General features: G+C 44.4%; 1 protein-coding gene across 7 annotated transcripts; it reads right to left on the bottom strand.

The window, feature by feature from the left end:
* Window positions 1–26,308: 26,308 nt before the first annotated feature.
* BMF (Bcl2 modifying factor) lies at window positions 26,309–64,053 on the bottom strand. Of its 7 annotated transcripts, none has more exons than XM_077322921.1 (6): window positions 63,829–64,053; window positions 54,253–54,573; window positions 51,171–51,334; window positions 37,529–37,589; window positions 29,249–29,316; window positions 26,309–27,598 (listed from the first exon to the last, which is right to left on the bottom strand). In XM_077322921.1, the coding sequence occupies exons 2-6, from the start codon at window positions 54,566–54,568 to the stop codon at window positions 27,497–27,499; spliced, it is 711 nt and encodes a 236-aa protein (XP_077179036.1). In that variant the 5' UTR covers window positions 54,569–54,573; window positions 63,829–64,053; the 3' UTR covers window positions 26,309–27,496. The 7 variants fall into 7 exon arrangements, with proteins under 7 accessions (XP_077179036.1, XP_077179035.1, XP_077179037.1 ...); XM_077322920.1 differs by lacking the exon at window positions 63,829–64,053 and adding an exon at window positions 63,526–63,818; XM_077322922.1 differs by lacking the exon at window positions 63,829–64,053 and adding an exon at window positions 63,526–63,818 and having other exon boundaries at window positions 37,529–37,586.
* Between the last annotated feature and the right edge of the window lie 8,036 nt (window positions 64,054–72,089).

Raw genomic sequence — 72,089 nt, 5'->3', positions numbered from 1 at the left:
ATAGAAGTCTAAAATGCAATCCACGAGTGGACTCCTGGACAGTGCCAGTGAAAACCACAAATGTAGAATGACAGGGCCAGAATTGGGGTTGGCATCTAGAGGTCAATGTGGCAAGAGTGCTCCAGCAAATAACAACTGTGGATATGGTCCTTTAGTGAGCTGTAGGGGTTTCTGCTGTACCCAGAAAGGACAGGGGTAGATGCTCAGCAGATCTTTCCCAGCTGACCTAAATTCCCAAATTGCTTCTTTCTTTGCACTTCTGAGGAGCTTTGGGCTGAGAAGAGGAGAGAACAGATGAAGTGAAATGCACAAGAATAGGCTGTTGTTTTTTAAATCAGGGGTCCCCAACCCCCGGTCTGCAGCCCGGTACCAGGCCGCAAAGGCCATCATACCGGGCCGCCAGCGGCCGTGCCTGCCTTCCCCCCTGCAGCGAGAGGGGGGGAAAGAGGCTGGCGCGGTAGCTGGCGCGGCAGCCGGTGCACTAGCACCTGGTGGCCAAAACGCGCATGCGTGGCAACTCTGCACATGTGTGTTAGCGACACCTGGTGGCCAAAACGCGCATGCGCAGCAATTGGGCATGCGTGTTTATGAGCAGCTGCGGCAGCCAGGCCGCTGGCTCTCCCCCACCCCCGGAGGCAGTCCCCGACCAGATGAAGGTTGGGGACCGCTGTTTTAAATGATAAACCAGCAATCCTAGTGTGACCTCTTTAAGTATCTCATTTGTTGTCCCACACAGTTCCAAGCTAGCATTGCCCTTCCAAAATGTGCCAACAGTATTCTAGATGGCATGTGCAGCACTGAAAGATGTTGAACACATATAGAGTATCGTAAAAATTGACATGCTTTGCCATGCATCACAGAACATGGCATTTAAACAGGACTCAAATAAATCTGTAAGTCCTTTTATGACCCAAATGTGACACTGATCATTATTTCAAAAGGACCTTCCTGTTGGCTCACTATCTGGTAATGCTTGATTCCCATCCCCCCCTCACCCGCAATTAATAATTGTTTATTTGGTGGCACCTTCGTAAAGCAAAACAGTATGTTCTGTTTGCTATAGCCTGCTAGAAATTAATGGCCAAGTTGGTTAGATTCAGCAAACAGAATAATTTGTATGATTTCTAATTTCTGTATATGTCAAGTAAAGTTTATGTTTTCCAGCCATTGCTAGACACAATAGTCTAGTCTGTAGCACTCCATTATATGATATAAATTGTATAAAACTAAACTGAGCTAGATTGCAATATTTGGCATGGCTGTTGGAGATTTTTGGCCCAGTCATCATTGAAAACTGTGTACATGAGGGTCTGTTCCATTGTATTTTGTGCTTGGAACCTTGTATAATCTTGACGATGGAATCTAGCATCTAAAAGGGCAGCATGTTATGGTAAATTCATGTACAGGGAATCCTGCCACATTGAAAGGGTCAGTGATTTGCAGGCTCCTACAATTCTGGAGTGAATCTGGTTGGGTTTGTGAGATGTATCATACAAGATAAATGGTTTCTGCTTACCTTTTGCTCCTTTTGTAGAATTGTACTTTCTCCATTTAAATGGAATTACCTGTTTTCTTCCAAGGAGCAGGTAACTGCCAGGTTATTGTTGTGTAGTTAGGCAGTTAGTGCAGTGCTTGGGGAATGATATCCAGATTGGTCCCAGGCCATAAAAGACACAATGCCTATGGAAGAGTTAGTTTGAATGAATATTTGACTAAACTTCTTTTATTTGCAGTCTTTGGGCACAATTAGATGTTTGGTTGTGTTCCAGCCCCTCTGCTCATGTGAATTTATGAGTCATTGCTGCCAAGAAATGACTTACTTAATATTGTCATAATTCATATCTCTAAATGTCATATTATTATGATTCGCATAGTCTGAGGTATGAACCCTGTCACCTGAGGAATCAGCTGCTTAAACATTTCAGGATGGAAGGATAGTTTGATCCAAATGAAGCAAGGGTTCTCACTCCTTTCAGAAATGTTTTGAACAGGATGATTCACAAGATGGAGCTTGTCATAAAGGGCACAGAATTCCCACTGCTGCATAGCTACACCTTTATTTGCCAAACTCAACTATTAAGGATAAAGGAGTCTGTTCCATCTCCAATTGGTCAGCTTGGTGGATGGCTCATCTGACCATTTCTGTACAACTGCAAATCTCTGCATCCATGTTAATAAATAATCAGTCAATAACATTTTCCACACAACTTTTTGCCTCCCCAGAAGCAGAACTGAATTTGATGCCCCATTACCCCCACATTTTCCAAATCCCCATTTTCTTTGATCCCCCCCCCAACCCTTCGAATCTGAACTCACAGTTTTCCAGTGAGAAATTTCCAATTTCAAATTTTCTATCTCTCTTCCCACCCTTCCTGCCCCAGGTTGTATGTGGGCAGTTTAATAATTTATAAAAAGCATAATGTTGATTGCAATACAACACAATTTTCTCACCCATTATAATATAGCAATGTTATAAGGCTGGACAAAATGGAAAGTGAGGCTTCATGTGGTTCCTCTGTTCATGAAATTCTTTCCCCCCCTCTTTTTTTTGTTTTTGTTTTTGATGGGTAGCTTTTGATAACAAATGTTTGTATTGTTTCTTCATTCTCTCTCTCTCTCTCCCTCTCTCCCCCCCCCCTTATCCTATATTCTTTAGGAACATCATGATGTGTGAAAAATGCTTTCAGATACTACTTTGTTGAATGATCTGGTAATAACATAACTTCAGGATTATTTTGAATAGAAATCAGCATTAGGATCCATAGGCATTACCCACATTAGATATTGGAATGTGAAATTTAGCTAGCAAGAGGGGTAACAACAGGATCGCCACCAGTGTATACCAAGGTTATTCCATTTTAGAAACTCTCAAAAAGTGTTTTTTATTAAGAAAATTTAAAAAGTAACTTACAAACTTAATAGAGGCAGATTATAGCTACTGTCACAACATGAAGGAAAAGAAGCTTCATGGATCCTATGAAAAGTCCAGAACTTTGGGACTAAGTGGCCCATGTATCTGGGATGTCCAAGGAACACAGAGAGAGAGAGAGAGAGAGAGAGAGAGAGAGAGAGAAGATTAAGCAGATCCGTGTGCATAGAACCCCAGAGAACATACACACACAAATGCTAAGCATTCTGCTTAAACAGGAAAACTGCAACTTCTGACTACAGTTTGGCACACTAGTCTCTAGAGCAGTTTGCTTGATGTGATTGCTGTGTTTGACAAAGAAACTGGAAGGCAGGTGATGAGCCTATCCAGAGTAAGGACAAAGCCCAGGGTGGAACCTGGAAGTTTCCCAGGAACAAAAACGATAATTGTGAGTGAGGGGAGAATTAGAGATGTAAATATGTCTTGATGACCCCTAGATTAAGGGAAATAGCTAGGGTGGAACATACATTTAGTGGTTGCTGATTGAATTTGAATAGGTATGAGAGTAGGAGATATTGGGAATCGATAAAACTAGTAATACCTTATCAGAGGTCCTAATTTCCCAAGGATATGGATCCTGGCTTTTGATGGGAAGAGAAAGCAAGCAGTTGAAGAGCCCCTAGCCATCTCACTAATTTACTCTAAGGAGTCCAGGCAAGACCTGGACACCTGGCTGGCATCCATGATGTTTTTTTAACAGCAGACTATACCTTTAGGGTATAGATGTGGTTGTCCTCTATTACAAAGTCCATTTCAGCCATTGCATGGTGATCTTAGAGGTATCTAAGAAGGGCATTTATGTTTTGATTGTCTCTAACCAGCCCCTCAAGAGTGAAGATGGGTCTGGCTACTAACATAAACTTGGTTTCTTGAAACTCACTCCTTCAGCTTTCTTTTTTCTGCATATTTCCTGCCATGTGCTGGGCCTCCCTCCTCTCCGTCATCCCCTTCTCCCTCCAACTTCTCTCATCCCCTACTGGATAGCAATAACACCAGAGATTATACAGCAAGAGTTCTGGCAGCTATTTTAAGTGTAATTTAAAAAAAATTAAACTAATGTATTGATTTTATGTTATAATGAATTGTAATGACTATGATGTTCACCGCCCTGAAAAAACAAGTCTGAGAGAGGTAGTATACAAATTAAATTAGTAGTAGTAGTAGTAGTAGTAGTAGTAGTAGTAGTAAATTTAGCTGCAAGTTTAAAAGGAATACTCCACCTGCACTGCATCTTATGAGACCTCTATGTAGATGTTACATTTTTTTTGCAAAATGCAAGCTAATAAAATAAAACTTGTACTTCTTGAACTTCTATTATGATTTTAGATTGATTGTATACAGCTTCTAAAACTGATTTTTAACATATAGATTTTGGAATATAATCAGAATATCTTAAATATGATTGATTGTTTTCATTAAAATGTGAACATAAATAGTTACAAAGGTTCTTCCAGGAAAGCAATCTTTGCCCTCTGCTCCCTATTTTAAACCTCTTGTCTTCAAACTATGCTGTCAGCTCTTCCATTCTAACTCCTCATATTTTCTGTCTAATAAACCCAGGCTGATTCTGCACTTAATTTGCTTATTCTGGTGTTGATCCTGCTGAATTCTGATCAATTTGAACTTGGATCTTCCTTTATTCCCCCCCCCCCATTGAAACAGAAAGTGTTCTGCACTTAATTGGGGAAGCTCGGAGCGGGGAGGGGAGCCAAGCACAGCAGGAGTCTCTTTCTTTTCCTGAAGGGGGGGGGTGGATTGGAGACAGCAGAGGAGGGGGAAATAAATCCAAGAGACAAATCTCCGCTGGGAGAAGTGTGGGCTTCTGGAGCACAATCACTTTAAAACAGGGAGGGAAGCCTTGCAACCAGAAAACAGGAAGTCTTTGAACTGATGTCCTGGCCAATCAGGGAAGACTGCTTTGCTACCTCAGAGTTGTAGGCACAAAGTAGAACATTAATAATAAAGCACTTATACTGGGAGCTGTATAAGCTGGTTCTTCAAATATCGAGGCTTATATCCACTCCTGGATATCGCGGGGGAAAGGTAGGGTCACTGCTGATCAATCGTGCATGTTGCAGAGGGAAAATTTAAAGCACCCAAAATCAAAATCAAAATCGAATTCAGTGCAAATGGGAAGGATTTATTCGAGCTGGGAGTGGATAAAAAGCAAGGTGCAGACTCGACCACATCCTTGATACGTTATCATCATTCTGTGTTTCCTTCAACTTTAGTCTTCTATATCCCCAAAAGCAAAAAATAAAGACAATACAGGACAAGTTACTTAACAGAGGTGTAAAGAGGGTTACCAGATGTAAGCAGAGGTGCCAACAGGCCTGGAGAAAAATATCCTGTTCACCTCACCAACAAGCTGACAATGAACCAATCTATGCAAGAAATACATTTCCTGGACACTACTATAAAAATAAACCATGGATGACTAGAGACACCCTTATCCCAGAAGCCTACTGACCAACAAACATACTTGTGTGCATCAAGCCACCATCCTATACATACCAGATGATCCATTGTATACAGCCAGGCTCTATGCTATAACCACATTTGCTCCAATCAATTCTCACCTGAAGGATCTACAACAAATGTTCTTGGAAATAAAGTACCCACCCCAGTGAGGTCAAGAAACAGATTAACAAAGCCAGAAGAATACCCGGAGAAAACCTATTAGAAAACAGACCCCAAAGAGACAATAACAGAATACCACTAGTGGTTACATATAGTTCTCAGCTCAAAACAGTTCAATGCATCATCAGTGACTTACAACCTCTATTGGCCAATGAAAACTCTCTTTCCCTAGTACCGGGGGGCTGGGACTTTTTCTCGCACACAGACAATCCCCCAATCTCAAACTCCTACAACTTCTAATTTGAACATGGGCACTGGTACCAGAGCTTGCAACAAACCCAGATGCCAACTTTGCTGCCACATACACTCAGACAGCCCAATCACTGGACCCAACAACATTACCCACACCATCAAAGGCTTATTCACATGCTCATCTTCTAACACAATTATATATATACAATTAAATGCCAACATGCCCCTCTGTTCTCTACATAGGGCAATCAGGTCAAACCCTCTGCCAAAGAATAAATTAACAGAAATCTGATATCAAAAATCACAGGACTGAAAAACCTGTGGGGGAACACTTCAGCCTTCCAGGACACTTAATAAAGGACCTCGAAGTAGCTGTTTTATTGCAAAGAAACTTCAAGAACGGACTGGAAAGGGAGATTGCAGAGATGCAAGTCATTACAACACTCAAAACAATGAAATCTCCTGGACTCAACAGAGATATTGGTTTCTTATCTCACTACATATGCTAACCTCATTCAACTCTTATATCTATGTCCTTACCTCTTCATTTCATTTGGGACAATGGGACTGTAATGTGATGTATGTACGTAATGTAATTTAGAATCTAACTGTTCTGTCTTCGAACAGGAGAACAAACATATCAGGACTTGTCACTTGTGGGGATGCTGCCATGGTTGGGTGGAGATGGATGGGGCTAGTGACAGGTGTCTTTTAATTACTTCTTTCCACAACTGGGAAAGCAGTGGCCATTAATCACTAACCTTAACATTTTTATTCCCCCTATGTTTTTGTGAGCGACAATTGAACCTAAAGGATTGATTTTGTTATTCTAGCAAGGAATTATCCAATCTCCAATATCATGCTGCATATTTCTGAATGTCTTTGTGACACTGTTTACTAATTTACTACTAATTTACTCTCTCATATCTGTACTGTTATGATTCTTGTTCTATTGTCTGAGTAAGTATGCATGCACACAAAATCTCACACCTTGAGTAAAACTTTGTTGATCTTACAAGTGCCATTGGACTCAAATTTTGCTCTGGTCCTTTAATAAAATGGACAGCTGAAGCTTTTCATGGTGTGGAAATAAATCACATCACCCGGTAAATAAAAAGCTCTTAAACTTCTGTAAAAGGGACAGAACATTCCCTCCAAACCTGTCAGCAACTCTGGCCTCCAAGGGGGGCACTTGGAGTTCTCCTGTGATCCAGAGATCGGTTCCCCTGGGGGAAATGGCACCTTCAGAGAACAGGTTTTCTAAGGCATTACATCCTTGATGAGATTATCCCTAAATTCCTCTCTTCCAAGGCATTACCTACAAATATACATGGATTTCCCAAGCTGGCAACCCTGGCTGGAAACCAGAAAACTGAGACTATCTTTGGCATATGCAAAACTTAAAATGTACTGCCTGTTTATTGTTAACACACACAAAAACGAATTCTTATTCTTGATACATGCAGTCCTCTATTTATTCTTTGCCTGGCCACTGAAAGCTAATTGTCTCAGCCCAAGCAAGGCTGTTTTTGACAAGTGTTGCTGTTTGCATCTGAGTGTCATACGCCTGTAATAGAAAAGTGGTATTTAGTTTTGAGCCTTAAGGTTAAAATGAAAGCATATGACAGTGTGGGGCAGCAGACACAGAAGGCTTTGTGTATATCAAGAATCCTGAGGCAAAATACAGCAACAGAGAATATAGACAGTTCTCAGTTAGTGGACAAGGGCATTTCTGAAGTGCTGAAACTTATTTCAGAAAAAGTCAAAGATTTATAGTCTTTCATACAAGAGGCCTACATTAAACCCATACATATCTTTATGTGCATGACACTTAAACAAAAAGGTATTGTTTTTCTAATTGGTAGGTGAAGGTAGATACATTTATAGTTCTTCCACTGGAAAGAGTGATCAGAAAGGCACGGGGGGGGGGGGGGAGTTATTCTTAGTAGAAGTAAAATTGCAGAGATTGCAGGGTAACTTCCACAAACAAGGGCACCTTAGCTAGGGTTGACAGGCCTGCCACTATAGCAGGAGACCTCCTGCTGGTATCCTTTGTTGTCCACTGTGAGCAGCCGCAGGAGGATTTTTTTTTAAGATGACATCATGCAAAAATTGATGGGGGGGAAACAGACAGGCAATCATGTTGTTCTAGAAATTGCTGGAGACTTTGGTCCCTTGGGTTGCCAGCCTCCAGATGTAGCCTGGAAATGTCCAGCTTTTACAGCCCTGAGATAGCTGTGCTGAGAGGGGCAGTTTTATAAACCCGGTAAACCAAACCCCCACACACATCAGACTCCACTCCCCAAATCTTCAGGTATTTCCCCACTCAGAGCTGGCCAACCTAATGGCTCCCCCCCCCCCAATCCCTACTGCCAAGCTCTTGCCAGTTGCCCCGAGCGCTTCTCAGACGAGCCAGCTGGAGAGAGTGCATGTGTGCCCAGTGGCCAGAGAGGAGCATGAGAGGAACGCTGTCATAGGCTCAAAGCCTATAATTCCCTGAGCATAATCAGAAACTTTGTTTTTCAGGGCTTCTGATAGTACAGACAAAGCTGTGTGCCTATACACTTATACATGTGATACATACATTGCTCTAAATGTCACTAGGTTGGAAGCAGTTGGTGGCATTTCTTGCAGCTGTATTTTGGCTGACTATCTACACAGCCTAGATACCTGAAAGTGACAAAATGTTTATTCTTTAGCTATCAGACAAATGTTAAACTTAAATTCACCAAGTAGCTCTCTCGGCATCCATAGATACTGTTCCCTTGTGTTTCTTGGGGGAGAAGTGGCATGGGAATTTGATTAAAAGTGGATGTTACCATAACCCGCTGCTTGATTGCATAGCAAAGGTAGTTTTTAAAAGAAGTAAACATGTGTGAAACTGCCAAGTGAATCCACAGATCAAGCTAACCGTGTATTGTCTTCTCCAACTGGCAGTGCTTCTCAAGGGTCTCATGCAGAGAAACTGAAGCCACTACACCCACTAAATCACTGATCCCATGATTTGATTTGTCTTTATCTCTTTGCTCCAACTGGTGCAGCCCTTTATTTTCTTCTCTTTGCTCTCTTATTGGGACATGGTTCCTTTTAATTGATTTTCTTCTACTATACTAAACTTACGCCTCCTGTAAACTTCCTGCTACTACTCAAGCAATTCTTTAATATATTCTATTGTGGAAGGAAAGTAGTAGATGCAGTGTTCTTAGACATAGCAGTGGTTATAAACAACAGAACCTACTGGGATATACAGTATTGTAGTTTTTACCCAAAATTGTAATGGAAAGAACAAGGGTAACAGATAGGCTGATTGCACTGAATTCTGACAAGTACTGAGGTTTTAATTTCATCCATTGGTGACGAGGACAATGGAACAGCTTCTCTTTGAAGTCCCCCCCCTTCATTTCTTTCAAAATAGAAGACTTAGTACAGTTCACGTTTTGCCTGGTGATCATTTTTCAACATGTTAAGAAAGTCCAGGTTGTGGTTTTGCTGCCTTATCAAATCATCTCAAAGTCTAGAGAATACTTTTTAAATTAAAAATGCTTGTCTGAACTCATAAGCATGATCTGTGATAATATCTGACACTTTTGGCTGAGTAATGATGTGCTCGATCCTTTTCTGGCAAAATTGTTTATTATTATATTTATTATTATTATATTATATTATTGTTATCTTTATTAAATATATTAAATATATATATTAAATATAAAAATAAATATGATTTGAAAGTAAAATACATTTTATTGATTACAGCAGGGGTGGCACCATTCTGGCAGAGGTTCATGAGAATTGTAGTCCATGGACATCTGGAAAGCCACAGTTTGCCCCCCTCCCCAGATTACAGCATACAGAAGTTTTCAAATGCAGGATGAATTTATTACAATTTCAATCATTTCTACTATGTTCTATTTTGGCTGTGGGAGCACCATCCACACAACAGCTTTGCAGCGTAGATCGAGATAGTGTCCATCTGTCTAGAACAGCAGAAAAGAGTGAGATCGTCATGGTGGGACAAGAAGCAGAGCTTAATTGAGAAACCCTGGAAAAAAACCAATTTATATACAGTCATGAACAATGGATCTTCAGGCCATTGGTCAGTTTCTGTTTAATTTCTGTGAAAGAACATTGCATAATTTTATGGTTGGGGGGGGGTCACCACAACACGAGAAACTGTATTAAAGGGTTGCAGTGTTAGGAAGGTTGGAGCCGGTGCTTTATTCAGAGCAAAAACGTTCTGTCCATTTAAATCCTCCCATGGAAACAGAAGGGACTTTAAAGTATTTACCATTTGTCTTCTGATTCAAAGCCTTATAATATTGTCAGATGCTTTGGGATGGGACCACCCTGTGCTGGCTTCACTTGTTTCTAGGTGGCAGGAAACAATGGCTTTCCATAGGAGAGGTACAGTCAGCTAGTTGGAACCTGACATGTGTGTTGCCTCAAGTATTTATTTTATCCCCAATGCTCTTTAAACCATATGTGAAACCATTCCTTGGTTGAGATTATTTGACGCTTTGGGCCAGGTGTCATCAATATGCTGCTGACACCCAATTTCATATAGCTAAGCTCCAAGAGGCAGCTGCAAAGGTACTGGACCCGTGTCCCAAAGCTGTACTCAAGTGGGGTGATGCTGGTGGGGAAGGTAGACTGTTTGGTTAGTGTTGCTACAACAGATTTACAGTACAGGTTGTTGTTGGTGCTTGATGTGCCTTGTTTCCACTATATTTAGCTCCTCAACTGCCCCCTTATCTAGATGCTGCTAACCTAGCCACACCCATCCCAGCTACTATAGTCTGGATGTAGAATGGACTACTGTAACACCCTTTTTGTGGGGCTGCCTTTGAAGATGTCTTGGAAATTTCTCTTGGTACTAAATGCTGCAGCAAGGCTGATCTCTGGGATCAGCCACTGGGAACACATAACTCCAGCACTGTTGAATGCATTGGCTATTTGCTCCCAAGCCCAGTTAAAAACTGCCACTTTAACTTTTAAGCACTTTCGAGCGCCTAGCACTGAATTTGCAATTTTTGTATTTTAAATTTGCAATTTGTGTATTTTAATTTTGCCCATTGGACTATTATTACTAGCTGCCATGAGCCTCCTAGGAGTAGTGGGGTACTAATCAAATTATAAAGACATTAAAAATATTATAACATGTATTGCTGCATGGCTCGTGGCTCTATATCGGAGGAAATATGACAACATATATATGCTTTAAATAAATGCATATTTTTATTGTGACAGTCTTTCTCTCACTCATCTTTAACCCCTCCCCCCGCTCCGGAGGAGCGGGAGGAATAAAAGAGTAAGGGCATGTGGGGAGGAGTTAGGGCGGGCCCTGTCCGGGATAAAAACTCGGGGGGCCCAATCAGGAGCCGCGAAGCGGCTCCTGATTGGGCCCCCCGAGTGTCCATTCAAGGCCAAGCGGCCAATGGGGAGCCGCGCAAAGCGCGGCTCTCCATTGGCCGCTTGCCTGAGCCTCACTTGCCCTGGCTGGGGAGTCAACGGACAGACAGAAGATGCTGCCTGCCTGGTGAGTCCTCCAGCTGCCCTCCTCCCACTAGGGAAAGGAGCAGGGACGCCGCGTCGAAGACGCGGCATCCCTGCTCCTTTCCCACTGCCGCCATTTTCCTGCTTCTGCCGGCCCCGGGCGCGCCCAGGGCCAGCAGAAGCAGGAAAATGGCGGCCTCCCCAGCCCAGAAAACGCCTTCTGCAGCGTCGGGGAGGGTGGGGGGGGGGGCGTCCCGGCCTTCTCTCTGCCCCGGGAGCGGCCTCGCTGCGGCGAAGCTGCTCCCGGGGCAGAGAGAACGCCTTCTGCAGAGTCGGGGAGGGAGGGGGGGGGCGCGTCCCGGCCTTCTCTCTGCCCCGGGAGCGGCCTTGCCGCGGCGAAGCTGCTCCCGGGGCAGAGAGAACGCCTTCTGCAGAGTCGGGGAGGGAGGGGGGGCGCGTCCCGGCCTTCTCTCTGCCCCGGGAGCGGCCTTGCCGCGGCGAAGCTGCTCCCGGGGCAGAGAGAACGCCTTCTGCAGAGTCGGGGAGGGGGGGGGGCGCGTCCCGGTCTTCTCTCTGCCCCGGGAGCGGCCTTGCCGCGGCGAAGCTGCTCCCGGGGCAGAGAGAACGCCTTCTGCAGAGTCGGGGAGGGTGGGGGGGGCGCGTCCCGGCCTTCTCTCTGCCCCGGGAGCGGCCTTGCCGCGGCGAAGCTGCTCCCGGGGCAGAGAGAACGCCTTCTGCAGAGTCGGGGAGGGTGGGGGGGGGCGCGTCCCGGCCTTCTCTCTGCCCCGGGAGCGGCCTTGCCGCGGCGAAGCTGCTCCCGGGGCAGAGAGAACGCCTTCTGCAGAGTCGGGGAGGGTGGGGGGGGCGCGTCCCGGTCTTCTCTCTGCCCCGGGAGCGGCCTTGCCGCGGCGAAGCTGCTCCCGGGGCAGAGAGAACGCCTTCTGCAGAGTCGGGGAGGGTGGGGGGGGGCGCGTCCCGGTCTTCTCTCTGCCCCGGGAGCGGCCTTGCCGCGGCGAAGCTGCTCCCGGGGCAGAGAGAACGCCTTCTGCAGAGTCGGGGAGGGTGGGGGGGGCGCGTCCCGGTCTTCTCTCTGCCCCGGGAGCGGCCTTGCCGCGGCGAAGCTGCTCCCGGGGCAGAGAGAACGCCTTCTGCAGAGTCGGGGAGGGTGGGGGGGGCGCGTCCCGGTCTTCTCTCTGCCCCGGGAGCGGCCTTGCCGCGGCGAAGCTGCTCCCGGGGCAGAGAGAACGCCTTCTGCAGAGTCGGGGAGGGTGGGGGGGCGCGTCCCGGTCTTCTCTCTGCCCCGGGAGCGGCCTTGCCGCGGCGAAGCTGCTCCCGGGGCAGAGAGAACGCCTTCTGCAGAGTCGGGGAGGGTGGGGGGGGGCGCGTCCCGGCCTTCTCTCTGCCCCGGGAGCGGCCTTGCCGCGGCGAAGCTGCTCCCGGGGCAGAGAGAACGCCTTCTGCAGAGTCGGGGAGGGTGGGGGGGGGCGCGTCCCGGCCTTCTCTCTGCCCCGGGAGCGGCCTTGCCGCGGCGAAGCTGCTCCCGGGGCAGAGAGAACGCCTTCTGCAGAGTCGGGGAGGGTGGGGGGGGGCGCGTCCCGGCCTTCTCTCTGCCCCGGGAGCGGCCTTGCCGCGGCGAAGCTGCTCCCGGGGCAGAGAGAACGCCTTCTGCAGAGTCGGGGAGGGTGGGGGGGGGCGCGTCCCGGTCTTCTCTCTGCCCCGGGAGCGGCCTTGCCGCGGCGAAGCTGCTCCCGGGGCAGAGAGAACGCCTTCTGCAGAGTCGGGGAGGGTGGGGGGGGGCGCGTCCCGGTCTTCTCTCTGCCCCGGGAGCGGCCTTGCCGCGGCGAAGCTGCTCCCGGGGCAGAGAGAACGCCTTCTGCAGAGTCGGGGAGGGTGGGGGGGGGCGCGTCCCGGTCTTCTCTCTGCCCCGGGAGCGGCCTCGCCGCGGCGAAGCTGCTCCCGGGGCAGAGAGAACGCCTTCTGCAGAGTCGGGGAGGGTGGGGGGGGCGCGTCCCGGTCTTCTCTCTGCCCCGGGAGCGGCCTCGCCGCGGCGAAGCTGCTCCCGGGGCAGAGAGAACGCCTTCTGCAGAGTCGGGGAGGGTGGGGGGGGCGCGTCCCGGTCTTCTCTCTGCCCCGGGAGCGGCCTCGCCGCGGCGAAGCTGCTCCCGGGGCAGAGAGAACGCCTTCTGCAGAGTCGGGGAGGGTGGGGGGGGCGCGTCCCGGCCTTCTCTCTGCCCCGGGAGCGGCCTCGCCGCGGCGAAGCTGCTCCCGGGGCAGAGAGAACGCCTTCTGCAGAGTCGGGGAGGGGGGGGGGGCGCGTCCCGGTCTTCTCTCTGCCCCGGGAGCGGCCTTGCCGCGGCGAAGCTGCTCCCGGGGCAGAGAGAACGCCTTCTGCAGAGTCGCGGAGGGTGGGGGGGGCGCGTCCCGGTCTTCTCTCTGCCCCGGGAGCGGCCTCGCTGCGGCGAAGCTGCTCCCGGGGCAGAGAGAACACCTTTTCTAGCGTCGGGGAGGGTGTGGGGGCACGGCCCGCCCTTCTCTCTGCCCTGGGAGCATCCTTGCTGCGGCGAAGCTGCTCCCGGGCCGAGAGAACACATGGGGGAAATCCTCTTCCTCATGACAGGACTGCTTTTCTCTGCCTGCACACACCCTCGGGGCCCTTATGGAAAAGTCCTCTGACACCTCAGTTCGAGCAGGATAAGACACCCCATGCACAGCGCTTGCAAACTATCCCTCCTGTAGCAAATGCGCTGTGCAGCCTCAAACAAATCAATGAAACCTCCCTGTGCGATTTTAGAGGCAGCTGGGATGGGACTGAAAGCAGCGGCATACCCGTTTCCCCTCCAGCTGAGCAACAAGGTTTCCCCCCTTTCTTTTTTTACCACTTCCTGGAAGGGTCTGTGGCTCGAGGGAGGGACGGCTCCTGCACTCTTTGAACTCTCCTGTTCCAAGACGTCAGGCACTCACTCCCCCTCAGTTCCTAGCTCATGCCTTGCTGCAAAACCTGGGTTGCCTTCAGCTGTTAGCTTTTCCTACACTAGAGGAGTACTGCTGCTTTTGGCTGCTTCCAAAGGACAGCCCCTTTGTGCTGGGGGGGGGGGGGCTTGGTTGATGCCCTCTACTTTTCAATTGCTCCTGACTAAGGTTAAACACAGCATCTAGGGGCGACAGGGCTCACAGGTTGTTTCTCTTCTACAGTCTTCCCCTAAACCCATGCCCCCACATACTCCTGCCTGGCTTCCTGCATTCTTCATTCCTTTCAATAGCCCTTCCCCCCCCTTCTCCTTGCCTCTCACTTTACAAGGGGCAGTTCTTTCACCTCCTGTCAGATGACTCCTGCATTCCCTCCTCAAGTTCCAGCACCCAGTCTTCCTTCCCTGCCTTCACACTTTTTGTGTGTGTGTGTGTGTGTGTGTGTGTATGTGGCACAGTGGCACCTTGCCCTTGGAGTTATGCATGGGCGGCACCTAGCCCGGAGGCAGAGGCAGCAGGGACAGCTGGCTGAGCTGACTGCGGTAACACAGACCTTGCACCAGCGGCCAGAGCAGATCTTCTCCCCCCCCCCCAAGCCCATAGCCACTGACACTTCTCCCTCCCTCCACATCCACACGCAACTCTCCCCCCATCACCAACCCAACACACACTCCACCTGGCCCACCCACCCTCTTTCCCACCGTGCCCAGACCCCTTTCAAAGCCCTCCCATGCCGCCCCTTGCCTGCTGTGCCAGCCAACCACATTGGCCAGAAAGTTCCCGAGAGTAAGAAGGATATCTCGCGCAGAAGCCGAGCCAGGGGGCCGTCGTGCGAGCCTGGCCACGTGGTGCGAGAGATCTCCCTGCCCTGCCAAATCACGTGCATCTGGCCCAGCAGCCTGGGTGGCGCACAGAGCCAGCACTCCGCCGCTTCTCCCCCTCTTCCCCTGCCGCCCCCTGCCCCCCCCATGATCACCTCATCTAGGGACCCTTCAGCTTGCCCCCACCCTCCTTCCCCCCTGCACCATCCCCTTTCAAATAACACAGTCCTCCCCCCAAAAAACAAGGCGAGAGGTCCCCAGTGTGCAAGACAGAGAAAGAGAGAGGGGGACGGAGGGGGAGAGATACAGAGAGACACAGGGACAGAGAGAGACAGAGGGAGAGAGAGGGACAGAGAAAGAGAGAAGGAGGGAGACGGCGACTGAGAGGGACAGAAAGACAGAGAGGCTGTGAGAGAAAGAGAGAGAGAGGTGGGGGGGGAGTTTGCCCACTTGGTTGCACTGTGCTGTCTTTTACAAGTACAGTGTGGGTAAAACACACATACCTCCCAAGGCTATTTGCAGATGGCTTCGGAATCCCCTTCCACAGCCTCCGCCATGGGAGGAGAAAATATTCAACACTTCTCCTTTGCTGGGGTCTCATAAAGCCATTCTTCGGGGCCTCCTGAGATGCTTGCCACCATTCTAAAGCACTGGACTGCTTTTGACAGTTTGTGCCTCTCAGGAGCCCTTACCCAGAGAGAAAATCCTTCTCCCCTCTTCCGGACCTCCCGTTGAGCTTATGTGCTCCGGCCAGAACTACCACTAACAGACCATTTCTTTGATGCACTTCAGGTATGCTTTGAACAGTCACTCTGATTTGCTCTAGGGATGACAGTTGGGAGCAGAAAACTTTGGTGATACTGCAGCACTGACTACAGTCTGGCAAAGAGGGTGAGCTAACTGAGAGGAACACAGAAAATCCCACATTACATTGCGAAGGGTCCGAGCTCTTAGTACACGAAGATCATCCCTAATGAGACGGGATATAGTTCTGAGAAACAATAACACCTCTGTGTGACTGTGTGTCAGTGTGAGTGTGTATATGAATGCGTGACAGAGAGAGAGACCAAGAGAGACATCTTTCACAAACACCCTGCCACCAAAGACACACTCTCATCCATCTTTTCTAGCGCCCGTTGTCTTTACACGCACAACGGGCTTTAAATCTAGTTTATATATAAAGTCACTCTGCCTAAGATTTTTTTTACAAAATCTCTGTAAGTTTTTCCTTACAGTGACTCAGTGACACAGGCTAGGCTAAGAACCAGAGATCAGACCAGCCTTGCATACAATCTTATGTTGAGGCACACCCTTCTGAATCCATTGAAGTCAGGGGGTTCACAAGGGTGTGATTCTGTTTAGGGCTGTGCACCATCAGGACCAAGCAGAGAAGTTAAACCCAGGAGTCTCTGTTCCAAATCCAGTATTCTAACTATGGCACTAGACTTGCTTTATTTATATATAGATTCACATCCACACATCCTCTCTTAATTATAACTTCACTTCGCCTCCAACCCTTACGAGAAGTATATTAAATAATTCTGTTCATGTATTTTGCATTTTTAAGAACCAGGCTATAGATTGTTGTAGTTGTACCATGCAGATGTTAACAGAACAAAGAGTCAAGAAGAGTGTCTGATTTAACGTTTTATTAAAAATGGAACCAGTTATGAAAAAATCCCAAGATGAATTTCAAATATATATTAAAGCACCAAAGGAAGCTAAAGACAAATATACCGCAAAAATACAAAAAAAAGGAGATCTCCAAGTCAGCAAAGCCAAGCAAAGGGGTCCTGAAGCACACAACCAGAATAGAAAATATGCTACATTCTCACTGGGTCTCAGTCCACGGGAAAGGAGGTATGTGCACTTCAGGACCATGTCTGTCAGAGATCTCACAAGACAGCATTAGCTGGAAAAAACTTAAAGGTATATACAACATGTATGTGTTAAATTTTTAAAACCTTTTATATTACCTGGAGAGCTTTCTCTCCTGCTTGCTGCCTGCTTTCCCAGTGCAATTAGCTATTTCATAAATTTCTTCTATAAAAAGGTGAAGAGTCCGGAGAGACAGCAACACACCCCTCTCAGATTACTTTTCTTTCTATGATACTTGTGATGGAAAAGGAAAATAGATCTAAAATACATTTTCTTTTATGGAGAGGATTACAAAAAGGGGCACTGTCAACCTTTTAAAATTACATGTAGCTTAAGTTGCTACAGAATAGTAATAGGAGTTTCCAAAGCACCCAAGGAAAGCAAATATAAGCTTCAAGTATCCCCCTGCCCCATATAAACACCTTTTGACTAAATATTTGTCTTCTTCAGATTATGTGTACCAAAATCTTTATCTGAAGAGGGGAGAAGAAACTTCTGGAACTTTCCTAAGATCAGGTTCCTGCCAAGTGAAACAATGCAAGCCAAATATTATCTAATGAGGTTTGATCAGTGTGGTAAACTGAGAGCCGGAGGTGGGGAGGGGAGAGCTTCCTTCAGTTACACAGGATGACTTGCTGCAAAGAGGAACAGAGTTCCTCTATATCACCAGACCACCCAGTGTTATGGACAATGTGCCCCCATCCCGGCGAAACAGGTGAAACCCACCCAAATCCCCTTTTCTACACCATTTGGTACAGGTCCATGGTCTTCCTTTGTATCCTGTATTAACTTATTTAGAAAAAAAATTATGCCACCTCTATGGACCTGTTTGAGGCAGCCCACAACTAAAACAAACAAAAAAGCCCCAAATATAGTGGGTAGTTCTGCCTTATCTATTTCATGCACCTGATGGAATAATAAACAATGCAATCTGAATTGAAAAGCACTCTTACAATGAATTTTTTTAAAAACACCAACTGATATAATAATAGTTGCCGTCCAGGTTCTATACTTCTATCAATCATTGTTCTTCAGAATAAAATCTCGTAAGGAAGGAAGGAAGAAAACATTATTTTTAAGAACAGTGTGCATGCAATTATTTTCAAAACAGCATTTTACTCTACACAAATGATTGAATATTCTTCCCACTCCTATGATACTCCCCCCCCCCATTGCTCCAAAGGCTGCAGATATATCAAAGGCACTGAATCCCCTCCCCTTTCCCAAGGTACAAGTGCCAACCTAAAGCATGTTAGTTGCACTTAAGGTCCTAGACATTAATGGAATAAGTTTCTAGCTTAAGGTGACCAGATTTTAACATTGGTAAAGCGGGACACCATTGACCAGGGTGGCGGGGGGGGGGGGGGGTTCTTGATTAAAAATTTGAAGCAACAGAAAGTTTCATAGAACGCATAGAACACAAAAAATAGTATTGTAATATAAATATTAGGAGCCTCTTGTGGTGCAGAGTGGTAAGCGGCAGAAATGCTGTCTGAAGCTGTCTGTCCATGAGGTTGGGAGTTCAATCCCAGTAATCAGCTCAAGGTTGACTCAGCCTTCCATCCTTCCGAGGTCGGTAAAATGAGTACCCAGCTTGCTGCTGGGGGGTAAACGGTAATGATTGGGGAAGGCACTGGCAAACCACCCATATTGAGTCTGCCATGAAAACGCTGGAGGGCGTCACCCCAAGGGTCAGACATGACCCGGTGCTTGCACAGGGGGTACCTTTACCTTTACCTTTTATATATATATATATATATATATATATATATATATATATATATATATATATATATATATATATATATATATATATATATATATATATATATATATATATATATATATATATATATATATATATATATATATATATATATATATATATATATATAATTTCAACATAAGTACAATTTGCCAGGTACCCCCAGATGTCCCTCCAAAAGTGGAACAATCTGGTCACCTTATAGCTTCATAAACCAAGAACTCCAATTGATTTAAATGGGACTTAAGCACAACTAACATATCTGGATTGGAGCCTCAGTCTTCTCTTTTTAGAAAACCAGATTCCAAAATGAATTTCAAAGGAATAGCTCCTCTTTTGCTGAGGTGAGAATTGCAAGTTTCAGACTGACGGCTAGTTATTGCAAGCCACATAGCTGTTGAAGGTATGCAGCAAGTGGCTATCTGAAAGCTGGGCAGCCTTAGCCCAGCCCAGAGGACAACATTTCATTTATACATACATACATACATACATACATACATACATACATACATACATATACATATACATATACATATACATATACATATACATATACATATACATATACATATACATATATTCACACACACACAAATTACATTCCAGTGCATTTGATTTGTTTGGTCTATTTTCTCCTTATATGTAAGAACCAAAACAGTGTACCAAAATGATAACAAACTTTCTCTTTAGATGTTTTAAGAGTTATTGAATAACTCATAGAGAAATTCTTTTTGAGGTATATTTCCTGCTCAACAAGCAAAAAGTCACAGATAACCCTTTAATTTCTTTTTATAGGCCCACATGACAGGTTTAATTACAAGAGGACAGATAAGGCACACTAGTCCGTTGAGAGACAAGAGATTTCTCTTGATAAAGACCATTTGCAAAACCATACCTTCAGAATGTTATCTGAGGAAAGTTTCTAAGGCTTCACTGTTCACAGAAGATGCCACAAAAAACATTGAAGTAACAGGCAACCTGATACTGTGCACACTCATTTGGAAGCATGTCCCACAGATTTCAATGGGATTACTCTCAAGTGATCACAGGGTTTTGCCTAACTTGTTACTTCAGGCCCCTGTTCACCTCCCAACTAATGCAAACAGATCCGGAAGGCTTTCTAGCAGAGCATTAGTTAAAATAATTGCTGGTAGAACATGTTAGTGGTTGATACCGTTGCTCATAGCTATTCCCAGCTCTGATTTACATTTACCAGCTCCAGTATTGAGACCATCACCCAAACTGCAATTGAATACCCCCCACCCCCCACCCCCCAAGCGTGTAAACTGTGGGAATAAACTGGAAAAGCATCTCCTTTCAATGTACAAAACTAGATAGAGTAGAAATAAGAATTCAAGGTGTGCTGAACAGCAGGAAAGCCAAAGATGACAGCACCGAGGTAGACAAAGTCATGGTTGTCTTGTCTCTCAATGTTTTGAAGGATTTAGAGGCAGAACTCCAGTGACAACTATGTTAGCGCTGGGTGAGGCCGGGGGGAAGAAAGGATTTGTTAGAATATACTTCTCACAGCCAACCCTGAAATCAGAAGTTATTGCCTTATGGGTTTTCAAGGAGTGGGTAAGTTATATTAAGTACAAGTACTTGGCCCACTCTATACAGGTGGCTTCCAGACACGTATGGCATTTTGTGGTTTACCTGGACCACCAGGTTTTCTGCAGTTTTTAAAGAAACTGGTGCTAGAATATTTTTATAGTTATACCATTATGATTATAGGTATAGTAGGTTCTCTGAATCTCTAACATTTTTTTAAAAAGTAAATCTTCATGCCCTTCTTTTCTAGAGAAAAATGAGAACTGAGGATTCACAAAACCTGCTGGATTTTTTATTACAATCAATATAATAATGTTATGGTGCCAGTTAAAATAAGTTGATTAAAGCCCCCAGGGTGGCAGTGGAAATAAATGGTTGCCAAAGGGTACAGGGTCAAAGAAAATGTCTGCCACAAGAGAAAAAGCAGTGGCACAATAGGAAGACAATAAGCCCTTCATGATTCACCTTGAGCTTCTACAGGGGGATCTATTCATACATCACCAAAGAAAAGGGGTCAATGACTATTTTTGAACTGTTTCTCTTAATTATTTACTGAAAATGTTTAACTCAATAAACTGTTTAAAAAGGTAGTACTACTGAGCATGAGGGAAGAATACTAAGTTTATTAAGTGATACCCAAAATGCTGCTAGGAACTTAGTACAATGTTGCAACAATTATTGCAGGCATGTAAAAACAAGAGAACTCCAAAGCTGTTAATTAGAAAATTATTTAATAGAACAGATAACACCTTTTTAACCACCCCCCTGTCATTACTTTAAAGAGGTCACAGCTTACAAGAGATAGGTAGATATAGTCTCAATTGCTTGAGATAAAGCTTGTGAGTTTTAAAACCAGAATGATTCTTATAGCTGGAATGTTTTTATATTTTATAATATTTTAGTTATTAATGATTCTTTTATCTTGTTAACACCAGATGTTTTTTTGTATCTTGTAATTTGACTACTGGTCTAGTACCATAATAATAAAGGACTTGGCTTGGCTTAAAGAGGTATTGAATTTTAGGACAAATTAGTACACAGCAATACGTTTCAATGTATTAACTCGGCGTTACTAGGATTAGTTTACCTAGGAGGCATTTTCCCTGTAAAACTGTCTCTTTTGAAGATTTATGATCTCTATGAAGAATTTTATCAACCTAGTTCCTCGCAATATTTTCAGTGTTCTTTATACATGCTCAGAAGTTCTATCATTTTAAACCAAATAATTAAGAGAAATCGTTAAAAGAGATTAGTTAACCTTTTTCTTTTATTATTTGACGTATGTATCCTTCTAAGGAAAATCTATCCAGGCATTACTGCAGTCACTCCCAACACTTCAGGACAAATCAGGTTTGAGAAAGATCAGAGAAAAGCTGGGGGACACCCCTCCCCCAATACCTGAATGCATCATGATGTTGGGAGGAAGCCAGGTGCAGAGGAGGAAAACTGCTTCTCAACTGCATTGAACGTGGGGCAAATAACCTGTGTGGACATGGCCAGTCTTTCCTCAAACTCTTTGGTGAAAAGCCTCCCACAAACATTGGCCTTAGTATAACAGTATCATTCACAAAATCCTAACTCTGCTGTCTACACATTTTCAGAATATGTGATAATGCCCACTCCCCAATCCCATTCACATGGGGTAGAAGGGCCAGCTCATGTCAGAGTCCAGCAATGGTTGCAAATGCTATGTCCTTATTAACGTGAATTAATCCAAGCTGGGTTTCATGGGAACAGTGTCTCAGTGTAGTCAAGGCCTTATCAGCATGGCAAATAGCCCTTTTCAAGCTCCAGAAAGGAGGCAAAGAAGGCAAGTAGCCAATCTGAGGAGAGTGAGGTTTTGGCCATGGCCTTCCGTGAGGGCACTGGGTTCCCCTCCCCCATGCCCTTCTACCAGTCACTACAACCAAAGCTGCCACAAGGCAGAGAGGCTGATAGGAAAGCCTCACTCAGGGGCGAGCATCCAAAATGAGAGTTCCAGTCTTCAGGAACATTGATGAGAACTGACTGCCAACAGGCTGCTTTAGTTGGCAGAAGATGACCAGCAAGCAGCCTTGGTCCAAAGAGAAAAGCAATGGGAGAGGCACACCAGAAGCAACGGTAGCAACACTTATGTAGCCACAGAAGGTGCACAACAGGGCATTGCTAGCACAGCGCCCATCAGCACTTTGTGAAAAGCCATTTCTAGCTGTCTTTTTATCCGAAGACCATTCCCCTCCTCTCCCTCCACCTTGGTCTAATTTTTGGCAGCTGGAAGCTACCTCGGGCAGTACAGTTTGTTATGATTGCCGTCTCAGTTTCCAAGAATTGCAGCAAAAGCACTATTACTGGCTTTAATACGTCCAGGGAAAGTTTGTTTCATAAAGGACTGACAAAAGGAAAAGATACGGCAAAGGGGGTGGGGGAGGGGAGATGAATGGAAATTGTCGCCTCCAAGTCAAGATCTCTGATAAATATGCTTATGGAAGGAGTAAAGGATACAAGTTTTAACATTTATGCTGGTCTATTTACAACTGGAAAAGGGATACAAATATAGAAGAAGTAACCAATGGCTTTACTTTCATAGAAACACAGTAGCTAACGTCTCAATATACTAACAGTGGGGTGAATACTGAGATCCCATTCTCTTAACATGTATTCTAATTAAATATCAGAAATATCCATCCAAAATTCATAACATTCTCTGAACAACTGACCTGCTTGAGCTAATGGCAATTACAAATAAGCCCTTAAGGGATAGAATGTTTAATTGATGGAAAACTCAGTGGTCCTACAATGGCTTCCTTCCAGGCACAACAGGTGATAAAGCACACACTCACCATTTCACAGATGAAAATAGGGATGCATGTTCTTATATCAAGGTTCACGGTGCAAATCGGCTGCCTCTAATATACACTCACCTCAGTAGCAGCAAGTTAAGGCATCACGCAAGTGTTCATGTGCAAGAATTTACATACTGTGGGGACAAGACTCCCACCCAACTCCCTTTGCAGAGAGTTAGCTAGAGGATTGAGAGAACAAAGAGAAGAGGAGAATGCCCCGTATTCCCAATCAAGTCAAGAAGTGAACATTTCTTTTAGGTTTCCCTAAATGCTCCAGACTGATGTAATGCCCATACCTTTGGAAGCAGGCAAACCAATGGGTTTATAGTCATCGACCAATGATGAATTATCCTCATTGTGGGTTCTGCCCCTTGGATACAATAGAGTTTAATACTGAATTGTAGAAGAATCTGCTTTTCAATATAATATTGTAATTGATCACTGTTCACCAAAACTGAATACTGTCTATTAAAAACCCCAATATTATTAAACTTAGCATTGACTGATTATGAGGCCTTCTTGCCCCCGAACTGATTAATTCATCTTGCTTCAGTAGTCTGAACAAGGGTTAGGTGCACTGGCATTCTTCAGCCGCTTCAGTGATCACGGAAGTCTGAGGTGGCCAGTGCCACAGAGGGAAGGGGCGGTGCTGGCACACCAGGCACCACCCCTCTCCTCTACAGCACTGGCCACCTTGGGCTTCCGTCATTGCCAAAGTGGCCAAAGCGCACAACCCTAGTCTGAACAGATCCCAACAGTTTTTACTAGGCCATGTTCATTATGCTATCCTTCGGTACTATGGAGCAGTGGGAATTAGGGCTGCCAGCCCCCAACTCCTGTTATGTGCCACCAATCAGAACAGCAGCAGAAGAAAAAAAATTAAGTGGCCTTCCGGCCAATAGCATGACATCACTTTCACAGAAGTGACATCATACCTCCCTAGGAATCCATAAAATTACAGAAATGGCATTAGCCCTTTTTAGGACATGTCAAAAATCCTATGGTTTTACCAGAGCTTCTAGCCATTGCTAGAACAAAGGGACATCACTTCAAAAGAAACCCAGATCTGACATCACACCATCATCAACAGCTACCTGTTCAGATCCCTGCTTCCCTGGACATCCACTGGCTGCCAGGTCAGGCCTGGCAACCGGAGTGGGAATATACTGCATGGATGTGACAAACAAGCTCTGCAACATTATAAGGTTAATAATTTTGATCGGAGGGTTACCCAGATGAAACTGATGGGCAATGGATTATATCAAGGATGTAGGGCAACTGCCAAAAAGCCTTGAGAATGGAAAAGGAGGGGCAGAAAGATTATAATGTATAAACCAGATATCCCAAATTATTCTACTACCCAAAGTGTCATTGTTAGAACCAAACCTCCAGGTCAGCCTTTCTCAACTTTTGTACTGTTGATAAACCCCTGAAACATTCTTCAGGCTTCAAGAAACCCCAGAAGTGGCACAATTGTTCAGAATATGGTTGGGAAGCATAGTTGTGAACATGACCATCCCAGGCTCCTCCCCTTCCCACCTCCTCCAGGCCTATCATTGGCTATTTTGAGAGGGGTGGGCAGATTGACATGACCATGTAGTCATATCACCCAATAAATATTTAACAATTTTTAAATATATATTGCAAAACTAACTCCTACCCATTTGGGAAACCCTTCCAGGGTTATCAAGAAACCCCAAGGTCTCAAAAAATCCTGGTTTGAGAAAGCCTGGTCTAGGTAAAGGTTGCATATTGGAAAAAAAGACATTTTGTGTAAATGTTACCAACTCATCATGGAAAATGTTGGGGGGGGGGGAATTCATCCAACACCAACAGTTATTTCAGTTATCACAAATGTTGCAAAGGACAGCTTCTTAGGAGAAACTGGCAACACTCTCAGATGGGAAACAAAAGTTGAGATTTGGAGACTTTAAAAAAAACTGCTAAATTAGAAGAGAAGGGCCCATAGCCTAAAATGGAAACATTAGAAACTTGGAGGGTGGGGTCAAAAAATTCTTAGGAAACATTTTCTTTTTGCAACTGATGAATGATGCACTGATAAAAGCATTGTTTAAAAAGGATATGCAGCCAATTCACATTGCTACTGCAGATCTCTGAGATCCAATATGCAAAGGTAATAATAATAATACTAGCAATAGCATTGAAACTGATACTAAACAAGCAACTTTCTGGAGACTGTTGCAGAACACAGAAGTCGTCTTTGGTTGAGGTGTGCAAAAGGGCTTATCTGTGCATGACACATGAGTTGGGTTGGGAATTCTTCAGGGAAACTTACCTTAGAAACCTCTCCATCACTCAGTGCTGTTCAGAGTGTTGTGCGTGGGGGTGCTTCTGCCTTCACTTCCATACCCTTTTCCCTAATGAAGAGGCCAGAGGGCTGTTTTCCCCTTTATCGTGTCCTTGGCTACCCATGTCCTTGGCTATATGAAGTTTGAGGAAGGGGCAAACATGGGCCCCAGTGACCATTTCTAATGGGGAAAATGGTGCGGAAATGAGGGTAAAAGCCCTTCTCCGCCCTGGTTCAAGCAGCTCTGAGCAATGGAGTAGTTTTTAAGATGAATTGTCTTTGATGTTCACATGACTTGTGTGTCATAACACATATACTTGAACCTTCAGAGTCTGCCACGTATATTGCCCCTGTAACAACAGCCTAGTACAATGCAGCCTTTCACTACTCTTGCTTCTCACTTGCTTTCCATCTTCAGCACTGAACAAAATGAACCGATCAATAACTGAAACACACACACACACGGAAGCAAACTACAGTGAAAGACATTAAGATGCTTGTTTCACTTCATGCGAACGTTCCATTTTCTGAACCCTTGAAGCTCAAGCCAGTTCAGAATCAAGTTACGGATATTTCGGACACTGTTTCTGATTGGTTAGATAAGCATGAGTTATCCTGGTGTTTTCAAGGATGAATTTAATAGGACTGAATGTAATATAAATCAAATAAATAAAAATAAATAAATATGGATCCAGGATAGCTAGCTTTGTACAGTTATTATGACATCAGCCCAAGCCTATGCTTCATTGTCATAAGCAAGTCTCCCTGGCTATAAAGTTTACTCCCTGGGTCAACATGAAGAGATTGTGAGTGGTGTAAGAAAATGATATACTGTTACTAAAAACTTTAACTGAATATCCAAATGTATTGCTAATAGCAATTTGCTATCCCAGGAATGTAATTAAGGTGTATTTATTTTGTGAGACTTTTCCCTAAAGATCTGTATTATTATTTTTTTCTGATTCTGCATGATAACTCTTGAGGTTTACATACTGGCCAGCATCCAGAAAGACCGCACAGGAGGGATTTGTCCATGCCCAACACATTTTTTTTTAACCCACTTTTTCTTTAGACAACATCAAAATGTCATATCACCAACTGCTTTTGACATTCTCTTCAGATTCAAAAGTATGAGGTAAGAGGGACGGCTGTTCCAGAACCACAAGCTGAAGGTTTCCATGATAAGCAGAACAAATTACACCATTCTTTAGGTGCAGGCCACCCTTTTTAAGTTGTGACAACAAGAACTTTTAGTTTACTTCCATGTTGATAGTGTTTGACTTATTTTGTCTATACCTATTTTCCTGTCAAAAACAAAGATGCAGCAGTCATGTTACTCCATCTTTAACAGTGGGCACATTTGTAATTATTGTTTGAAGAAGATTAAGGCATTTATATTTTTAATGTCATAAATATACCAAACCCAAGTACCATTTTACCGGCTAAAGTTATATAAAATACATTTTATGTACTAAAAGTAGTAAAGTTTGAATTTAATAAGTATTGCATATAATTGACCCCTCCCCCAACATTTCTTGGTGTTAAAAGAAAAGCCCATCCCCCTTTTTCTTCCATGGTTTCAATATATATCTGGAAATTTTACATCTTTGCTCAAGCACCTCCAACCCATTTTTATACCAGTGTCCCAAAATGTAGGGATTGAATACTTTCTGTTCAGCTGCAAGTATATTGAACTAACGCTGTTTTCTTAAAAAAAATTTCCCATGGGTGAGTCAAACATGTCTCATTTGGAAACTACCCACATGAACTTTGTGTTGATTATGATTCATTAGCGCCATAACCCGCAACTATGGTTACAAAATGCTGCACACTCCTCAGCTAAAAGGGAAGCTTCCTGATATACCAGCCCACTCATTTGCATCTCAATTTTAAAAACTGCACACTTCTTGGAAGATTTTTAATCAACAGTGTTGGATCAAAGGTCCCCTCTGCAGAAGGCAGGAAGTGAGGAATAGAGAATGCAAGTTCTTCTCATATGAGTTGTTTGTTTGACAAAAGGGTCCTCCATTTTGCAGGAACCTCACATCCATCCAGCAGCATGCGCATCTCTGCCCTGAAGTTGTTCAGTGCTCCTCGCAGACTGGATGCGACCTGGAAGAGGCTGGCCAAGTCTCACCTTCGACCTGCATGGTGTCTATTTGCTTCCATGTTCAAGGCCACGTTATGAAGGAAAAGAAGAATCTGCCACCAGACATGATTCCTGTTCTGCTGGTGCTGTAAAAAGGGAGAATGGTCCCAAAAAGATTAGTCACATAAATTTTAAACATTGCCATATAAGAATGCACTTTATTCCAATAAAACTAAGTTACATTTTACATACAGACACTTCCATCCCACCAGTATAACATGTTTGAAAAAAAGGGTGGTGGTAGAAGAGGTAAACTCTTCAGGAATAATTGTAGCTCCAACTTTAGAAAAAAGAGCAGGCCCTTTATGTATTGTGCACAAAAGGATTAAGTCTCTCCCCCCTTTTTGTTGGATTTTGCAGAGTTTAGCCAAGTGCTGTTTTTAATCAGATTGGCTTCTGAGCGACTCAAAGCTCCAGCTGCAAGAACAAACAACTTTTTCCCTTTTTAAAAAAAAATAAAGGAGACTGCCCACTCCCCGCAAAACATAGGAGAAAGGGGTGGGGGGAAAAGAGAGAAGTGTAGCTGGTGATCCATCTGTAAGTGATTTGACACCGTGAAGGTCAAAGGGTTAATCTTCAATTTAAACCACACTGCTGAGACAGCAAAACTGATTTTATCCAGTACAAGAAAACACACTCTTATGTGCACACACACTCCTCCCCCCCTCCACCATGCTTAACTTCCCAGCATCTCCAAGATAATACTACCCTTTTTTATAGCTCCTTTTGACAGTAAGCCATAAATAATCAGTCTTGGAGCCCTTTCCTATTGACTGGAGCCAATTAAACCTTAAGCAAGAACACACTTGAAAACAAAAACAAAACAAAAACAATAAGGGGTTATTTCAGGTCCCATTATCAGGGAGCAAATTTAGATCCTGGGCTGGGGGAAGGAGACACAAATCCTGTATTGCTACCTCACAACAGAAGTGCCATGCAGTCTTTTGTCCAAGACCTTTAAAACTTGCATGCCTATGGATACCAGAATCTCTCTCTCTCTCTCTCACACACACACACACACACACACCAGCACTATTATGAAGAGGCGAGTGCTGTTCTAAGTCAGCTCTGCTTCCGTGAAATGCAGTGCCTGAATTATGTCCCATAGTGCCATGATGGCCTAGTATGACAGAAAGACTTCTAAGATAGAGGTGCCTTGGGCCAATTCAGGTATGCCATACAATCAGGAAGGCACAATCGAATCAGAGTCCAGTAGCACCTTTTAGACGAAAAAAGACTCTGATTTTATTGTGATACTCCAGACCAACACAGCTACTCATTTGAATCAGGAAGGCGGCATTCTATCCGCCTTAGAATATTTTACCATCGTAAGCCCTGCACTTAGGCTGCCTGTTCTCTGTCGTAACTTACCTTAACAATGGCCTGTCTCCTCCTTCGAACCCTACCTCACATGGTTGTTGGAAAATTTAAATGGTGAAAAAGAAAAGCATGTCAGTTGTTTTGGTTCCCAGTGGAGGAGAAAGAAGGGGTACAAAAGTAAATGAAAATAAATTGGGAAAAAAAGACTTCCATCTGATGGAGAAGGAAGAAGGAGGAGCAGCTTTTTGTACCTCACTTTTGACTACTTTTCTTTTCCTTCCCACCACTGGCACTCTGTGAGGGTGGTGAGGCTGAGAGAACTCTGAGGGCCATTCCGCACAAGGACAAATGTTGCCAATTGCTTTCACAAAGCAATAACGGCATTTTAAATAGTGGAATCTCGGCGTTCCGCATACCTTCATTTGTAGGGGAATCCAGTAGCGTTTCATTCGTTCCCCACAGGTTTCCGGTCTTGCAGGAATCGCTAGAAAGGAAGCGATTTTTTTCTGTGCTTGTTCCTGCCCCTGGTCGTCAATCAAATGAACAGCCAATGGGCGGTTGTTATCATGCTCCCGAAAAGCCCCTTTCCCTTTAAAGCACAGTAAAAAAAAAAACACACACACACATACGTTGCAACGAGTATGCGCTGATTCGTTGCAACGGAGAGACCCATCTAGCTGGTGTGTGAGCTGGTGATTCATTGTTACCACTCTCCCTCGAGTGGAAAAAAAAATCCCCCCCCCGCATGGGCATGATTTTGGCCGAAATTTAAGGGAACTGGCGAACAGGGGGCTGTGTTGTGCTTGGGGACTTAGGGGAGCTTTAAAGCACTTCTGTGGAAGGACTGTAGCCGGAGAAACCTCGCTGGGTGAATCAAGCCTTGCTGGTTCGTTGCTTTCCCCGCTCCGAGGAAAAAAAACTGGCGATCGCTTCGCTGGAAGTTTGGAGGAGAGAGCCAGGGGGAGGGACTTTGTTGCAACCGCTACATTGAGAACGCATATGTCTTTTTCGCAAGTGTTGCAGGTTGTTGGCAAGAGTGTAGCGATTTTCTGAGGGAGAATCCACTTTTCCCGATTCCCCGAAAATCGCTACAACGAAGCAATTTTGGTGCTAGTGTTGCAGGAGTGTTGCAGATTGCTCACGACGTCATGCGGAATGCAGTTTTAGTGGCGAAAAGACAATGTAAGATTAGTGCTATATTAAAGTTGTGCGGAACGGCCCATTTCCACATTAGGAGACCAGCCTTGTTTTAGCTTTGCTTTGGACATTTGGACATCCTGGAATGTGAAGTCAAATGGGCCTTAGGAAGTCTGAGCAACAATAAAGCTAGTGGAGGTGACAGCATTCCAGTTGAACTATTCAAAATCTTAAAAGACGATGCAGTAAAAGTGCTACACTCAATATTCCAGAAAATTTGGAAAACTCAACAGTGGCCACAGGATTGGAAAAGGTCAGTTTACATTCCAATCCCAAAAAAGGGCAATGCCAAAGAATGTTCAAACTACTGCACCATTGCACTTATTTCTCATGCTAGCAAAGTTATACTTAAAATCCTACAAGCTAGGCTCCAGCAATATGTGGACCGAGAACTTCCAGAAGTACAGGCAGGATTTTGAAGAGGCAGAGGAAGTAGAGATCAAATTGCAAACATGCGCTGGATCATGGAGAAAGCTAGGGAGTTCCAGAAAAATATCTAGTGTTCTTCTTCATTGACTATGCTAAAGCCTTTGATTGTGTGGAGCACAACAAATTGTGGCAAATTCTTAAAGAGATGGGAATACCAGAACATCTTATTTGTATCTTGAGAAACCTATATGCAGGTCAAGAAGCAACAGTGAGAACCGGGCATGGAATCACTGATTGGTTCAAAATTGAGAAAGGAGTTCGGCAAGGCTGTATACTGTCGCCTTGTCTATTTAACTTGTATGCGGAGCATATCATGAGAAAGGCGGGGTTAGATGAGTCACAAATTGGGATTAAGATTGCAGGGAGAAATATCAACAACCTCAGATATGCAGATGATACCACTCTAATGGAAGAAAGTGAAGAAGAACTAAAGACCCTCTTAATTCGGGTGAAGAAGAGTGCAAAAGTTGGCTTGAAACTCAACATAAAGAAAACAAAGGTTTATTTATCATCTGGCCCTCTCAATTCCTGGCAAAGAAATGGGGAAGAAATGGAGGTAGTGACAGATTTTATTTTCCTGGGCTCCAAGATCACTGCAGATGGGGACTGCAGCAAAGAAATTAAAAGACGCTTGCTCCTGGGGAGGAAAGCTATGGCAAATCTAGACAGCATCCTAAAAAGCAGAGACATCACTCTGCCAACAAAAGTGTGTCTAGTCAAGGTTATGGTCTTCCCAGTTGCAATGTATGGCTGCAAAAGTTGGACCATAAGGCTTTTGAACTCTGGTTCAAAAGAATTGAGGCTTTTGAACTCTGGTGCTGGGGAAGACTCTTGCGAGTCCCTTGGACTGCAAGGCGAACAAACCAGTCAGTCCTAGAGAAGATCAGCCCTGACTGCTCCTTAGAAGGCCAGATCCTGAAGATGAAACTCAAATACTTTGGCCACCTCATGAGAAGGAAGGACTCCCTGGAGAAGAGCTTAATGCTGGGAGCGATCGAGGGCAAAAGAAGAAGGGGATGACAGAGAATGAGGTGGCTGGATGGAGTCACTGAAGCAGTTGGTGCAAATTTAAATGGACTCCGGGGAATGGTAGAGAACAGGAAGGCCTGGAGGATCATTGTCCATGGGGTCATGATGCATCGTACATGACCTCGCACCTAACAACAACGATGTTACACACTGATGGAAAACCAGAGTGGTGCAGTGATCTGTGTCCCAGACTAGCCATAGGTTCAAATCCCGAACTCAGCCATGAAGGTCTCTGACCTTGTACTAGTCATTTTCTTTCAGTCTAGCCTATGTAGAAGGAGGGAGAACTTGTCACTCTGGCTTGAGTTCTACAGAGAAAGGGAGGGAATAAAAAAGTGACAGCTAACCCGTGCAATCTGAAGACAGCATTGCAAAGCACTGAGCATGTGTCAGTGGATTCATTTGCTTCTTCAATAATGCTCTAAATGCTCTAAAATTGGGCCAGTTTCTGGGGGAGTCTAAGCCCTTGAGCTTCAGATGTACTTACTCCTGCCAGGACTCCTCCCCCTCCCCCAAATATTTCATGCTGAGCCCCTTTAGCACCAATCAAACTCAAATCATATGACAACAACATTTGCTTGGTCCCCATAATTATGTCCCCCTAGTCTCCCACCCCTTTTAGCAATCCTGGCTGTCCTTACAGAGCAATACTTTTCCTGCTGTGGCCACTTCCAAGTGGAGTGGGGTGATTTGCCATTACAATTGATCTCTGGTTCCCCTTGGGAGGACAAATGTTGGGGCATTATACGTCACTGAGGTATCTCCCCAGGAATTTTCCAACTCAGAGTTAGCAACCTTACTTTTCCCAGTGTTCCTTTGTTCGGACCAGTTCACACAACCACTTGGGATATACTGGGGCTGTAGTGGAGCCAACATAGGTGGCTTTTTAAATGTATGTATGAAGGCTGATGGGAATGTTCCTGCTTATATTGCAACATGTGCATTTTCTCTGGATATTCCAGAAAAGATACAGTCATCTCAGCACATTTAGAAGAGTTCTCATTATGCTTTGAGGAAAAAAAATCTGGCAGTCTTTCTGTGTCAATGTGGATAGAAAAATTGGCCCTTGAGGTTTTACAAAGTCCTCCGTTCTATTATTACAAGAGCATTCAACATGAACACTCCTGGTTATTCTGCAGCAAGTGAGCTGACCCTAGTAATGTATTTGACCAGATTGCGATCCTGCACTCCCCAGAGATTGCTCAAGGTGTCTAACAACGCAATTTAAAATGTCAAAATATAACCGTTACAATCAATTGCAGCTCAATGAACCAAAACAACAGTAGTCTCCAGTAATATTTTAAAATAGCAACCAACAAGCTCAGCATAAAAGTGGGACCATGCAGAGAGTCTCATGGGTTGGGGGGGGATGCATTGAGGAGTAGAAAGGGGGCACCATCAGCTCACAGCAGTCTTGCTATTCATGTAGTACATGTGAGTCAAAGCAAACCTGGGAGTGGGAAGCAACTCTCCCAGAATGGGCGGGGACTGCAGGGAGAAGGAAAGGGGGAAAGATTTGCAATTATCAGTCCACTGATGGATCATCATCACCATCATATTTTTATAGCCCACCCTTCCCAAAAGGCACAGGGCAAGTGGCAATATAAAATATACAAAATATAGTTCACATAAAATAATAAAGATCAATATTAAATTATTAAAAGCTGCCTCCTTAAAAAATTACAGAGAGGGGAGCTATTTTAATGAGCAGATTAATATTTTGTGAGTGGGGTTCTTGGGCAGGAAGGCCAGCATTTCCTCGATGTTAATTTCCTGGCCTTAACCATATGCCTGGCAGAATACCTCTGTCCTACAGGCCATCCAGAACTGTTGAAGGTTCTTGGGGGCCCTGATCTCACCAGGGAGAGTGTTCCAGGCCAGGGCCCCTGAGCAAGTGCTGATCACTTGATTTAGTGCTCCTCCGGGAGCACTAATGGAAGACCATTGGAAGGAAAAAGTGAATCTTCTCTTGTAATCTGGTATTCTGCTTGCATAAAAGTAGCTCTGCAGTACTGAAGCATTGTCTCCTGTGGAATCAATCACTACCACCCTAAACAGAATTATACCATTCTAGGCTCTGCTCACAAAGGGTGACTTTCCCACCAGAGTCACATGATGTGGGAGGGGTTAGCACTCTCCCCGCAGTTCTCCTTCCTGCCGCCGGGACAGGCAAGTCAATCCATTATCAGCGGCCCACAGCGAGGATGGAGGGAGGGTTGTGCGAATGCCTGGGGAATTCGCCCTTCTTAAGTTTAGTAGAGAGCTATATTACACAGATGTGTTGACTGAGATTATTTCACTTAGATTGCAAAGTAGTTCCCAGGAGTACAAGTGTTTAAAAACATTGCACCTGGCAACTGGGTTCATGAAGAGAGCCAGGCACAGGTTTCACCTCCGCTATCTGTGGGCCCAATATTTTGTTACCACAGGAGCTAATTTGGCAGCAAGCATGAAATATAAACACTTAGAATAAAAATTAAATGTATTTGCAGGATGGCCATGCTGCTTTCTTTTGTTCTTTCAAAGTCTGCTCTGCTTGACTTTCACGAATATCAATACTCTTGCAATTGCCTAGAGAGACCAAGATTTGTAATTCTAGTCAGACTTATTGTAAGTGTCTGTGGAAAGTGCTGGACAAAGGGAAATCAAAAAGGAGTCATAATGGTGGATAGAACAACCACAGGTGGCAAGAAGTTGTTCTTATAAATTATGTTTCCAAACATTTATCGGGGATTAAAGATAACTTCCTTCCAGCACAGAGTTACTATCAGGACATCTGCTGCGGTATATATATCAGGGATTTCAAGACATGGCTCTTTGGTGTTTGTGGGTTACTATTTATTTTCAAACATTAAGGTGTGGTCTCAGCTAAACCTAAATATATCAAACTTCTATTGTACTTGGTAGAATCAGTTCTAGATTGGTAGAATCAGTAGCAATTCGAACTGGATATGTGAAGGGCAGTGGCGTGTGTGGGGTGGAATGGAACATTTTGTGTGGGGAAATGCATTCAACATTTCAACACTGATGTTGGCAAGTTTGAGGAATGCCAAATGCTCAGATAAAATACTTTGTAAAACCCACTTTTACTCATGTGTAGTATGAAGACTGTTATGAAAATCAACCTTAGATAATTCCTGATTTCCTGTGTATAAGTATGCATCTTATTTTCAGGGATATTTAGAGTTTAAATGTGATCAATGCTTACCACAAGTAATCTGCTGCAACATTCATGATAAAACAATATTGAAGTCTTGGTGTTTTTAAAATTTTAATGTGATAGTAAAAGATACTGATAGCCTCATTGTGACTGTATCAAAATGCTTCTGCCCAAATAACACTTGCTTTATTTAACACAATTATGTATATACTTGTAAATTTCTTAAGTATACCCTGTAGCTTCGGTTGCTAAACTTAAGATGTGTGATACTGTTTTGTCACTTTTAGCATGATCTACAAGCAACATCATCACATAGGGCTGATGATCTAGTATCTGCATCAACTCCATGATTTAATCAGTAAATCCAAGCATATCATCCAATGTGATGATGTCACTTCCAACACAAGTCAGAAGTGATATTATGACACCAGTATAATGCCAGTGCCCCCTCTCCATTTCCCACCTGCTGTCTACCTAAGGCAGTGGAAATTTTTAAACAGCGGCTGGATAGCCATCTGACGGAGAGGCTGATTCTGTGAAGGCTTAAGGGGGTGGCAGGTTATAGTAGATGAGCGATTGGGATGTGAGTGTCCTGCATAGTGCAGGGGGTTGGACTACATGACCCATAAGATCCCTTCCAACTCTATTATTCTATGATTCTATGGTAGAAAGCCCCAGCAGGATGCTGGATGTCTCCTGTCGAAGCAGAAGATCTGGCTTTCCTAGAACAATTTTATACACTAAATCATATATGAGTTTCCCTAGTCTCTCCTCCCACTCCAAACTTTTTTTCTTGTCATGGCTTCCAAAATTTCCAGGAGTCTTACATCTCTAATTCCAACAGCATAAAGTGGAATTCCAGCAGAATGGGGGAGGGAATTAATGAACTACACAAACTTTCTAAAAGACACATTAACTACAGTAATCCAAACAAAATATGCAATACTGCAACCAGAAGCTGCCTCCCAGGTGGCTGGAGACATAACTTGCTGCCACAAAACAGATCAGACATTAGGTAAAACAAGGAAATAGCTCATGTTTCCTGAGGCAACAGAGGTCAGGAATACATTCCAGTGGGAGAAGGAAGCTGGGCTGGTGAGAACTAGCTATAGGAGAGGAGGGAAGATTGTGCAAGGAAGAAATGGCACAAGTGACCTTTAAATATTTTTGACAAGTCTATCAATAAAAAGAAACTAGATAGGATAAAATGGGGGGGGTTACAAAAAATTGAAAGGTGGGGAAGAGAAACGAAGGCTTATGAAACCTCTTCCTTACTACACAAAAATGAGATGCTTTCTGCATATGCAGCATCTAAACTCAGCTGGCTTCTGAGGGCCGACAAACTAAAGGCGATGCCTTTAAGAAATCTATGACTGGATCTTCTGAGCAGTTAAAAAAAAACAACAGACAAGTATTAGATACCATGGGTGGGTTATTTGAATTGCGGTTCGTGCACAGGGGTAAGGGGTGTGATCCTTCACCCCTAGAATTGCTAACTTTGAAGCTGGAACATTCCTTAATAATCAGGGGTGGGGCCTCAGGAAGGTGAGGAGAGAAGAGACTTCCAGGAGAATAGATCTCTGTAGTCTGAGATCAGTGTTAATACCAGGAGAACTGCCAATCCTAAAATTCCCCATTTCCCCCAGGCAGCCCCCACTGGAGTTGATATTTGCTTCACTGGTTTGTTTCCTCCAACAGGGCCAATAGCAGCACATGGACTCATTAACATCAGGAAGATCTGATATAGAAATAAAGGACCTTCCCCATCCAAGCACTACAGTCCATTAGCGAATGCTGGCAGGGGGCTCCTGGGAATTGTAGTCCATGGACATCTGGAGGGCCGCAGTTTGACTACCCCTGGTATAGTGGTTGGAGGCACACTACTGCTCTATTTATCAATATACATTTATCCATTTATGAATCCTCAGTTGTTCCATTTAATTTAGGAAGCTAACCCAAACTCTAAACCTACCCCTCCATCCCTTCGTCTCCTCTACCTCATAACTTGCTGAGGGGTTAAGAATGGCGTGGGGCTTCCTTAGTACACCAATCCAAGTTCCTTGATGCAACAGATATTCTTTGCCTGGTTTTACTACTCTAGATACCAGTTCCATATTGGAAGAAGTGATATCAGCTTGATGGCATACACAAATCATTTTTGCTCTGCTTGTGGTTCTCCCATTTTCATTCTTGGAACCAGTAAGAAAGGAAGGAGTTATTTATTTAATTATTTTCTGTTTTATGAGCTACCCCTCTCCAACAGTCTCAGAGCAGCTTACAACAGCTGAAAACTAAAAACCCAAACAATGTAATTCAGTCTTTAAAATGTATTGATTTAAAATCTTTCTAAAACATTAAGCAATCCTATAAAGCTACCCCTTTCATGCCTGGAAGTTGATGGTATCCCATTATTAACCAGGCACAGGATGGGGGTGGGAGGAGGGTTGTAGCTAGAGGGCCCATTCTGATGGCAATGATGGTCCTTGGCTCCGGCCAAATGCCTCCTGGGAGAACGCTGTTTTACAGGCCCTTCGGAATGTAGGGAGTTCCATAAGGGCCCGCGTCTCTGCCAGCAGCTTATCCCACCTGGCTCAACCAGAGGCCAAGCATATCTCTCTGGGGCCGTGGATCACCAGCATGTTGGAATTCGCTGAACAAAGAGCTCTTCGGGGCGGGGGGGGGGTGTTCATTGTTACTGTGAAGCAATGTAGAAAAACAAAGCATATGAAAATGAAAAAAAAAAACAACAACCCAGAAAATTACAGTACATTGATCCTTGATGGAAAATAGACAGGGCATTTCAGCCCATCAGAAAAAATAGCATTACACCAGCTGAATGGTGCAGTGCTAAATATTATCGCGCCTCCAAGCCCCTCCTCACCTTTTTGCTGTCTCGCTTTCGTCTGCTGCCTTTTCACACTTCTCACCCTCGACAAGTGCTGCTGGAAATGGTGGAAGAGAGCAACGCGCTTTACACACAACTGTCTTCCACCTGTCAATCAATCTAGGCAACCAATCCCCTTTCTCCATGTTTTAAAGGGCCTGTGATGCCTGCTAATTTTTTAAACTTATAGTTCTCCATTTAAACACCTATGCATATAACTTTTAAAAATTAATCTTGTTCCTGATTTTTGGGGGGAAGGAATTTAGAGAGGTATGCTTTGTGTAACAACCTGGGGGGGGGATTTTATTTCTGGCATTGCCTGCACGCTTGTCCACCTATTCGTTGCTCCAGGATGTTAGACCTTTTAAAAAAGAAATTCCCGTCCCCGGGAACAAGGGATAGGGATGCAGGTGTGAGGCAGGCACCTTTAGTTAATTTTAGCCTCCATAACTTCCCTCTGCTGGTTGTCTGCTGTTTGCTCTCCTGTAGCTCGTGCTTAATAGGTCGGGAACTCCACTTTATGTGATTCCCCAACTAGTGCTTTAAAATGGAGGATGTAGCTGGCCGGTTACTGCCCAGACATTGGATGCTGGCGATGTGATATAGAGGGGCCATAATATAACGACTACCTAAAGTAAGCATTTTGCTACATCTAAATGGTGCAAAAATGCCCACAATTATTTTAATCATCAGGCACTTCAGAACAACATTGCAAAGATGACGAAGAAATGCCCAAGGGCAGAAGATCAGACACAAAGAGATCTAGCTATAGAAGCAACAAGAAGGTCTAACACAGAGACTTTAAGGGGAAAGGAAGTCCTCTTCCTCATTTATTTGGGGGGAGAAAAAGTATTTTCTGTTTGGGAGGAAGGTTTGGAAGGTGAGCAATTCTTTGGAGTGTTCATAATTCAAAATAAACAACAGTAGCATGCTTCTCTCTTTCTGGACTGAGTCTACGGGAAGTGGTAGTAGAAAAACATTGTGGCAGTGGGGTCAGTTGACTTTCAAGCTAGAAAGGACAGCTGCAGGCCAGCTTTTTCCCAGGACCACAAGGTATGGCACTCCCTATTGCACAACCCAGATGGCTTTTTCAGTTCCTTGTTTCTTTTGCCGCAAAAAGGAAGTAGAGGTGCATCACTCTATCGTCCCTGACTATTAGCCTCTCTTCCCCTAACTTTCAGTTGTTTTGGAACTAGCAACCCAAGAGATGCTAGGGCAAGGACTTTCAAAAGTCCTCCAAGTCAAAATAAACAAGCACAGAAGCTTCCCTGATTGCAAGGCAGGCATGCTCACTGCTGTCCTCAGATTAAGGGCAAGGGAAAGGAGAAGGGAGAATCACTGCCTACTGTACACTTCAAGGTACCAAAGTAAAATGCTTTTGGCAAGGATAACAGCTGTCCACCCAACAGGCATATAAAAAGGCCATCACTGGAAACCAGAAGAATGGCAGTTGCTTGTCTCTATCAAGGAGGGTACTACGGAGCTGGTCAACATGCTCAAGTAGCATTCTCTGCATCCTTAGAATTCCTTGCCCCTCATTTGCAGAGTCTGTGCTGCTTTGTTAAAATTAAGTTTTCTCCATGCGACGACTTCATTCTTCGAAGCAAGCCTGCCAGTTTTGAACTTGCCTTTGAAGTCTTCCTTGAACCAGCAACTTAACCTGCAGCAATTTCTGGGGGGTGATGTTTAGCTTCATGCTATGAAAAACTTCCCATTCTGGTTTCTGCATTTCAGCTTTCTGCTAAAAGGACAGGAGTCAGACACAACAGGTTGTTTCTGCTCCACTGTTTCTGATCCTATTTAGACAATCCACATAAGCCCTCCATTAGAACCAACCCAATGGTGCACAGAGGTGGGCAAGCTTGCACATTGTTATACCTCATTGGGTTGTTCCACATATGTGTTTTTGGCTTTTACTTCTGGAACAACACGCATGTAAACCACCCTATTTACAACCATATTAAACTAAAAGGATGTCATTTCATTGGATTTTTGCTCAGAGTGAACTACAAGATACCTAGGAGTTGTTCTGTTTGCAATACATGCCATCTACCCTTACTCTCTCTAATGGTAAAATCCCTAGGCCTAAAAATAAACCTCCGACGGTTCACAAATTCTTTCTCAAGAATCACAGAATGAAACTGAGGTTCTTCCTCTTCTACTCAATAATTACTTGGATGAGAGCAACCAATGAGAGACTAAAAATGCAATCTAGTGCAAAGTTAATCTGGTCTCAAGTAACAAAGTTAATCTGGTCTCAAGAGTAGCAGGCCAGGCGTTTTTCTATCTTTTTCTGTCGCCCTATGTCCCCCGCCTGTCGCCCATGTCCCCTGCAGGGCTCTATGCTCAGCGGGGGAGAATCTCCTGGTCATTCCCGGCCCTAGAGAAGCGCGTCTGGCCTCGACAAGGGCCAGGGCCTTTTTGGTCCTGGCCCCTACCTGGTGGAACGAGCTCCCGGGTGAGCTGCGGGCCCTGTGGGATTTACCAGCTTTCCGCAGGGCCTGCAAGACAGAGCTCTTCCGCCAGATTTTTGGTTGAGGCCGGGGCCAGCGAATGAGAGTCAGTATCCCCCCCCCCGGGGTCTAGCAGGTTAAATCTCCTCCCCATCCTCCCTGCCGCTCTGATAGCAGGGGATAGGAATAATGAGAGTTTTTCCGCCATGTTGGGATTGTTTTTAAAGTCTTTTTATGGGTATTTTAATGGGGGCAAGACTACTGTTACCCACCACGAGCCTACGGGGAGTGGCGGGAAATAAATCTACAATAACAACAACAACAACAACAACTCTGCACAGGATTGCACTGTAAAGGGTCCTTTGGCATATATTGTGAGCTGGAGTTGTCTGTAACTATATAGTGCTGACGCACTTGAAACCAAATTCAAATTGAGGAACAGGTTGACTAGAAGTTAGTTACAAATTGTATATGTGCTGTTATCAGACATATACTACTCCAGTCAGTCTATGGCCCACTGAAGTGGGTGCGAAGAAGCGAGTCCTCAGTCCAGTGATAAAATGGGTAGGGACAGGACAAAATGAGCTTGCAACAGATACAAGAGAGCAAAGGTCACAGGAACAGAATGCAGAGATATGGTTCAGGACATAGGTTAGGCTTGCCAACCTCCAGGTGGCACCTGGAGATTTTCCTGTTACAATTGATCTCAAGACAACACAGATGAGAAAATGGCTCCTATGGAGGGTGGACTCTATGCTACTATACCTTACTCAGGTCCCTCCTCTCCCCAAGCCCCATCCTCCCCAGGCTCGACCCCTAAATCTCCAGAGCTGGCAACCCTAAAGTAAGTAAGTCAAGGTATGAAGATGATTTGAGAACCAGACAAGGTAGCCCACTACCTGAACAAGAATGAGGATGATTTGGAAATATATACAGGTGGCAGGTGTCATGAAGCGTTATGGAATTTGGGAGACAGAGCTAGAGATCTTTATATGCTGAACCCCTGATACTAGAAGATGAAGCCCTCTGCTGGTGCCATTGTTAAAAACAGAGTCACATATACAGGAGTCAATGTGCAACTAATATTTTCATTTGTAATGAACAGAGTGTGATGATGTGCATTTTCTAATGCAGAGATTGCCTACGACTTCTTGATGAATATAACTGTAGCTCCATGGTATGTATTAAATACATGCCTGCAAAGCTTTTAGATATATTTATCCCTTCTTCACATATCTGTACACTAAATACTACAAAATGCACATCTTTATTTATTTATCATTTGGCATGTGTGTAACATAGCCAGGAGATCCTTGGATTGTTTGGCTGCAAAGCAAGAGACATTCAGAGCTGGTTTGCCATTGTCATGACTCTGGCATTCCTTGAAGGTGCTAGTCTGGGGTGACCCTCCTTTTTTGATGCTTTTTTGCAACCTGTTCCTACATTTACTAGTCACATTGTCATGAAAGCATCTTGCCAGCAAAGTATCATATGGCTTACTTTGCCTGTAACAAAGTCAATCACGGATCTCTGAAACCTCCCATCCCTCACCAGCTAACAAAGAAGTTTAAACAAAAAATTTCCCTCTCTCTCAGTTGATGGCAACAAAAAGACAAGGGCCTGCCCTCTGTTTACATTGCACAAAAATTAAGACAAAAGCAGCACTTCCAAATCTGCAGGCGGAAGCAGCCCTGAAACTCTTGAAGATGCCGCCACGTTCTCACTCTGTTGGAAGGACACACAAAGGCCAGCAGCCAGGGGCAGCACTGAAGTCTCAGGGCAATTCAGACTGTTGTCAGCAGCCCTGATGACTCAGAGACTAAATATAGAGCACGATTTAAACACTGCTGGCCACAGAGCAAATACTCCCCAGTTTCTACACCTCTCAGACATAGCCAGTCTCTCTCTCTCTCATATATACACAAAACTTTTTCTTCCCAGTTCTTGTAACTTTGAAAACAAGAGTCCTGCTCTTGGCTGCGGTTGCTTTTCATTGTGCTGCCACAGATACTGTTGTTGGTTTTTCCTCATGACTCAGGGCTGCATTGCATCACACAAACTCATCTGGGTTAGCCTTTGAAAGAGATCATGTGCAAGACCAGTCAGAGTGCCAAGGGAATGGGGGGGGGGGAGGCAGCCCACCTGATCCCCTTTAGTGGTATTGGGAAGGGTACTTGGGCAGGGTAGCAAAGCACCATGGCTTATCTGCCTCCCTGGCGTAGCTTCTGCAGAAGCAGGAAGGAATTTAACAGTTTGTGTTTCTCCCCTTCTTGCCTCACCACCATAAATTTTTATTGGTCAATATACAGAGCTCTCAATTACAGCTCATTTTCAGCAAAAATGTCCCTCGATCCCCAAAGCATTATCTCAGCAAGATCTAGAGGCCAGAACAGGGGACTGGAGTCAGGTCTCCAGGATTTTATTGACAGTTACGCAGCTCTCTTACTGAGAGAATATACAGCCTCTATTTCTTATAGACTCCCCACCTATAAAACAAGAAACAGCAAAGTTACAGGGACACTATCAATTACTGTTTTGTTGTTTCTCTCTAAAAGACTGCAATACTTAAGTTGCCAAGGCTTAGCTGTGAGAAAACTATGAATATTTGCTGAAATCTCTCACTTGGGCTGAAATGCCATATATCCTTTAGGAAGAACAATATATTACATTAAATTCAGCAGTCCTATTATCCTGAGGTTTTCCCCCTTGTTCAGATTGCAACAGCAGGGGGCTGTGAATTGGTGCCTGATTTCCTCTCTAAACCATAATCCTTGTATTGTAATCAGAGCAAGGGAAAATATCAGGGTAACTGGATTATGGAACTAAACTAAATGTGTGATTCTGTCTGTATATTAAACATTTCTGGTTACTTGTGTTTCTAAAATTCCTCAAGTATGGCACATGCATGAAACAAGAACCGTCAAAATACTGAGAGGAATTTTGGTGTTTACCAAGCCCAAAACCTCTATCCACACTAGACTGATACTGTTAACAGTCTCTTTTCCTCTCTCTAACACCTCCAGCGAAGACATGCCACATCTTCCATGAGTAACTTGTTTCATTAGCCAACTGTTCTTATAATTACAAGTGCTTTTCTAATATCCATTATTAACTCTGTTTAGTGTTAGGGACACAGAGACCCTGTCTGAGGTATTAGAATGTACAATCCACAGTGCTTCTGGCCAGACACTCTCAAGCAGCATACAGAGAAAAGCTACTGGATTGCATGCCGTTATCTTTGCCAACAAACAGAGGAGAGAATTGGCCGAGAGCAAAGTAGGAAGGAAAAGAAGATATCAGCATAAGCACAGCAATAAATAAAAACTTCAGCGGTCTCAAACAGTCCACACAAACATGATGTCCTGCTGTTTCCCCACCAAAAGAGAATGCCTTAATCTAAGTGCCAATAACTGTCCAAATGCTGAGCAGCAGAGAACTGCAGGTTAAGTTATTTTCCACCTGTGTTCAGGGTTTCTTTCTCTCCTTCTCTGGATTTTCCTTTTTAAAAAAAATGGCCAACCAGCACTTTCTCCTATGCAACATATTATTTCAGCTGAAAAAGGAAGAGCTCCTCCTCTCTTGGCCGCTCAGGCTAGTAGTAAAGAGGGACGTTTTTTGTTTACTAACTCTCCCACATGCTCGGCTGACACGCGATTCTCCTGCCGCCTCTGACTAGTACGGCTTTTTCTTTCCCTTCATTCCTCAGGAGGCTCTTGATGCCACAGCAACAACATATATTTTCTTGCCTGAGGAAAAGGGAGGGGATGGCCAAATGTCTCTCTCTCTCTCTCTCTTTTTGGTCACAGCTTTTATTTTTTTTTCCTTGGGGCATTCTTGGACACATTTCCCAGACAAAGACATCTGATACCTACACTCCCCAGATGGAAAGGGTCAAGTTACAACCAGTTCTACAGCTTCTCCTCAAGACTGGGCTGTGTGGGGGATTGTTAACCTTTAATATGCTGAGTAGTTTGCTAAACCAGGAATATACACAGATATCGAAGGACCTCTGTAACTAGGAGTAGGGGTGAAATGTCCAGAGTGAGTGTGTGTGTGTGTGTGTGTGTGTGTAAATAAAGAATCTCTAAGCCACCCATCAAATGGTTTTCAGACATTCATACAAAACCACAAGCAAGAATGCCACCAGACAGTCTGAAGAATAGCTTTAAGTGCTCCGCTTAATCTTTCTATCACATTGCCTTTGGCAAGCCTGCCCTTTGATGACAAAATATTTCAAAGGCTGCACTCCTTTATCTAAAGCCTCCAAACTTCGCTCAACTACAGCCACACTCCAGAAATGTAAGAAGTAGCAGAGGGAGGGGGTGAAGTACAATATGAGACAAGACTCTCAGATAGGCAATGAATCACCAGCTTCTGAATGCTGATCAAAAACACAAAGGACTCTGCAGGCACATCCCATCCTACCTTATCACATAGTGGCAACTACCACAAAATTTCTATGAGGTATTTATTTTTAAATATATATTTTAGCCCTCCTTTTCCTCACGGCTGAAGGTGGCTTACAACTCATAACAATGTTAAACCTCCTCACAAGATGTCTGCCATCAAGGCTCGTTTTGTGGTGGTCCTCACCAGTAGTGAGTGCCAGCATCTTTTAGTCCTGAGCGGAGAATTGGTACAAATTGGTGCAATTTGTTATATATGACTACTGGCACTTCTTTAACCAAAAGAAGAAGAAGAAAGAAAGCACAGCCTGCCATTGAAAGCCCAGGCAACTAAAATCACCGTATAGCATCTCCTGAACATTTTTTAAACACGGTGCCCCCTTCAACTCCTCAGGTCCCTGTCCCACAAAGCAGAAATGACAATGGAGTTCTAATTCATTCCCAGTGAGCTACCATAAGTGGGAGAACAGCCTCTGTCTACAACTGCATAATGTCCAACTTGAATCTTTCTGAATCAAATGCTTGCATTTCAACTTGAAATATATACACAGAGAAACAATACAACTTCCGCAATTCACTGTCCATTAAATAGCTTGAATAAAATCCTTATCTTACATAAATACATTTATATCATGAAGTGTATGTTTTCTTTTCCAGAGTCTGGTATGGCATGCTTAGTTAGCCCCTGACCAAAGCTTTGGCCTCATCACACACACTCATATTGAGAAGAGAAGCAGAACTCACAGAAATGATAAATCCCAGCATGTAATTCTTCTTGGTTGGAATGAAAACCTGCCTAAGCCTAGACAGGATCACTTTGGGGCTGTTAAAACAAACTTGTTTTAAAGGCTATGGACTAATGAATCCCCCTTATCTGTAAACCGCCCGTGGCGCCGCGGGCGCCACAGACTAAATAAAACCGTAAGGGGTTCTGAGGCGGGATGTGTCCAGGATGAGGACCAGATTGGACCCTTCCTCATGACAGACAATCGGAGGGACCAATCGGCAGGCGCGAAGCACCTGCTGATTGGTCCCTCTGATTCCCAGCCCCAGGAACTGTGAGCTGCGCGCAGCGCGGCTCGCAGTTGCTCCCAGCCTGATGCGGCGAGAGGCGCTTTGCGCCTCTCGCCGCGTCAGGTCGCCGACTGAGGGAGCCCCCGGCAGTCGCGCGGAGCGCGGCTGCTGAGGTCTCCCTGCCCGACGGCCTGACGGCACGAGAGGCACTTCGCGCCTCTCACCGCGTCAGCCTGATGCCGCCTGAGGGAGCCACCGGCAGTCACGTGGAGCGCGGCTGCCGGGGGCTCCCTGCCCGGTGTCCTGACACCGCGAGAGGCGCAAAGCGCCTCTCGCCGCGTCAGCCTGCCGCCGCCGCAACCCCAGGACTCCAAGAAACAGGACTCCGCCGCCGCTTCTCCGCCTTTTGCCTCAGATCAAGTGTAGGACTCCGCCGCCGCAACCCCAGGACTCCGGGGACATATGCAGCCGCTCGCCGCCCGCTCGCCGCCGCCGCAAGACCCGCCGAAAGACTCCAGGTAGTTCCCCCCCCCATACCCACTCTCACTGCTAGCGCCCATTGCATTTCAATCTGCAATGGGCTATATTTCTAGTATTGAATAAGACCCTTGGTCTATCAAATTTAGTAGTATCCAATCTGAGCGGCAATGGCTCTTCAGAGTCTCAGGCAATGCCCTTCATATCACCTGCTACCTGGTCCTTTTAACTGGAAATGCTTGAGATTGAAACTGGGACCCTTTACATGCAAAGCAGATTCTCTAACATTGAACCACAGTTCCTCCCATACACTCTTTCTCCTAAAGAATCCTGGGTAATATTTAAAGATATATGTTTAAAAATTTCAAATATTGCTTTTCCAAAGCTAGAGAAGTAGCTTACAAAATAAAATGTCACACAAAATATCACAAAAATATCAAAAAGGAAATTCTAAAATGAGGTAAGATGTTATCTACCACATTTTCTGACAAAAAAATCTAATGATTTAGTTTGCTAAACCAACATTCATGAGAATATTCCATACAGACGAGTGAGATTCACCACCATAAAGATAAGGATAGCTTTCAGAAAAATAGGGACTAACAAGCACAGTTGGACAACAGTGTAAGGGGGAGCCAGAAGTTCAGGATCTTAAGTTGGTGTCTTTGATTTATAATTTGTCTTATACACTTCCCCTAGGGGGAAGTGACCATGTCCTCATAGAATTCCTTTTGAGATGGGGAGGCAAGGAAGCTTGTAGCCAGACGCGGATGTTGGATTTTCATAGGGCAAACTTTAATAAACTCAGAGACATGATGAGTGTCATACCATGGACGAGAATGCTGGAAGGGAAGGGAGCATGTGAAGGGTGGGCGCTACTCAAACAAGAGCTATTGCATGCTCAATCAATGACTATCCCAGAAAGACGAAAACACTGCAGGAGCTCTAAGAAGCCTATTTGGATGAACAGAGAACTTCAAGAGGAACTAAGAAAGAAAAGGGAAATGTTCAGGAAATGGAAGAGTAAGCTGTAGGTACTCTTCTAAAGAAGAGTACCTACAGCTTACTAGGCACTGTAGATCAATCATCAGAAAGGTCAAAGCTGAGAGTGAGCTAAGATTGGCCAGGGAAGCCCACTGTAACAAGAAAAGATTTTTCAGTTATGTGAGGAGCAAATGTAAAGTAAAGGAGGCAATAGGCCCACTGTTGGGTGAGGATGGACAAACTCTAACGGAGGATGCAGAGAAAGCAGAAAGGCTCAGCGCCTATTTTACATCTGTTTTTTCCCACAGGTCAAAGGGTTTAGGCACATCTAGAGATGGCAGTAGCCAACAGATAGTGTCTGGGTGGCAGGTTGACATGGACAGAGAGGTTGTCGAGAGGCATTTAGCTGCACTGGATGAGTTCAAATCCCCTGGGCCAGATGGAATGCACCCGAGAGTGCTCAAAGAACTTTCCGGAGAACTTGCACAACCCTTGTTCATAATCTTCGGGACCTCTTTAAGGACTGGAGATGTCCCGGAGGACTGGAAGAGGGCAAACGTTATTCCGATCTTCAAAAAAAAGGAAGGATGACCCGGCGAACTACAGACCAGTGAGTCTGACCTCTGTTGTGGGTAGGATAATGGAGCAGATATTAAAGGGAGCGATCTGCAAACATCTCGAGGACAATTTGGTGATCCAAGGAAGTCAGCATGGATTTGTCTCCAACAGGTCCTGTCAGACTAACCTGGTTTCCTTTTTTGATCAAGTAACAGGTTTGCTGGATCGTGGAACTCCGGTTGATGTCGTTTACTTGCATTTTAGTAAAGCTTTTCATAAGGTCCCCCATGATGTTCTGATGGATAAATTGAAGGACTGCAATCTGGATTTTCAGATAGTTAGGTGGATAGGGAATTGGTTGGAGAACCGCACTCAAAGAGTTGTTGTCAAAGGTGTTTCATCAGACTGGAGGGAGGTGAGTAGGGGGGTACCTCAGGGCTCGGTGCTCGGTCCGGTACTTTTTAACATATTTATTAATGATCTAGATGAGGGGGTGGAGGGAGTACTCATCAAGTTTGCAGATGACACCAAATTGGGAGGACTGGCAAATACTCTGGAAGATAGAGACAGAGTTCAACGAGATCTGAACACAATGGAAAAATGGGCAAATGAGAACAAGATGCAATTTAATAAAGATAAGTGTAAAGTTCTGCATCTGGGTCAGAAAAATGAAAAGCATGCCTACTGGATGGGGGATACACTTCTATGTAACATTGTGTGTGAACGAGACCTTGGGTTACTTGTGGATTGTAAACTAAACATGAGCAGGTAGTGTGAAGCAGCGGTAAAAAAGGCAAATGCCATTTTGGGCTGTATCAACAGGGGCATCACATCAAAATCACAAGATGTCATAGTCCCATTGTATACGGCTCTGGTCAGACCACACCTGGAGTACTGTGTGCAGTTCTGGAGGCCTCACTTCAAGAAGGACGTAGATAAATTTGAAAGGGTACAGAGGAGAGTGACGAGGATGATCTGGGGCCAAGAGACCAAACACCCTATGAAGATAGGTTGAGGGACTTGGGAATGTTCAGCCTGGAGAAAAGGAGGTTGAGAAGGGACATGATAGCCCTCTTTAAGTATCCCCATTGGCTGCAGAGGAAAGGACATGCAGTAATGGGTTTAAACTACAAGTACAACGATATAGGCTAGATATCAGGAAAAACATTTTTACAGTCAGAGTAGTTCAGCAGTGGAATAGGCTGCCTAAGGAGGTGGTGAGCTCCCCCTCACTGGCAGTCTTCAAGCAAAGGTTGGATACACACTTTTCTTGGATGCTTTAGGATCCTTAGGGCTGATCCTGCATTGAGCAGGGGGTTGGACTAGATGGCCTGTATGGCCCCTTCCAACTCTATGATTCTATGATTTTAAGCAGAAAACCTGAAGGTGAAAATTCACAGCTGGCCATCTAGGTACTTTTTCTCATGGAATAATTTGCACAAAGAGTGTGACAATCATTAAACCTAAATGGAGAGTTGGGTCCAGGAACATCTTGGGAAGTACTGTCCCCTACCTAACGTGCTTTAATGTATACAAACACACACCCAAAAATGGAAAGGAATAGATTAGGAATTGGAACAAACAGGGGCATTCTGGACACAACTAACATTCTGTGGGACTGTTTCTGCAGTTGTGATTTGCCAGTGCGCTCTCCCTGCTTTGAATTCTGAAAGCAGACTCCAAATTTGTGCCTGGCATTCTGCATTTGTAGTTTTCTCCATCTCAGGCCAGAACTCCATTTGTGGCATGTGTTTTGTGCTTCTGTTGGGAGAGCAGGCAGTCCTGCCTCCCATCTGCCCCCCCCCCTTTTTTGCTCTGAGCATGCAAAATAAGGAAAATGCCTTCTTGTTCAGCCCCTTACTTTTAGGAGGGTCATGGGAAAAGGAGGGCAGATTCAAACGTGGGAGTCACAAATATCTGTGTATCTGGGTGAGTGTGGCCATGCGCCAGAATGTGCCTCCCCCACCAGCTTGTTCTCATGTCTCCACGACTGGGGGAAAGGGTGAACGGGTGCCTGGGGCTCACGTAAAGGTGGCAGAGTTCAGCAGCATGCCTCATCCCTCAGTGCGGCTCTTCAGCTGTAGCCCATTGCTTGGGCCAGGTGAGTGGGGGAGGAAAGTGAGCATGGCAGCATTGCCTACGCTGTAACACAATCAAAATAAAGAAAATTTAAAAAATGCACCCCCATCCCTTCATTGCCATGGCACTCAAACCACCCAAGCAAGGGTGGTGGTGATGGTTCTTGCACTGATGTGTGCTCAGCCACCATGCAGGCAGGAAGGCAAAGCACATCAGCTGCCATTACACAAATATTTTCCTGTATGAAATTTACCAAGTGCTTCGTTGTACCTTAAATCATAAGGTGCATTTAGATACTGGAGGGGGGGCAAGGGGTATGTGGAGTCAACTTTCTGGAGCACCCCCAGGAAGCCAGTGCTTATGCTACAGCAGATTAGCATTGTGACACAATCATGTTCAAAAGAAAAAAAAATATGGAGGGGAGGGGGGAGATCGGAAGGAGAGGCAGTCTATTGGTTGGAGTTGATATGTCATCACTGGAGGTGGGGAATGGAGGCGGAAGCCAATTCTACTCTTGAGCTTCCTCATTGGGTAAATGCAAATTCCCTCACAGGGGAGGGGGGGAATCCAATTTTAGCAGCATTAACAAAACACAAGTGCATTCGGAACTGCACGCGAATAGTGAGATTTCAGTGTAAGATGCTTGAGATTCCGCAGAACGTTAGGGTGGTCATTGCACCATTTTCAGCGGGTTCTTGGTTCTTAGGAGCCTTTTGTTGCTGTCATGAATGCTCTGCCTTTTAACATTTTTCTCCCAAAGCAGCTTGCAGGACTTATCCGTAACACAGAAATGAACTGGGACCTCTGGTTGTTTAGGGTCTTTCCTTCTTATTCTGCACAGTGGTTGAATGCTGAAGAAACCTGAGGAGGAAGGACTAAGTGGCTGACTCTCCTGAGAGATGCCCAAGTTGGTGGGACAGCGAGGAATCCTGTGGGTGTGAACCAAGGAAGCAGGGAAGGAGTGAGCCGGATAAGATGGCAGAGGGGCATAAATACAGGTCTCTGCAATCCTCGTCGTTTCTGTTCCCTGTTAAACTCGAGCTGCTGGAGTAGGAAACAGCACTAATTACTTTGGTGCTAGCAAAATAACCACTGGACAGGATTTCTGGTTTTTCTAGCACAGTACATCTTTGTGTGCACAATTTCACAATGTGGGGTGGGGAGAGACTCCTGATGAAACAGTGTGAACAAATGCCACACTTGACTTTTCTCCTTATGAGTGACTGGTAGTGATTTACATAAGCAGAAGAAAGTAAATGTTTGTACTGAAGGATACCACCAGTTGAGCAACAGTCTGATGGGAAGAGTAGGGTATACAGTTCTTTTTCAGTGGTTTTTCTTGATTTTTATGGGGAAAAGTCAACACTTAGCAACCTCTTAGAAATAGCCTACACCTTTCTGAAAACCCATTCTGGGGGTTTTTTTGGACATGTGAAAGACCACACAAATGAGCTTTGTATTTTGACATGATACTATTACCCACCTTCACATTCTGATATAGGAGGGAGAAAACATTTTTTAAACGTTAGTGTAAATTAACACCAATAAAACTTTGATTATAGTCTGTACAGGCAGACAACACTGGTGTTTCCCAAGGAATAGCAGACTGAGACTTACCACCCTTGCCTCCTCATCCCCATTACTTCCTTTGCCCTAAAGACAGCCTACCCTCTGTAGGTGAAGCCTGTGGAATTGGTCTGCGATACACTGTAACTTCCGAGCAATCTGAACTTCAGTGCGCAATTCTTCTGGGCTTTCCTGAGGTTCCTCCTGGAGGTGTGGATTCAATGAGAAACCAGATGGGTTGGCATGTAAACGGTACCCAGCATTCCCTGCCAAATATCAGAGAAGAATCAAGGACTTGCAACATCTCAGCATGCCACATTTATCATACTGCCACATTGAACATTCTATAAGAGAAAGAGGTTAAGGATCTCTCACCTTTGCCAGCCATTACAGTGGCCAGCGAAGGTTGCGGGGCAAATGTGCAGCAGCGTTGGTGATGTTGGTGGTCAGGCCAGGCCCTGCTGCAACCATGTTGCCACTGCCAGCCACATTCTGCAGCTGCCAGGGATTGCCTGCAGCCACCACAGTCTCTGCACAGCCAGGTCAGCGCTGCCACCGGTGTGATGTACTGGGTGTGTCCACTGGTGGCTGGCGACACTTGAGCGTCTCCCCTGTGACCTGTGTGTTGGCAACTTGGCACCACCGCCACTGGCCTAGTGGACTAGCAGTCTGGGCAAGGCAGCACGGTCTGCTTTGCTGCACCGCCAGGGAACATCTGGCGGCAAGGCAGCCACCACGCCTCACTGCCAGCTCCCAGGGTGGGCACTCCAAGCTGGGCGCACCCAGATTGGCCTGTGCTTCCAGAAGTGGCGTCTGGACACCGAATGTATCCCAGACACTGACCCGGACAGCACTCTACCCTTAGTGCCTTTTCAGAAATATTAAAGGCACTAATGGTTAAGATAAGCATAGGAGTTGCAGCTGACTCCAAGTCTGATAACTTATTATTATTCCCTGGAATACTTTATTACTCTGTAAACAAAATTGTTGTTACAGGGCCTCAGGCTGCAAACCTAATTGTCCAGTAGAGTTGCCAGCTCTGGGTTGGGAAATACCTGGCAAGATTGGGGTAGAGCCAGGGCTGGGTGGGATTTGAGACAAGGAAGGACCTTCCAGAGCAGCCATTTTCTCCAGGGGAACTGATCTCTGTCACCTGGAGTTGAGCTGTAAAACTGGGGCATACCCAGGTCCCACCTGGGGACTAGCACCTCTATTATCCAGCAAGCACTGTCCCTCATCTCCACCATTTTTAAGCCTCCACCTGGGTCTCTGCCCAGAACGGTGCCATCAGGTTGGCTTTCAGGATTTTTTAATGGTCTTTTTGAAATTCCTGCCTTAAAATGGCAGCACAGCCTCCATTGCAGACATATTGAGGGGCAATCACATCTAGCTGAGCTTCAACAAAAATGGTAGCAGAAATGCCACAGCACAAGACATCAACTATTTTGCTGACAGTATTTTTATCTAAAGGAAGCAGAAACAGCAATAGCCTTGGGGGAGGGTAAGTTATACATTTTGTAATCGAGAGTCATTTCTGAAATCTGACTCTTGTTTATTGCTTTGGCTACTTGACTGCATACAAAACTGTCAGCTGATTAAATAAATCTAAGGTGATGATAATATGGCCAATTAATTGCACAAATTGACTGAATCTACACATGAAAAGACAACAGTTCATAAGAAAATAGTATTTTCTGATTTTGTCGTCAGATGCTACATGGGTCACAGCAAGCATAATCACAGAAGCAGCATTCTCTCTGGTGAGAGGGAAAGAAGAATGCCCTTCTGCAGCAGCACCTTTCACACATGGCTTTGTAAATACTTGCATGAATCTTTTAAAAACCTGCCAGATAATATAACCCAAAGAGTTTTAGCCCATCAATGTAATGATACAGTTATGTGCAGTTACCTAAGGCAAGGCCCCATTAATTTCAGTATAATTTTCTTCTGAGTAAGCATGCACAGGAATGCACTGGGCTGCAGCCCCATTTGTTGTGTGCATAGCTGAGGGAAGTGGAAAAGAGAGTGACTTGCAGAATCAAATAAATTAAAGTAAGACAGTGAATGAGAGGGTACTGACTATAAGGAGGGAATGGCATCAACAAAGTATTGAGACCTTGAAAAATTCAAATGTGCCACTCATGCAAAGTGAATGACAGCAATTTCTGAACAAAAAAAAGGATGAATGTCCTATTCTCATTCCCATGCCTGTACAGTACAGACAGTTTCCCTGTTGCATGTGTCTATATGGTATATCTCCTCTAGTAACCAACCAATCTGTTCCTTGCTCTAATAGGATGATAGCTTAAAATTTGAAGGCAGATTTGACAAAGCCATCAACGTGAGATTCCTTTATGTTTAATAAACATAGGGAATTTCTCTCCCCAGCCCCTTAATTGGACAAGGAACTGCATAAATCTAGAGCTGGTCATGTCTACTAAGATCAAAGTTCCATGAGGGACAGAAGCCTTCTTGTTTAGAACATCAGAAAGGACTGTGTTTTCTGGGTTCTGAAACTCCTTAAAAAAATCCAGAGGCAGGTTTAGGGATGTGTACCCGGAAAAAATTAGGTGCTTTTCAGATTCCAATTATCCTGATTTGATATAACTCTATTCAACTCAATCACTGTTTTGGTATATCAATTCAAGTTTGATTGAGGAAATAACCAATTTTGCTGAATCAGCCACCAGACAGCTGATCCTACTGAGAGGGAAGCCTCTCCAGGGAACAGTTGTTTGGCAGCTCTGGAGGCATTTAAAGGGACCAAGCCCACTCGCCACAGCTTTAGAGGGGGAGACATTTAAACAACCCCACCAAACAGCTGATCCTCACAATCAACTGTTTGGCAGGGTTTTCTCAATCAACCAAAGCTTGAATCAATTTGAGCTTCTCTGATTTGGCTGGTTTAAACTAATGGGATGTGTGATTTGGCTTGGATAAGCCCAAAAAGTACTTGAAGTATTTTCTGGCTTATCTGAGCCAAACTGCCCACTCCTGTCAGGATTTCTGATGTAGTATTGACAAAGTAGATGCCTAGATCCTCCTGTAGTATGACCTGACTATACAGGATATATAGGAAAATTCACATTGAGGATACTCATTTTCTTCTGAACAATAGATTGATATTTAAAAATGCCACAAATGCTAAGAAGAAATTTCTTCAGGGCAAGGGAAGCATTCTTACCATAAAAAAGTCTCTGTGGCTGTTCAGTCACTCCACAAGGTAACATGATATCCTGGCTGGAAGAGGATGGACTAAGTGTTTGTGTAGCCTTGTCTTGCTGCTTGGCATGCCTGGTTCCTGGACCACAACAGTGTGTGAGTGGGAAAAGCTGGAACCGCCCCAGCAGACAGCTATAAGACTGGCTCTGCGTGAAAATGCCAGGAAAGGTAATTTCATTGGGCTGACTGGCAAGTCCACAGTCGTCAGCATGGAACACGTCATCATCCAGCCCATCAAGGCTAGAGAAGTCATCCTCCAGGTAGCCTGGTGGATCCATTTCACCTGCAATTGAAAAAAAAGACAACGTCTCTGATTAAGAGCATAAAATATACAGCAGATGATATATGGCAGGGACCCTAATGGGTTGCCATGGAGGGCAAGTGCCAATCAGAAAATGGCTTGCTCTGGGGGTACTGAGGCCAAAATGTTGCAAACTAAGAATCTTTGCACCATTAATTATATCTGGGTTCTCCTGATCCAGTGAGGCGGAAGAAATTCAGGAATGGCTCTAAGATTTAGGGGAAGAAGACATGAGCACCAGGAACGTACTGGTGGGTGCCATGATCATGCCCATGGACACCATACTGGAGATACTGGTACATGGTTTCATTCACTACTTTCCCATAAAGCAGCTTGTGAAGTAGGCCCCAGAAACACGCAAGTTAACCATGATGTAGTCTTCAACCACAAAAATAAATTAATTGAGCTCTACTTCTCCTTAACAAGGAACTCTGAACAAACAAAATGTCATCAAACTGATAAATCATTATAAGAAGTCTATGAAAAAGACAAATCATGGAGGAAGTATATTTATGTTGGAATCCTAACAGCATGTTAGCTTGACACAAAGTGCACACTTCCTTCACAAGGATTGTCTCTAGCCAGCAGTTAAGACCCTGAGCTCTCTATAGAGATGGGAGGATAATCAAACACACACAAGCAAAATATTTAAGAGTTTGGTCAAGTCTCACAGAACTATCTGACTATAACTGCATCAGAATTACAGGGACTAGTACGAGGTGCTAAGAGCCAGTCGCTAACACACTGCTGTTGCTCACGTACAGTTAGCCCAAAAATTTTAGTGCCGTTGCATGGAAAAAATCAAGGTCCTTGATTAAATTAAGCAGCAGCCAAGGCACTGTCACTGTCTTATGGCAGCCCCAGGCCCTGGGATTCAAGCAATGTCTGTAGGCTGAAGTTCAGTATGCTCTTCCTTTCCTAAGAAGTGCTCTCAATTCCCAAAACAAAATGCCACAAGGCCCACCACCCTGTTCCTCATCAACAACACTATTCATCATGACATGTGGCCCTGCAAATAACCCATTTTCGTAGGACGATCATGCATCACAAGTAGGATTATAGAATCTAGGCAGGTTCATATTCTATAAAGGTTGACTACAGTACGTCCTGCATGGTGGGGGAAATTATTTGCAAAGTTTGGAATTACTCTTAAACAAAAAGCCTTCCCTAGTCAAGTGATTCTTCTGAGTTCATTCTCCCAAAACTTCAAAAGACTTGCATATGGCTTTTTGTAGAATCCTGGCCTGCTGCTTCCTCTTGCAAATGCACAAAGATCTGCTTGTAAAATGGACTCTGAATTTCATTTGACTCCTGGATATCTTACTCAATTGTATGTTTTCATTTAATTCAAATGTATATAAATGTATAAAGTATAATCATTCAGATTAGAGAAAATATGAAAGAATGTTAATTGTAATTTCTGTGAGTACCAAGAAGGTACTTTTATTTCCTATTAATAACATTATTAAATCTTGTGTTTTGACACTAGGACAACAGATGTAGGCAAAACTTTCAGATTGAACTAGGAACAGCAATAACACAATTGCTCCATATGCCAACATGCTTAAACATAGAACACATCTGACAAGCCTCTTTTGAGATTAAAAAAGATCTTTTATAGTGCTAATTTATGGAAGGATGTGGAAGGATATGAGAGAGAGAAAAACCTAACCAGACGGTGGTATAACACAGAGAAACTTCAATGAGTATCTCAGCTCAGGTACAATATCTATGGGACAAGCCTTATCCCTATGGGTACTGTAGGCTTACAGGACTTTGAATTTACGCCTGAACCAAGCTACCAGCCATGCAGCTCACAAAGAATATGTTGCATGTCTCTAGGGCTGAACACACGACAAATGTACTGCAACAGTCTGGATAGACTGAAGTTTTCTGATCATCTTCAAGGGCAGCTCTGCCTATTACACTATAATAATCCCTTTAGGAGGTTACTGTACTTTGTATTATTATAGTCAGGCATTTAGTATAGCTGCTGTATTCATCAAAGTAACCACCTGGTCACTTGTCAGCTGAGCAACCAAATTCAGAACTGAGTCCAAAAGTATTTCCAGACCGTAAAGCCCTTCCTTGGAGCATGGAGTCTTATTCATGATTTGCATTTCTTCTCAACTCCAGTAAACAGAACTGCCTACCCCTACCTCATTATTAGTATCTCCAAGCTGTCTGGACCAAACATTTATCCCCATCCACACCTTTACTGATCTTCACCACTTACCAGGCCAGATAGAGAAAGGATACATCATCCAGCTCAGTCTCTGTTCACCATCAGGTGTGCTGATGGTCACTTGAGCGAGCACAGGAGATAAAGTACTGGATCAAGATCAAGAATGAATTTTGCAACATGGGTCTTACAGCCAGTTCCTTAAACTGCCTTGAGACACTGTGAGTAAGTAAGTACATATAGACTTTAATCCTTCCTACAGATACTTATTAAGGATTTCCCAAATCCTCATGGAACCTCCACTATGAAAAGTCCTCTTCCCTTGCCCATTTTCTTAGTCAAGTTTCTGTAGGAAGGACTTTCAGCTGATTGCCCCTTTTAATCTTGGATAGTAGGGTATACAAGCTTCTGTATTGGTTGTTAACAGTTGCTTTTAACATCTATGCTATTTAATAGTCTGTTTCATTAGTGTCTGATGTTTAAGAAGAGCTACTCATAAGTAAGGCCTCCTGCCAAGGAGGATTTTACCACACATGAACTGATGTGTTATAAAAACTCAAAACTATATAAATTTAGCTAAAACATGGGAGCAAGAAGAAAAGCGCTCATACCAACCACCAAGATGCCTATATATTGGACCAGGGAAGCAAAAGGAACCCAACGTGAATAGGCACACGTATCAAACATTTCTATAGATGTCTCACAGAGGTGCCCATCTGTTAATGCAGGTGTGGTTCATATATTTGGGTCTTGTTACATGCAGGGATTTAATAATCAAATCTTTGATCTGACAGGCAAGGTGACTAGAAATTAAACTCCTACAGATCCTAGGTTGGTTGCAATTTCATAGAGTAGCTCTGCAGCAGAAGACCTACTCTCAAATCCAGTTGCACCTTTGAGACAGACAAGATTTTGGGGGTATAACCTTTCAAGAGTCAAAGTTATGGGAGGAGGGTGGTGCTGGGAGGAGTTGAGACTCATCACCTAACAATCAGGTAGTCTGTCCCATCCCTGATTGGCCGTACATCCAACGAATAGCTAGGAGGTCCTGGCAAAGTGATATCTCCAGTGAAATCCAAGCCTTGTATCATATGTTTTATTGTGATTTATACAGTATAATAGTAATCTATCAAAAGTCTGGACAATACCTAGATGATTAAGGATACCTTAAATGATTAAGGATACCTATAAAATCCCAAACCTATGATACATTTGTATTAATTCAAATGGTTCATTTCAGCTGCAACTGGCAATATGTTTGTTATTTACAGCCATGAAATATCAGGTTCCATTAAAGGCGTGTTTTATTTACTTTATTTATAGCCCACTTTTCTCATTGAGTCTCAAGATAGATTATACAATATAAAACATCACAAAATATCAAATAGCATGAGATATCAAGCAAGTAGCATAATTGGACTAGGATCCCAAATCTAGGAACAATGAAAGAAAAGGATGGGTCATGATATGTCATACGCAATAGAAAGAAATGGAATTACAAAAGTGGAAAACAATGCAATAAGACCAAGATAAATACATACAACAAACACTGGAACAGGCTACAGTTTTCTTCCCTTCATAAAGATGCACTCTAGGATCATTCCATTATACTGTAGCCCTATTTCCTTGTAGAGTTGTCCCCATGAAAGTTCCTGTTCTATACGTTTTGTAAACAGCATTATGGGAGCCCTCCTGACCTCCTCAGGCAGACCATTCCACAGAGTGACAGCTACAAAAAGGAATATGAGTATGGGCCGCTGTCAATCTTCCTGGTTTGTATGGAGCAAAGTTTTGCTCAGATGACTGAAACTGCTATGGCGAAACATAGGAGAGGTGCCCCAAAGGTACATGGGTTAGAGATCACGGCAGGCCTTGAATTGAGTCCAATAACTGGTTGGTAATTAATGGAGCAACTGCAGTATCCAGCACCTGCTACTAATCAGGCTGCCATGTTCTGTAGTAACAGAAATTTCCCAGCTGGCTTCAAGGGAACCATGTAGAGTGTATTACAACAGTCTAGCCTTGAGATAACCATGGCATGCATTTATGTGGTACATCAGAGGGCAGATTTCCAACCTAAATGAAGCTGGTAGAATGCCTTTTTTGTAGCTGCACTAACTTGCATTCCTGAACAACTCAAAATGCCAGGTGCAAGGAAAAACCCGATTGCACACATTTCTGCATTTGACAACCCCAAATTAGACCCCATTAGTCCTTGCTTTAAAAAATGTAAACCGTTTTTCTGGGGATTCCTTTTCTGTGGGGCAAGTGAGGGGGCAATTCTTGTCTGCACCTGGAGAGGCAAACTTTAGTGCGGAAACGGGCAAAAAAGTCGACCCTTAAAAATGCAAATCCAAATGCTATCACTAGTGCGGAAACAGTCTCAGTTGGACTTAATTCTGAATAATATACTAGCCATTGAAATTTTAGTGCTCACAATCTTAACTCTGCCAGTAAAGTGGTACTCTCTAAAGTTTATAACTACAGCAAGCATGATATTCAGCGCACACAGTTGCAAGCAAGGCCTATGGGACTATAGACCACATATGTACCATTTTTGTAACAGCAGTAGCGAAGTTCAGTCAGCACCCACTGTCTCCCATCCCCCCCTCTAGAACGGGAATCTTGGGGTGGGATAGATAAGATTAGAAATTTTTGCCACATCTGTTTTACTGTGTATTTTAGTATACTTTGTTTTGTGGATTTTATTGTATGGTTTTATTTGGCTTTTTATGTACTGTAACTCGTCTCGAGCCTCCAGGGAGAGGCGAGTAACAAATTGAATAATAAGAATAACAACAACAACTGGCTGTACACAATGGGTACTAAAATGGCAAAACACGTACCGTTCCTTGCCCTGAAACACAAAGAGGGCACCAGTGTTTTGTTGGCTGAAGACTGGAGGAGACTTCTGGGGTTTTGCTTCCTGTCATGTTGAGAACTCGCATAGGCATATTTAAAGGGGATGCCCTTTAGTCTTGGTACACAAATTGAATATGGAGTCTAGTACCAATGCTAAAAGTGAGACCCAGAGACATGTGGGAGAAGGATGTTCTCCTCTCTTTGACTCTCCATCACCAGTGCCTCTCTCAGTAGCAGCTGGGATGGTCGGACAGTAAATGAAAAGAGGAGGGAGGAGGGAATGGGGCCAATGAAGTCCTGAATGCTGGGGGAGGGATCAGGAAGAGCATAGCCAAGGTCCTGATTGGCATGACCAGATATTCTGTTCCCGAATATGATTGTCACATGAACAAACAATGTGGTCTTATATCAGATCATGCCACCAAGTTGAGTACTGCCTATTTTGACCAATGATGGCCATCAAGGAGGTTTGCTGAGTTCATTTTAAGTGTGGCCAGTAGAGAATGAGCCCCTCAATGAAAGCATGTGCTCTACCACTGAGCAGGGGTGCAAAGACCGGGGGAGGGGTGTTCCCCCCTCCAGATACCTTTTCAGTCTTTCCAACAGAAAAATTAGAATTTCTGAAAAAAACAACCCTATGCAATATCTCTTTTGGAATTAATGAAATACAAGGTCTTGCTGGTTTGAAGCATATAGTATGAACATTATGCATACGCCCATACAAGGAAGTCTATAGCATTACAGAATGATAGATAATGAAACATATTTTCAAGCATATATTTATTGTTTGAATGTGTTTATTGTTTGAAACCAAAACCAAAAAAGGAAAACAACCTAGCCTTAACAGGTAGGAACTCAGAAGTTGAGCTGTACAAGAAAATAATGTAAAACTTGTTAATTATTTACTATAGTGCACAATTAAAAACAGAATAAAAACTTCATAAATACTATACAGAACTAACAGCACATAAGACCAAACGCGTTTTGACCCTCTTCCTCAGTGGTCAGAACTGTGATAATACACTCTATATTAAAAATATCTATATTAAACCCTTTATAAAGTGTAGCTGAGTGGTTGAATGGGATCTATAAATTATGGGTCCAACCAATATATATACATTTTATCTTTTGGAGACCACCTCCTATGATATATGCAAAGGGTCACCACTCTTCGCTATTATATAATTCTGTGCTGAGAGTGTATCTCATGTGTGTCGGAAAAAAAGCTATTGTTTGAATGTGATCAATTTGTTCATAATAAATATACGTGATAACGCAATACTGAAGAGACTTCCATGTTTTCAGTGTTAAAGAGTTTAACTTGATAAGCAAGCATGATGGTATTCCTACTGTGACTATATGTCCTGCCCAATAATACACTACCTTGAAAGTAGGATAGGATGCAAATAAATACATTGTTGAATGGAGCATGTTTTTAAAATGACAGCAAATTCTTAAAAGAGTGTGTTTGAGGACAACAGACATTTAACACAAGCGCTATAACAAACCAGGAAGTTGCAGGTTCAAATTTGTAACCTACCATGAACTAGACAGTCAATTCTTTGTCAGCCACACTCTCACCACCACCACCACCACCACCACCACCACCGTGGGAAGTTGTTAGAGAGTTGGCCAAGAGTCCTATTGTTAACAGGCTTGCTCAGGTCTTGCAAACTGACCATTGCTTCCTTCATTGAGTCAGTTCATCTCTGCTATGAAAGCTCGTTAGGGGACCTTGGCCTAGTCACACACTTTCATCTTAAATAACCTCACAGGTTTGTTGCTAAGAGGGTAAAATGGAAGAGGGAAGACTAATGCTGCAAGCCCCTTTGGGTTCCATTGGAGAGAAAAGCAGGCTCTAAATAATTAATTAAATATATAATATTTGGCTAATACTAGTCTACCTTATAGGTAAAGGTGGAAGCACGGAGTCATGTCTGACCCTTGGGGTGATGCCCTCTAGAGTTTTCTTGGCAGACTCAATACAGGGTGGTTTGCCATTCCCTTCCCCAGTCAATACCGTTTTACAGACCTCGTATAACAATTGGAAGAATTTTCACATTATAATGTATATATGCAGAAATTTGAACACTGAAAGCTCTCTAAATACTATTATCACAAGACAGGGCTCAGATAGGGATGTCAGTCCCCAGGAGGGAGCTGAGAATCCCCAGAATTACAGCTTATCTCCAGACCACAGAGATCACTTCCTCCAGATAAAATGCATGCTTTGGAGAAAGGACTCTGGCATTATACCCTTCTGACATCCCTGACCTCCCCAGGCACCATCCCCCAAATACAGGAGTTTCCCAACTTGGATCTGGCCCTACTACCCAACCCCCATCTCCTGAAGGTGGCTGGGGAGGGAACCTGGCCACCCTAAGCCCAGAGAATGACCTGATAACTCAGTAAATCTCAGCCTGGCTAGCACCTGGTTTTGAGAATGGCTTGCAGGCTCCCTGGAAGTGGCTCTAAACTTCCTGAAATATCTGTAGTAAATGATTATATCCTCCTGAGAAAGGGAATACATTCAGCAAACCACCTTTAAAAAACCACCAAAGTCAAAATATAAACAAGAGCAGTCCTTGAGTGTGGAAACACCTGTTGGGAGGCACACAATGCATACATTCTTCTGTCCACCTTCTGTATTCTCTCACAAAAACAAGGATCTGACACACACTGCAGCCTCTTGCTGCTCTCGGGAATGGATCAATGAGGAAGGACAGAGGGAGGGGTGCAGCACACGTGCTTGCCAGCTAACCAAAACAAAGCAAGCAAGATTAAGTAGAGGACTCACAATCCCATTAACTCTTTCCTGCCTCAGTATATTCATGCCCCAGAGCTCCAGGATGTGCCAAAACAAATCTTCAGAAGCCACAGAGCTGGCGCTCCAAAGTTAACGAGATCATCCAACAAATTCAACAGGTCACCATTGTGTCTGATATAAAACCTTTTAAGCACATCTTCCAAAGCAGGAGCCAGCCCTTCAAAAGCAAACGGCCTCTTTATTACGCAAATCAGTCAGTTAAGATTGCTGCCTTTGGCATGTGGCTAGTTCTGCTGCTCTGTGGAAGTTGAAAGAGACTCAGTTTACTAGTAAAGGAAACCAGTTCTTGCTGCAGATAGCGGACTGTGGATTGAAATATACTCTTTGGTTCATGCTGAGAAACCTTCTGATAAAATATGTAAAACATGCATTTCTGTGATGGGACCATCAATTCCTCGAGTACTGCATCCACTTTTTTCGGGGGGGGGGGGGGGGGCTCATAACAACTACATGACTCTCCCACCAGGCAACAGGACATACCTGTCTGTTAGAGGTACATGAGTGCTGCCATGATGGTTTCCCTTCCTTTTAAAAAAGATCAAGAGAATTAGGTGGCCAGGCTGGATGTCCAGGGGATAGGCTGGTATGTCTAAAGGTCAGGCTCAACAGATGACCACACGGGGCCACCTCTTCCACAGCAAGGGCCATGCTAAACGACCTGCAACCTGAGATTGGCGAAGAAGGCAACAAACTGCAGGGGAGCTCCGAACTTGGGGGAGGGGCCCAGAGCAGGGGGCCTTGGCTCCAATTTAACTCCTAATGACTTACCTCGCCATGTAACTAGCAAGTGGGGACATATTGAGGGGGTGGGGGATGCTTTCTATAGGGATAGCTCCCAGCATGCAGCCTAGCGTGTATTTCAACGTGCCGTCCCGCCCTAGCCTAAAGACTCCAGGCGGGTTCCCGAGACACCCCGCGCTAATGCATTCTCCCGCCGGCGCTCAGGTGAAGAGCCGCCCCGCAAGTGACGAGCCCCAGACTTCGCTCGCCTCTCGGTCCCGCACGCTGGATCACAGCACAGAAAGGCGGACGGTGCAGCCCCCCTCCCCGAGCCCGTACTGACCCGCAGTCCCCGCGGCGACTCTGAACCGGAGCGGTTGGTGCCGGGCAGCCCGTCCGCGACATCTGCCGCAGCCCAGAGCCTGGCGCCTGGCCCCGGGGCATGCACGGCGGGGGATCAGCGACCCAGCAAAAGCACCCCCTCCGCGGCACCCGCGCCAGGCGGCAGCAGCAGCAGCAGCAGCGACAACCACTGCCGCGGCACGAGCGGCAGCCGGAAAGTCCCCGGGCTGCAACCTCAGGCGTCGCCGCCGCCGCCAGCCCCGCACGGCATTGTTTCCAAAATACACTTGCTTCCTGGCATTACCCAAAACAGCTGATGGAAGCGCCGCCCTCCTCGTGACGGACTCCAGCCCGGCCAGCCAATGGGGAGCCGGAGGCGCTCCACGCTCCCACCGCGGCGCGGGGGACTGTCACCACCGTGGCTGCCTGGCTGGCTGGCGCCCGCGCTCGCCATTCATCGCCCGGCAGCCGCAGGCGATCTTCTGCAGCCCCGGCGCCGGCGCCCTGCCTGGGGAACCGAGGAGCACGGCTGGCTCGCTTTACTTGCTGCTCCCGGAAAGCAGCCGGGCGGCTCACTTGCTACTCCCTTGGCCAAGGCTGTCAGCTTCCCCCGCGCACAGCGGATTGGATGGATCAGAAATCACGCACTCCATAAAAATCCAGCTGGACAGCAAGGTGACAAGCCGCTTTCCCTTTTGTAAATCACCAACATTTGGCACTCGGTGGTATACTGCCCCTGAACAGGGAGGCTTCATTTACTGCCACTGAACAGGGAGGCTTCATTTACTGCCACTGAACAGGGAGGCTATAAATGTTTGGTATTCTGAGGTCTGGCAGCATGGTCAGCCTCGGCAGCTCTCGGATGCCAAGTGTGGTCAGTATTTGGATGCGAGACCACCGAGGATAACTACAGAGGAGCACAATGGCAGACAACCCTTGCTTCTCACTTGCCTTGAAAGCCTCTTGCTGGGGTTGCCACAAGTTGTCTGCAACTTGATGACATTTTACACACACGTGCGTGTATTTTGCAGTACACTGCTGCTCAGTGGGGAAGTTCCAGTTGGATGCCATGACTAATAATCATCATAGATCTATGCTCTGTGAACATGCCTATTTTAAAGCCATCTAAATGGCACAGCTCTCAGTAGAGTTGATCTGAGGGTTCCACTGCTGATTACCTTCCATTGTGAAAACTGCCAGTTTCTTTCTATCTCTGCTTCCTGGTTTTGTTTTGCTGGTTTTGTTTTAACCAGCTACATATCCGCAAGGACTTCCTGCCACTGCTGAAAGACCAGGCCCAACAATACCAGGAGTCATTCCTGCCAATTCCTGCCTTGCATCCCCAGCCTGCTCCACGATCACATTTTTTGGGAAACTCCTTATGGCCAAGGATCCATCGTTGCTTATGAAATGATGTAAACCTCAATGCAAAGTGATAGTGCTGTGATTATACTTCTTTCACATGAACAAATCCCTCTGAATTCATTGAGAGTTACTCCCAGATTAGTAGATACAGGATTGCAGCCTAAGTTTCCTCTGGAGTCTTGGGTGAATGACAGCCTGAAGGTGTTTGAAAGTCAGTTTCAATGACACTTAGCTGTCTAATAAATTAGCATAAATGGGATCATAAACTAGAAATGGATGGATTTTTTAAAGAAAGTTCAGTGCAATTGGAAAGTGAGAAAATTGCTACTCATAGCAGGAACAGCATCCCACACTGCCCTCCAGTCAATAGGTCTACCAGGGCTTTCTATGGTTTTCCAGCCGTGCTAAACTTGTCCAACTAGAGACAATAGCAGGACAAAGAAATGTCTGCACATATCTTGATGCGTGAAACCTTTCTCAAACCCCATCCAGCTTTACTGAAATCTATTTTTGTCTCCAGCCAACAGGACAAAGAAATGTCTGCACATATCTTGATGCGTGAAACCTTTCTCAAACCCCATCCAGCTTTACTGAAATCTATTTTTGTCTCCAGCCAACAGGCCCAGTAACTTTCAAAGGATTTTAAAGACTTTCAGGAGCCACGCACAAGACACATCTTCTGTCTATATGGACAGTTTTTTCTGACCTGAATAATGTTGGCAGAGTTTAAATATGCAAGAACAGCAAAGGACCAAACTGCTTAAAATAATAAAATAGTTTTATTATGAAGAGAAACAACTTTGTAAAGAATGAGAGGAGAGTCCTAGTAATCCTAACTGTCCAACTATTGTCCCTCAGTCATTCTGCCTTTTCTGGAGGCAAGCAGAGGTATGCTCAAAGGAGCAGGACGTCTCCAAGTGAACCAATCAAAACGCAGGAGGTGACTCTTTGAAAAATATCAGAAAGTTCCTATTCTAACCATTCTAAATACACATCTACTTAAAATTTATAGAATCCTAGAGTTGGAAGGGGCCATACAGGCTATCTAGTCCAACCCCCTGCTCAATATAGGATCAGCCTAAACTAGCATCCAGGATAAGTATCTGTCTAACCGCTGCTTGAAGATGGCCAACGAGGGAAGAGGGGAGAATAATATTGTTAGTTACTTTGAGTCTCTGTTGAGCAGGAAAATGTCATATAAATGCCTCAATAAATTAATGTTATTTCTATTGGGAGACAATAGCACAAGCTTCCATTCACAAACAATGGTGGGTTACTTGGTCTATGCTTGATGGACTGTGGGAAGGGAAATAGTCTAGAACAGTGTTTCTCAATGTGGGGGTTGGGACCCCTTTGGGGGTTGAATGACCCTTTCACAGGGGTCGTGGCAGGGCAAGTAGCTTGGCCGGGGGGGGGGCATCCACACAACAGCCTTGCAGGGTAGATTGAGATAGAGTGTTCATCTGTCTGGAGCAGCAGAAAAAGAGGAAGATCGGTATGGCGGAACAAATGGCAGAGCTGAACTGAGAAAACCTGGAAAAACACCAATTTATATACAATCATGAACAATGGATCTTCATGCCATTGGTCAGTTTTGGTTTAATTTCTGTAAAAGAACACTTACATAATTTTATGGTTGGGGTCACCACAACATGAGGAACTGTCTTACAGGGCCACGGCATTAGGAATGTTAAGAACCACTGGTCTAGAACAAGGGTGGCCAAACTGTGGCTCTCTAGATGTCCATGGATTTAAATTGCCATGAGCCACTGCCAGCATGGGAATTGTACTCATAGAATCATAGAATCATAGAGTTGGAAGGGGCCATACAGGCCATCTAGTCCAACCCCCTGCTCAACGCAGGATCAGCCCTAAGCATCCTAAAGCAACTCCATGGACAACTGGGGAGCCACAGTTTGGCCACCCCGATCTAAATATACTAATTGTTCCCCCCCCCCATTTATTTTTAAGTCAAAAGTAGAAAATACAAACACATACCATCTAGCTCAAGGAAGGCAGTCTTCTGCGGCCTAAATAAAATTACACACTGATGGACGCAGCATTGGTAGGCCCAAGAGTAGCCATCCTGGCATTTGCAAGAGAGCCTTGGTTGTGTTTGCCAGTTGCATTGGTGGGGTGGAAGGCAAGGATAATTTTACTAGCATCTGACATTTAAGAACAGGCTAAGTGAGTGCTTTAGCAGTAAAGCGTAGTGGCAGGAGAGCTGATCAAGCATTACAACAAACAATAAATGGTTTGCTTTAGAGTAACAAAATGGCAATGGACTGGGACAGGATCTGTGTGGAATGATCTTAGATATAGTCATGCCTAGATTTGGGTGGGAGATATAGTGGGATCCTGGGTGGGGGATATAGTGTGGCAGGACCTGTGAGATAATGGCAAATAGAGTTGCCAGCTCTATCTGGTGAAATTCCTTGAGATTTGGGGGCGGAGCTTGGGGAAGATTGAATTTGGGAAGGAGAGAGAAGTACAGTACCACAGCTCCCATGTTCTCCAGAGAAGCTCTCTAGTCTAGTTCCAGGAGAGCTCCAAGCCCAAGGTTGGGGACCCTAGTTGCAAAGAATCATAAGAAGCAGTCCAGATAGTCTAGTATCCTGTTTCATACAGCAGCCAGCCCCTTTCTCTGGACAGCCAACAACCCAGGCTTAGAGTCTGAGGCCTTCCCCTAATGTCATCTCCTAGTGCTAGCATTCAGTGGTTCACTGCCCCTACACTTTTGGGAGCTCTTTACTCACCATGGCTAGTAGCACTGACGAACCTATAACCCATGACTCCACCCAACCCCCCTTTAAAAACATCTATGCTAATAGCCAGCACTATATCCAGTGGGAGCAAATCATGGGGCTTTTAGACTGTACTGCTTCCTCGGCACCTTGAAAATATTGCTCCCCCAAGCAACCATTTGTGTTACAATATAAGCAGTGCCTGACACAGCTGTGCTGCTGTTTTTATGCCAGAAGTACAAGAATTCCAAGTTCCCAGATAAGAAATCACAAAGCAGTCAGAACTAGGAAAATGCAATTCCACCATATCTGGACACCAGGCAACTATTGGATAACAGTTGCACTAAAAACTGTTGGGAAATATAATTGGAAACGTACTTTTTCCTCTGCACTAACCAGTAGAGGGCAACATTGTCAATATAAACTATATGCACAGGGGCAAGCCTGGCGTACCTGAGAAAGTGTACCGATGGTACTTTAATCCAGTAAGACAACTATGAGGACAAGGCAAGTAGAAGTAATTGAAAGTTGATACCTTAGCCTGCGGACTGGAAACCCTGGTTATTGAAAGCAGGAGTGCTGCGCAGCAAGCGTTGTTTGCCCTTCCAGAACTAGCCCATAATTTCTACCTGTCTGAGCAATGGGTTAAAACCATTTTAGATCCAATTGTTATAGTCTGTTTTAATGACACTGGTCACATGAATAGCATTTTTGCTTCAAAAGCTTATTGATGTATACCACAGGTCAGGAAATGTACAAATAGGTATTTAAAAGGTCCTGCATAGTTAATGAAATCAGTAAAAGGTAGGAAGCACTAGAAGGCTAGTCCGAGTGAGGTAATTAAAAGGGAGCGCAGGCTTTGGCCAGTAAAATGCAAGTTGGTGATCAGACAGGCAAAAAGGGACTACAAGGAACATACTGCAAAAAACATAAAGACCCACAAAAATGTCTTCAAATACATTAGTAGCAGGAGACCAGCCAAGGAGGTAGTGGGGGCCTTGGATAACCAAGGGGTAAAAGGATTACTAAAGGATGATCAGGAAAGGGCAGAGAAGCTGAATGCTTCCCCCCCCCCCTTGGTCTTCACTGTTGAACGTGGGAGGTACTTCCCAAACCAGAACTGCTAATTTCAGCAAGGGTATTGAATTTCCTGCATCAGATTGAGGGGATGAAAGAGGAGGTCCTCAACTGATGGGCAAATTAAAAACTGACAAATCTCCAGGCAGAGATGGTATATGTCCAAGAACTCAAATGTGAGCTTGTGGATCTCCTGATAAACATATGCCATCTATCACTAAAATATGCCTCCCTTCTCAAGGAGTGGAAGGTAGCTAAGTAGCCCCATCTCTTTAAAAGGTTCCAAAGGAGATCTGGAAATCACAGATCTACATCAATACTGGGTAAGCTGGTGAGATCCATTACTACATATAGAATTATTAAGCACATTGATGAACAAATGCTACTGAGAAAGAATCTGCATGGATTCTGTAGGGAATTCTGTTGTCTCACTAACCCTTCTGAAGGTGGGAAGGGTGTTGCAAAGAAAGGAGTTGGGATGCAAAGGTACAATGCAAAATGTAATGAGCTTGAGGATGAGAAATGTTTAAGGCCCCCCTCCCCCACCTTCAGATTCCGATACAGACTCCGATACAGGGACTTGGGGGGCTCCAGTCCGACTTCTGACAAAGGAAAGTTTGACTCTTGAAAGCCCCAAATCTCTAGCGTAGTACTGAACTCGAATCTAGCTCTTCTACTGCAGACCACCATGAGTGCCCTCTGAAACTATCCACAGAGAAAACAGATGTTGAACTCAATATGAGAAACAGAAGACATGTTAAATTACATAGCTGCTCTGCTTAAGATGTATATCTCTTGGAGATCATCATAAGTCTTCCTAGGAACCAGAACATCAATGGGAGAAAATTAGTCTATAACTGTATCATAACCACACTCTCTGTGGTACACAAAATCCCTCTGAGCTGGAGGCATGTCTGAATATGTGTAAATTATTGTACACAAAGGGGAAGCTGCACCTGTTTAAATTCTAAGTGTACTGCAGTTGTTAAAGGCAGAGAAACTCCATTGGAAAGGAAGAGGTTGCTCATGTGGGCATGCAGTTTTTCCTACTAACCCAAAATACCACACAAGAGTTTTTCCAAAATACCACACAAGAGTGCAGTAGAAACCAAGACTTCATCCAGATGTTACTGGAATGTATGCTATTGTTATGCTGTCCTTTCCAACCACCCACGTAAGGAAACCCTGGTGGCAGATGGCCGTGATGGCACAGTGATAGCCTTCTGTCCAGTGACATAAGAATGCAGTCCAACATTTGATGAACAGAAAACTCATATCCTGATACCAGAAATAAGATATATTCATTAATATGATTATGCAGAAGTTTTGCTTGTCTTTACATATTTCTAGCTCAAATGTTTTGTGGCAGAATTTGAATATTTTGGAGGAGGGCAATGGAGAATTGTGCTGAGCTCCAATAGGTCGGAGAGATTGAAAGTGAAAGTGGAGAGGTGCATCTCTCCCAACACCTAATGTCACCTAATTAATATTTTTACAACCCCTTACAGCTACCAAGAAGAGAGTCTGCAGATATGCTAGTCAGTGGTCCCCAGCCTTTTTATCACCGGGGACCACTCAACGCCGGGGACCACTCATTGCCTATTACTGAGGCCCGGTGGGGGGGGGGGGGTAGTTTACTCCTCTACTCTCAACCACTGCCCTAACGCTCTCTGATCGCTATGGTAATGTTTAAACATCCCTTCAAAATAAGATACAGACACGCCACAGCAATGAACATAAGGAACATTTTATTTTCATGGACATTTTAACTCATGACAATGACAAATCAATGGGAACCCTGAGCTTGTTTCTCTGCAATGAGATAGTCCCATCTGGGAGTGATGGGAGACAATGACACCCAAAGTGTGTTGTAAGGGCCGGGGGGGATGAAGTAAAGGGCCGGGGGGGGGGAAGGCGTCCTTCGGGGCCCACCTCCAATTAGTCGAAGGACCACATGTGGTCCGCTGCCCACAGGTTGGGGATTGCTATGCTAGATAACAATACCCTCTAGTCCATGTCAGTGTTTTAGTTGTTTAAGATGACATGAGACCAACTGCAAGAGACCCACATAGCCCCCCTTCTGAAATGATCCCCATATTACGTAGCTGAAAAACAAGGTGTGTGTGCAATTGAGTGTCCTTGAGAGTTGGGTAAAAAACTTTTCAGAAGTTCCAGCAGGATCCAGATTCCACTGGGTGCCCCAAAATCATCTGCCCCAAATACTTGCCTTATTAAAACAGATGTCTTCATAGGCTGGAGTCCACTGCATCAAATGCATGCAGTGAAAGCTCCATCATCAGAATATATGCATAGTAAAATACAAAACATTATAGTGTGTCGCTACTTCCCTGCAAGCTGAAATGTTTACAAGATAAGTACAGTGACCTGTAAAGGGTGATTAGGTGTTTGTTTGTTCATTTGTTTGTTTTGGGGGTATCCAATCTGATTTGTTCTTGTGTTTTTAAGAGCAGTTGTGGGGGAGGAGGCAGAGGAATTGGCAGGTGAAGCTTTTCATAGTTTGGACTTTTTTATGATCACCTGCTAATAGCAGTACTTTAAGCTGCTGTGTCAAAACTCCACTGCAGGGGGCGGTTGAAACGCTTAGCAATTTTGCACCCCTGTAGGCAGCCATAACAAACGTGTGACCCTACAAATGTTTGCCTCATTCCCACATTTTAGGTCAATAGGCTTATCCCTAAAAAGAACAACAATGTGAAAAAAAGACTGCAACTCTGTCGTCTTATTTGCGACCACTGAATTCTGTAGATCTTACTACTTGTAAACATCCATACATTCATGCAGCTCTATTTTTATGTGAAACACACACACAAACCACACTTACCCTTCTCTAAATTTGATGGTGCCATTTGGGAGTGCTATTTGTGAGGCACGGGATGTAGAGAGAGATGTATACGAGGGGATGTATAAGGGAGAGAGAGACAAAATCTGAAGAATTGAGCTCATGCAGGAATAAATGAAAGGTGCCATAAGACTTCTGTTTTATTTTGCTACCCTAGATCAATATGACTATCCCTCTTAAAGAAAAAAATCCCTGAACATACGCAATGGGTGCAAATTTTATTTCTAGACTAATTTGTGTTGCAAACAGTTTTAAGTTTCAGGCATGACACCCTGTTTGTATATAAGGACCTTGAAGAGCTTGCAAATTGCACTTCCTGCATAGCCAGAGCTACTGTGATGAATTTAGAACTCCAAATTTCTTCTCAAGACACAGGGAAATCTCTGCAAGCATTGGAAAACAGAAAACGCTTTGCATGACAAGGCTTGCCCTTCTTCTTGGCCTGAGGTCAAGCAGCTGAAAACAAAAAGGAGCAGGACCACATGGGGGTGAGGAAACCCCAGAGAGCAGGAATGCTTG

This window comes from Paroedura picta, chromosome 2, assembly GCF_049243985.1.
Source record: "Paroedura picta isolate Pp20150507F chromosome 2, Ppicta_v3.0, whole genome shotgun sequence".
Taxonomy (NCBI): domain Eukaryota; kingdom Metazoa; phylum Chordata; class Lepidosauria; order Squamata; family Gekkonidae; genus Paroedura; species Paroedura picta.
Note: the sequence above shows the minus strand (reverse complement) of the source record. Positions and strands in the feature narration are given on the sequence as shown.

What these genes read in the sequence shown, in the direction of transcription:
- BMF (XM_077322921.1), bottom strand. Translation starts at nt 54,568, where the DNA reads ATGGATCCACCAGGCTACCTGGAGGATGACTTCTCTAGCCTTGATGGG. An exon ending in GAAAGCGAGACAGCAAAAAG is followed by an intron (nt 29,317 to 37,528) that starts GTGAGGAGGGGC and finishes CTTCCTTTCTAG; the next exon opens with CGATTCCTGCAAGACCGGAA. An exon ending in GGATTCCCCTACAAATGAAG is followed by an intron (nt 27,599 to 29,248) that starts GTATGCGGAACG and finishes CCCTTTTTACAG; the next exon opens with CACCAGCAGAACAGGAATCA.